Consider the following 72,089-nt stretch of genomic DNA (forward strand, 5'->3'; position numbering starts at 1 on the left):
CGATGCATTTTGCTATATCAAATTTCTTCCAGTATTCCATAACATTCATATCAGGATTACATTCCATATTATCCAATACGATTTTGAAGGTTCGTCTAATGTAATAGAGGCCTGGATTATTTCTTGGTCCATAGGTTGAAGCAAAGCCGTCGTGTTGGGAGGTAAAAATGTCACTTTTATATTTGGATGCATAGTTTCAAGTTCGCGAGGATGACCTGGTGCATTGTCCAAAACTAGAACTGCTTTAAAGTCTAAATTCTGTTTTCTTTTTTTTTTTAAAGAAGTTTCAACTTCAGAAACAAAACAATTCCGGAACCAGTCAAAAAAAAATAGCGCTTGTAACCCACGCTTTCTTATTAGCACGCCAAAACACTGGCAGGTCGTCCTTGTTTTGATTTTTTAAAGCCCGAGGATTTAACGAGCTGTAAAGCATCAGTGGTTTAATGACACAATTTCAAGATGCATTAGAACATAGTAGCAGTGTAACTCTATCCTTTGCTGCCTTAAATCCAGGAGCAGACTTTTCGCTTTTAGAAATGAATGTTTTGTTTGACATTCTCTTCCAAAACAGTGCAGTTTCGTCTGCATTAAATACTTGCTCAGGTTTGTATCCTCCATCAGCTACTAAGCTTGCAAATTCTTCTGAATATTGTTCTGCTGCAGCAGTGTCTGCAGATGCAGCTTCTCCAACGATTTTAATGTTATGCAATGATTGTCTCACCTTAAATTTATCGAACCAACCTTCCGATGCTTGAAATCCTCCATCTGTACATTCACCACTACAACTAAGTTTACCATCAGGTTCTTTAAAATTCAGAAGACGCTTTGCCTTCTCCCGGACCATTGGACCACTCAGGGGCACCCTTTTTTGGTTGCGGTCTTCGATCATAATGCCACTTCCATTTTTTCTATTACTGGATCACGAACAATTTTCGCTGACAGTGAAGTTGAAGCTACAGATGACCTTATTTTGCCTTTCGATTTTTTTATCGATCGTACAGTTGATTCGTTGACATTGAATGAGCGTGATATGGAAGCAAATGACTCTACAAGGCGTAAGCGATCAAGCATTTCTATTTTCACTTTAAGCGGTAACACAGATTTTTTTTCGTGTCGAAACTCGTTTTTTTTTTTTTTTTTTTTTTTTTAGTTGACATTACTGTATAACTTAGGAAGACAGCGGTAGAGACTTGTTACACTATCACAATTTTTGCAACGAATGGAAATACGAAACAATAAAACACGCAAAGCGGTTCTTACCAAAGGACGGAACGTCTAATAATGTGGCGGCATTTAAAAATATACTTTATTCATTGAGTAATAAGATTGCTTTCATTCTGTTTGTTTACATTCTCAAAAACACCGATCGCGGCGAAGGTGGCTTATGTCAAAGTCCGAACCAATACAGCGGCGATATCATTTAACAACATACTTTAGGTAAAGTTGTAATAAGGTCTATTTTACATTTTATTAGTCCAGTTGACGGCGTTTACAAAGGATATTGGGTTGGATACCTATTGGAATCCTTTTTATTATTAGGGCTATGTATGTACGTACTGATTAGATCCGCGAATAAAGAAATCTTTAGACGCGAATATAGGAATTGGGTCGTATTTTTTTAATCCGCGAATAGTGAAAACGCGAATGAAGGAAGCGCGAATAAGGAGCTTTTACTGTGTCATTTTTGATGATTTTATATCTCTCCTTAACCCCTATGTTGCGAGGCACGGCATTGAAAGTGTCACTATTCATCTCAGCGACTCCAGAAACCATGGATTCGACACTGATATTTGTCATTTTCGATCATTTTTATATATCTCGTTCCAGTGGTGGATCCAGTATATGATCAAGGGGCTAAACCATATTTTGCCGTTTTATCCAGTTTAAAGTAGGATTGAAGCCCATTTTATCCAGTGTAAAACTGAGCGTCAAGGGGGACTATAGCCCCTATAGCCCCCTTGAATCCGCCACTGTCTTCTTCCTCCCCTTCCCTAAGTTGCCGTGCTGACTTTGGATTTAAAAGTGCTCGCGTGGGGGTCTCCTGGACCCCCAGCAAGTTTCCTTAGTGATTTTCTTGAAAATGGAGTTTGTTGTACTGCTGTCACTTACAGTACCTTCCTAAAATAGAACAAGCATTCTATCAAGGCCCGAAAAGAAAGGTTATAAGGAATGTCTCTAGCAATTCTCACGGATATATTTTAATTAACAGCTAAAAAAACAACAAAAAAATATGGGGGTCTGTGGCACCCCCACGCGAATAGTTACATTACAAAAAATGGCGCGAGTACTTACGGGTTAACCAACGTCAGAAGTGTCACTGTGCATTTCAGCGACCATGAAAACCATAGATCCCCTATACGTCTCCAAAGGAACATAGGGAAAATTCCTCTCACACATGTTGCGGAGGTTTGAAACATATATTTTGAAATCGAGCAGTCAAGACTTGGAATGTCATGTTCTAAACGGCGCTCTCAACGTTATGTTGTTTTTGAATTACAGCCCTCTGAAGTTCATTTTCCCACGCTTTTGGCACTTTATATCGCTGAAACTATCCCTCACTGCCCAAATTTCCACAGGACTCTTTTGCTGTTTTCGGTGTCGAGAATAAGCTTCCGAAGTTTATTCAAATAGTTTCTTAGCATCCTGTATATATCATACATGTGTATTGTTTTAAAACGCTTATTTAAAATGTATTACTGCTGGACTTTCTGTTGTTCAGTCGTACATTTATTGCGAAAAAGGTCATATGTGTTTTTTTGAGAAGGAGTTCGTCAAGTTGGTGAGGGTCATGACATCATCTGTTTGCTCTTCAAGAGTACAACGCAAAAGGCTTATTTTGTTCTTTCGCAAATGCTGTTTAAAAGGTTTTATGGGATCCAAGAACACATATATACGTCATTGTCATGATGCATTACGCACGCCACTTAGTATTTAAAGTGATTTTGAGATCTCTAAGACAGGGCCGGTCCAGATGGGTGTACATTTTTGAAAGAGGGATTTTTTTTTTTTCAGAAAAAAATCCTCGAATTCACCTTTTCAGGTATATGATACAGAATAAGAATGTTACCGTTTGCTTTATTGGGAAGCGAATGAAGTATTAACTAAAATCCTAGTATTTAGATTTCTGGGCTTTCAGCATTTATGGCCATTTAGCCTGTCACCAGGCACGTAGCCAAGGGGGGGGGGGGCGGATCTTCCCTTCCAGACCAGAAATGAAAAAATCAAGGAAGGATAAGACAAAATGAAATGAAAAAAAAAAAAAGAAGAATCAAAGTTAAAAATAAACTACAGGAAGCTTTTGGTTACTCTTTCTTATGAGGAGATTTGTATTACTTGTAATACATGGTGGCTAAATGAGCGAGATATCCTGGAAGAGTCAGGGAATTTGAAATTTCTATGAAAGTTACGGATTTTTTTAGAATTTCTAGTCAGGGAGATTTCAAGCTTCGGAAAGCATAGTGCCGTTCTGTAACAGCGTGGACATTTTTTATCATAATTTTTCGTCATCGCACCTTTACAGAATCAAACATGTTATTTCAAAAACAATTTTCTACTGATCCTTTAACTTGTCATTTGGAACAGACAGTAGTTGACGGAATAATAAAAACAAAAAATTATGTGGAAAGAAAGTTCTGTTAACATTTGACTCAACAGAGAAAGGAACGCAGATATTGTAAATATTTTACAAGACATTATTGAGTATGTACTTTTTATAATAGTGAATATGTACTTTTTATAATAGTTGAGGTCATAATGAAAGGAAAATAGTTATATTTGAATAAACAAGGGAAGGATGTAAATATTGTATAATCTTTTTCAATATTTTTTTAAAAATTATTTTACTCGAGATTCCTTCATAGTTTGTTATTGAAATAATTACCAACATATCCTCATTTTATTGTCCTAACAAACCAATATATGTTGATAGTAAAGTAGTATAGATTAAGCGAACTCCTGGGCATTCAGAATTTCATGTCATGCCCCTCCCCCCATTCCGTTACGATATCTTGGCTAAACGAACCAATATATATTCCGGTAAAATAGTTTAGAATGATCGAGCCCCTGGTATGATGACCACAGTATTTCATGTCACGGACCCCCCCCCCCCCCTTCATCTAATCCTGGCTACTTGCCTGCTCTGATGTATAAGAAATGACGTGCCTAGGCGAGCACGCTATTCGGGAAAAGAGAAGGAAGGAAGCGGTCTGGGACTTATAATTTAGGTACCCTCCCGGCATTTGCCTGGTGTGAATGAGAAAAACTCAGGAAACCTCATTCAGGATGGCTGGCCTGAAAAAGATTTTTACACTTTTTCCATTGACTGCCCCTACCGGGAATTGAACCCGGGATTGGTCGCACAGAAGGGTCCGCGAAAGCGTTTACGACTACACTACATGGGACCACCCAAAATCCTAGTATAAATAATGATATGTTAGGAAATTTTTACATTACATCCTATTTTTTTAGGAGACTTGTGGGTCATTTTTGGGATATTCATCGCACATTAGTAAATATTTTTTCCTTCCTTAGATTTCAAAATATCAGATTGATATTTTCCACACGCATTACGTACATCACTTAGTATTTTTCAAGTGATTTAGAGATTTGTACGTTAAGACAGGGCCGGTCCAGAGGGGCCTTAACTTTTGAGAAAGGGATTTTTTTAAAAAATCGCCATTTTCCTCGAATTCGTCATTTCTGGCATATGATGTGGACATGCCAATGGTACCGTTTGGAAGGTTGCTTTATTCTGAAGCGAATGAGATACGAACGAAAATCCAAGGAAAATAGTGATGATGCAGTAGCAAAAGAGTAAAAATCGGATAAACATTACAAGATTTATGGTGGAACAGATGGACGAACAGACACTGACACACAAATGCTGATTGAGTCGAATGGTAAATGCTTTTTTTACGGTCGTGTCAATTATATTGCAATCGAGATGAAATTTCGTGCTTCTTATGGTCTGCATCTTCTCATGGGAGAAGTACGGATGCAAGGACGAAGGGAGGAGGGGTAAAGGAGGAGGAAGAAGTTAGAAACCAGTACTGCGTGACTCACTCCTGTGCCCACGCGCTCTTCCTTGTTGTATTTTCTTATTTTTCAGCGACCGACTACTAGCTAAGAGTGAGAATAGTGTCAAGATATAACATTGTAATACACTTAACCTTTCATCCTAGTAATTTAAGAAAAAATAATAATACATAGTTTCCGTCAAATAATAAAATCTTTTTGTACACAATTCACCGTTGTTATTTCTACATTACACTATTCTTTTAGTATAAACAATAATATTAATTAGCGAATAAGAGGGGAGGGACGCCCACATATGAGATATCAATTTTAATATGTCATATCATATAGATGAGTGTGAATACTCATGCGTAGTTTCCGAGAATATCGTACTGTTTTGTAAACATTAAAAGTAGTAGTGTCGCGTGTACCCCATGGGAAGGAGTTTGGTTTATATCCCATGATATTTTCTCAATTAACCCTTTTAAATTATGGCTTTTTTTGGGGGGGTAAATTATAGACTCCGAGTGAAGTGCCTATAGTGTCATTCCTATTTACCTTAGGATCATGCTCTGTACCTCATTCTCTTCAGAATAGAACAACCTTTCAAATGGTACCATCCACATTTCCCTATCATGTCATTGAGGCAGGAACTTTTCAGAGAAATTGGGATTTAATTTTTTTTTTTTTTTCAAATTTTCAGCTTCTCTGGACCTCCTCTGTATTAACGCAAAAATATCAAAATCAGCTGAAAAATACTAAGAGATGTACTAAATGTATATACAAAATATCAAGCTTCTATCTGAGTAGTAAGGGCGGGAAAAATATTTACCAATGAGCCCCAGAATGCCCCAGATTATTTAAAAAAGATCCGGATGTAACATAAAAATTTTCTGAGACATCCCTATTTATCCTAGGGTCATGGTTCGTACATCATTCTCTTCGAATAGAACAAACTTTCAAACAGTACCATTCACACGACTCCATCATGTATCAGGTGGGAACATCGCGAAAAAATGAATTTTTGTTTAAAAGATCTCTTCTTTTTACCTTTTCGCCCCTCTGGACCCCCTGTTTTAATACAGAGATCTGCAAAAATCTGAAAAATACTCATGGAAGCACTAAATGTGTGTGCAAAATGTTAATCTTCTAGGTGCAAAAGTGAGCCCGCCAGAAAACAATAAGAATAGGCATAACAAAAAATATTTTATGTTATGACGTTATCGCACCCTATGTCTCGACGCAGGGAGGCGTGAAAGCATACGTGACGTGTTCTACAATGCCTCCATGCTTAAAAAAAAAACGAAGTGAAAAGCTTTATTTGTACTTTTTAAATCAAATTATCAAGACACTACATTAGTGCTTAAAAATAGGCACTAAAACTTAAAAGGGTTAAATATTGAAATCGGAAGTAGTAGTAGATTTTTATTACTTCCGGTTTAAGTAGAGAGAAATTAGAGCAGGGATGGAATTTTGTATATTTTCTTACGCTTAAGAGGCCTTATCACTGCGAAATTAAAATACCGCTAATTTTACAGTAATTATGTGATATCTTCCAGTAGATAAAAGATAATTGAAATATGGAACAAGAGCGCCCTAGACAATATTATTTTGCGTGAGGTACCGTTATCACAAGTGATTCCATGTCAGAAGGGCCCGGACAAAAGGGCGAGGACAGAAAGGCCCGAGTCAAAACGGCCCCGCGTCAAAAGGGCCCCGCGTCAAAAAGGCCCGGGTCAAAAGGGCCCTGCGTCAAAAGGGCCCCGGTCAAAAGGGCCCCGCGTCAAAAGGGCCCGGGTCAAAAGGGCCCCGCGTCAAAAGGGCCCCGCGTCAAAAGGGCCCGGGTCAAAGGGCCTCGGTCAAAAGAGCCCCGCGTCAAAAGGGCCCGGGTCAAAATGGCCCCGCGTCAAAAGGGCACCGCAACAAAAGGGCCTGAGTCTAAAGGGCCTCTCCCTCAAAACGGCCCCACGAGAAAAGGGCCCGAGTCAAAAGAGCCTCATGTCAAAAGGGCTTGAGTGGAAAGAGCCCGGGTAGAAATAGTCCCACGGCCAGAAAGCCTGAAATCAAAACAGAAGTGGAAATCAAAGATGCACGAGTGGATAGTGCCACCTTAGTAAGTAGAAGTGATTGTCTAATAGAAGGAAGAATATCAGTGGTTATTAGAGACAAAAAGGAAACTTGAATGGTGATCTTAATTTTGTTTGGTTGCTGTTTGTTCTGCAACAATCCCTATCGCTCAAGTCGTTTCTCGATGAAAGTTTGCTTTCAATCGCGTCTCTCTGAGTTTGTAGACGTGGGAGACCCGGGTTGGATTCCCGGCGGGATCTCATGTGGTTCGAATTCCACGTTAATCAGTAGGTCCACATCTCATACAGCCTCGCTGCTGAAAGGGATGCTAAAGTGAAAATCATATCATATCATATCTCTAAGTTTGTATTCTCGAGACCTAGCCCAATCAGACTATCTATTAATGACTGTTCACTTAGTTCTAAAATTCAATTTCTGCCCCTGAATCAAAATAGAAAAATACGTATTATATGAATAATATTATCTTGAAAACGTTTCTTTAATTTTGGTGTAAGAACATACATGTGGATCTCCATACAGGGTTAGTCAAAAGTATTGGGACAGAACAATAATAACGACACGCGTGGACGGGGGAAAATCAAATGTTGCAATTGGTGTTATTGCAAAAACTGCATTGGCTTGGAGTGTGGTCACCGTGGAAGCCATTTTGAATTACACTATATTGCGGACCGTACATTTTTTAATGGAAAAGGTTATGATCTTACACTTCAGTTTAGGCTTTATATTTCCACAAATGTGAAGGTGAACTCATTTTTGACACATTACCATTTGTTTATGAGACAGGGTGTTTGACATATGTATCTAATAGAAAAAAAAGTATCATGACAGGGCAGTAACAAAGAGACAAATGGACAAAAATTCTGTCCCGACTCGTCTCGTGCGCATCCCTTACTGAGTCGACTTTTGACCGATCTCTATTCATTTACGCGATAGTGCGTGCTAAGTTTGACATTTGTTTCTAGTAGAAGAAAGTATTTAGACAGGTAACTAATAAATAGTACTTCATTGTGTTCTTAACGTTTCTGTTCGTTTGCTTATGTTTGTAAAATATTGAGAAGTTACCACGTATGTAAACATATTTTAATAGTAAGTATATTTGCGATTAATTGTTACTTTACGTCTATAAAGCAATAGAATGCTATTAATGTGCAGTTTCGAATATTTGGTAGAGCTCAACAACGTCGTTCAAATAGTAGTGGGTGATAACGATGTTTCTTCTGGTCAGTGTATTGTACCATGTAGAGTTAATACGGGAAGGATATAATGGTAGAATTGCTAGAAAGAAACCATGTATTACCTAAATTAAGAAATATAAGATACTTAAATTTTCTAGAGCTTTTGAAAATAAACCCAAAAACTGGTGGGAATGTTTTTATCGACGAATTTAAGTTAAACCTGCATGAATATGATGGTAGAAAAATAGTGTTTCGAGAAGTAAATACAGAAATAAATGTCAAGAACTTCCAGGCTGCTTTAAAATACAGAAGAAATATATCTTAACGTTCTTAGAAAGACTTCTAATTTTATCAAGATATTGATCCCAAACAAAGTATACGTTGTAAAGAAAAGATTGCTTTAAAACTGCCCAAAAGTTCGCTAACCCCACCACACAGTACCGGCTTTAATCCCATTGAGAATCTTTGGAGCGAATTGCAACGTAAGGTCAATATATACAAGTTACGGTGAAAGAAGGTTTGAGAAAAGCATTACATACAGATTGGAACAATATTTCCCCACACTACACCAGGAAAATTGTAACAACGATGCCGAAATGCTTAAAGAAAGTTATAAATCATTGTGTGTTTGCTATTAAATACTAACTGTATTAACTTGGAGGAATAAAATAATTTTAGAGGACATTTTATAGTAGTTTTTTTAATAATATCTGAATATTTATGTGATCAACAGTGTCCACATCCCCATTTAATGTAGTTTTTGCAACAACATACACTTGCAACATTTGCTTTTCCTCCGCCACATTATTATTTTATTGTCCTGATACTTTTGTCTACTACACACTAATGTCAAACATAGCACACTTTCGTCGTAAAAGAATGAGGATTGGTAAAGAATGAATCATATTCTCGTTTGTAGGAAAATTCAATCCTAGATTGATGTGCTAAACATACTCTCTTCCATTTAAAAATATTATGTGATATCCAATATGGCGAATCTAGGATGGCTGTCATTATGTCCACGCCCTCACTCAGTGTAGTTTTCGCATCAACCTGCAAGCTTTTACTTTTCTACGTCTACGTGTCTCTGCCTGTCCAGATACTTTGATCTACTAGATACAAATATCAAACGTAGCACCCTATCTCGCAAACGAATGAAGATAGATTTTAAAAAATGAGTTCTTCTTCTCATCTGTGGGAACATTCTAGCCTAAATTGATGTGTCAAACCCACCTCTTTCCATTCAAAAGATATTGTGTGATATCAAATATCGCAGAATCCACCATCTGCAATATTTACTTTATCTCCGTCCACGCGTATCGTTATTACTGGTCTGTTGTAACATTTTTACTAACCCTATATTTTTTCCACATGTATGTTCTTTCAACACAAATAAACAGGTATGTCCACGTAATATTTTTCATCTAATAAGTATTTTTATACTTCTGAAGTTTTGCAGGCTATATCTCAGATTTCTTGACATGGGGCCTTTTTGTTAGGGGGCCCTTTTTACCGGGACCCTTCTGACCAGGGTCCTTTTGACTCAGGCCCTTATGACTGGAGCCCTTTTGACTAAGGCCTTTCTGTCCTCGCCCTTTTGTTCGGGCCCTTCTGACGTGACACCGGTTATAGGATAGGAAGAGATCTTATACAGAGGTACAACAGTTATTTAATGCTACATTTTCCGACCATAACCCAATTTCGAGGTCAACTGCCTAAGAGACCATTGAATGTTTTGCAGAAAGGTACCGCATGCGATAAGGAAGGCCGAAACAATGTAGCAATTTGGCAGTTTCTTTTAATTTACAATCTTTTGTGGAAATTCCGCATTCATTGATAACCAGAGTTGCTAACAAGCTAGGTGTTTCCCAGAGTTCAGCGCAATGAATTTTTTACACTATGCTCTTTATGTAAAGTCATTCTGAAGTATGATTAGTACCATACTAAAGAGTTCGATTAACATATGTTAATTGCAGTAGTCAAACCTTTAGTATGACGCTAATCATACGTCAAAACGACTCTGCATATGGCGGTATAAGTTGAAACCCTAGGAGAATGCGTTTAGTGCATGAAATAACGGAAGACGACTTTGATCACCGCATTGAGTTTTGCGAAGTAATGATATGAAATATCGATGACAGCAATATTGTCGTAAATGACATGGTATTCTCTGGTAACTTTCAGACTGTCAGTTTAACGTCCCACATTATGCCCTTTAGGAAAGCAAGAGAATGATGATGAAAGAACGGGTGAAATCAAAAGGAAACGAGGGTACCCCGGGAAAACTCACCTTTACAATATTGTCCCAAAACTCCCTTTACAATACCTTCCTTGGCCAAGAATCGAATCAGTAGTCCTACACACCAGAGCTAAGCGTTCTACCACTGAACCACCGTGCCCCTCCCTCCGGTATTCTTTGATGAAGTGATATTTACCTTATATGGTCTGGTGAACCGAAAAAATTATCACTACTGGAGCGATGAAAACCCACATTGATGGGATGTTATTTCGAAGAACAGAAGTGCAGAAGCTACTGACAGAAATAAACTACATTCTTAATTAGAAATATTACGAATGATATAAGAGGTATGTTAAATTAAAAGTAGGAATGCAAAATATTTTTTGAATACGAACTGTGGTTTAATTAGAATACAGCTGGTAAATAATACTATTGGACTACAAAGGTATTCAGAATTCTTGCTAGAGGAAATATAAATATATTGAGATTATTATTATTATTATCGAATTGAAAATTCAATGGTGTATCTAAAATCAGTTAAAAGATCAGAAAAAGTACGTGTAGCCAACAAGCGGCAAGAAATGTGTGAAGTATTAAGGGCTTGCATTGAGGGTGCCAGGTAAACATGATTGGGAGCCACTGATATACGATATTGCATTGAGGACGACCCCTTCTGTACACGTCGTTCTTTGTCTAGGCCTTACCGACATGGAATCAAATAAAAAATAATGAAACAAGAAGTATATTATAAACAAAAAATCCTCACTGAAAACTATTATATATATTTTCTCCCCTAAATCTCATCAAATTATATATATAGATATATATAATATTAACAACTTGACTTCGGTGAACATTACATTATTCTTATTATATATTAACGGTGCTAACCTAACACGAAGCCTTATAATAAGGATTTAAAAACAGCTGAAAGACAAATGACAAACATTACAAACAAATAGCATTTGTTTGTATTTTCTGTTGCATCTGATCAGATTTTATATGTATATAATTATTTTACATTACAGTATATTTTTTGAACAACTTGACTTTGATTAATATTACACTATGATCATTATATTTTAGAAGTACCAATCTTGCATAAAGCCTTACAGTAAGATAAAAAGAGTGAAAAAAGACATTACTAACAAAAAGTATTTTTGAGATAAACATATTACATTTATTATATTTGAAAAGTACTTACTTAACATGAATCCTTAGAAAGTAAAATCTTCATATCTTGTCGATTAAATTGGGTCTAAAAGGGCCAGTGTCACTTTTTGACAAAAAATGAGATGTTCGTCAAATTTTAACGCCTATAAATGGATATTTTCTTTTGCAAGAAAAGAAAATGTTAATGTGAATAGTGTATATACTCCAAACGACTTCGTGTTGACATAAGCCCTTTTAGTCCCAAGTCGCAGATATATAAAGTATGTAAACTTACATTGAAAAATTCTGGCTACTTTAATCTGTTTTGAAATTCTTCCAACTTATATTGGACATAAGTTTATTATCATTTTTTCTTAACTTTCAAAATGCCAAATACAATTGACATTTGTCTCAAACTGCTTGCGTGGATTGCAAATTAAAATTGTGAACCAAGCCACAAAGATAGTTCTCTAAAGGTCTTTGAGTATACTCCTGTACAATAGTACGTACTCGACTTGCAGTTACTCTGTATTTTTTTCTGCCGGTGGTCAATACTTGTCTAGCAACTTCTATTAATTTGATCAAGAGAGTGCTCCTTTAACCGTGTATATTCGACGATAACCGTTTACGATAAGATAAAATTCGTTGCGCCATATAATTTTATGATAAAGTTACGCGCATACCATATTTACTTTTTAATATTCGGCGACAGTTGCCATCGAAATTCATACAGTTATACGCAAAATAATAATAATAATAATAATAATAATAATAATAATAATAATAATAATAATAATAATAATAGTAATAATAAATACTAATAATAATAACATAATTACAATATCAATTACATAAACAATACCTTCGAATAAAGAAAAAATAACTGTCACTCTGGGATTCGAACCCGAGTCACTGAAATGGCAGTTCTCTGCTTTCATACTTGATACAAAGATAACAAAATTAACTAGTAGCTATGTTACATAAACATAGCACACACTATTTCTACACGTGTTGATTCAATTCAAAGAATGCGAAAATAATGTCTGCCGGCTTTTCTTCTTTAGAAATTAGAAGTCACAGTGAGGAAGAATTGCAGTAATATAAATCGGGACCAGTTAAAAACAATGAGGTAGCCTCATCTTGAAGAACGCTTCGCGATATTTTCCTCATTGACGAAGGTTTATATCACTTGTTTTTGAGTTAAAAGAGGAAACCTCGAGTAAGTCATTGTGACACTCATAAGGAACATCTTCTTATACGAGTATTAGTACGAGTATTTTGTGTATAGTCTTACATGCAATGCTTTTAACTAGCTAATAGTTTAGGCGGAAGATGAAGTGACGAGTGGGTAAGTTTTTAGCGCATTGAACTTATATTCGGCGGACCCGCGTTCAAATCCCGGTCATTTTCTAACTTTTTCAAATGTTTCAATTTCAATTTCAGTACATACTCAGTGAGACAACCAAGATTTTCTCTCCTCCAGAAAGAAAAAAATATTGGAATGAGGAGAATTGGATAAGGTCTCTTAATGAATGCAATCATTTACTAACTTATTTCCAGCAGTTGTTCTAGATTTCATATTTTCGTCTACTTTCAAGCATTTTCTGATTTATGTGTGATCAGTGTTTTTATTTCTTTGAATATACAGTATATAGTGAAATAATACATTACATACAGAACAATATTGAGATTAACATATGATGTTCATTGGACAACACGCTCTAAACCAGAGAGGTTCATCTCAGAATGGAGAAATGTTTCGTGCGTCATCTACTCACAATTTTACTTGCATAAAGACTGGATTCAGTGCTACCGTTGTCAGTGCCGAGAAAAGTTACGTGTAAATTGGGTTGCATCTGTCCAGGCGTTCTCACAACTGCAAATTACCTGGACCCCAAGTTATGGAATTAGAGCACTTAGGGTGGAGAGACTTTTGTTGTTGGGAGTACTTAGATTTTCCTAACACGAGTAACACTATCTGCTATTGATCTAAAATATTCCAAGTAATTTTTCCTCTTCCACTTTCTTTCCTTCTTTCCTTTTATTTCTTACTCCCGAATTTTGCGAAACCTTACTTCGGCAGCCAGGGTCGTTGCCCCGCTCACCGGCACCATGACACGGCACTGATCAATACTTTTCTCTGTTCACATGAATCGTAACTGGGCTGTCGTAATAACTTTGACTAACACTGTATACAGATCCACATGTACGTCCTTTCAAAACAAAGCAGGTGGTGTCCACTGAATACTTTTAATCTAATAAGCATTTTTATATTTCTCATGCCTTTCACGCTATATCTCAGGCTTTTTTGATGTGAGGCCCTTTGATCGCGGGGTCCTTTTGACTCGGGGTCCCTTTTGGCTCATGGCCTTTTTGACTCCCGCCCTTTTGCCGGGGACCCTTTTGACCCAGCATCATTGGACGCAAGGCCCTTTTGACTCGGACCCATTTGTCGCGGGGCCCTTTTGACTGAGGCCCTTTTGTCGCGAGGCCCTTTTGACCTGGGGCTCTTTTGACTCGGGCCCTTATGACCGGGGCCCTTTTGACGCGGGGCCCTTTTGACCCGGGCCCTTTTGACGTGGGGCCCTTTTGACGTAGGGCCCTTTTGACTCGGGCCCTTATGACCGGGGCCCTTTTGACGCAGAGCCCTTTTGACTCGGGCCCGTATGACCAGGCCCCTTTTGATGCGGGGCCGTTTTGACTCGGGCCTTTTTGTCCTCGCCCTTTTGTCCGGGCCCTTCTAACGTGACACCATCACAAGTCACCTAGTGGCTTTCCGTTTTCAGCTGTCTAGAAACGCGAAAATAAATACCGATTTTCTAAATGGTTGGAAATCGAAAGCAGATAAGTGAATCGTGATAACGGTATCTGATGTGAAATAATGTTGTCGAGGGTGCTCTTGTTCCACTTTTCGATTATCTTTTATCTATTTGAAGATATCACATAATTACTATAAAATTAAAGGTATTTTAATTTCGGCGTGATAGGGTCTCTTACGCAATTGCAGAAAACTGCTTTTCGCTCTAAAGCGATCAACATTGAAACCGGCTCACCTCGTTTTTAAACGTGATTGCCGTGACTGAATTGTTAGCAATAATGCATCCGGTACTCGTATCCTTAGGTTTGATCCTCGATGAGAACAGAATTATTGCTATTGACCCCTCATCATAGCTTCTTGAATTACACTAGTTAACAAAGGTTTTGTTACATAAAAGGAAATACCTGTTCTTAAAGGAACTTTTTGCGCTGAATTCGAATATGCACTCGGTTTTTCTCCATCACGTACGATTTTCCCGTAAGAGAGGGATTTTCGGGAAAATCCCTAAAAAATTTCCCTTTTCGTTTATTTTACACCCCAAGATCTTGTCCCCTTGCATATACTAACATAGAAATTCTACCTAAGTATACTTTGATTCATATTTAACAAACCCTCCAAGTTTCGTAATAATCGCTTTATTCTTTCTAGAGAAATAAATATATTTGTATGTATACTGTGTGTACTGTTTATTGCACCTTATAGTAATGCTTTCAGATCTCTTAAGTTGAGGTAAAACGTTTTGCTTTATTACCACAAACACATATATAAAATATAATACAATATAATTTAGAAGTGTGACAATTTACAATAAACAATAATACAAGTACCAAAAGGTCATGAAAAGACAATCAAAACTATCACAATATATGAAACTTCCATTGGGTTACAAAAACGTACACTACTTCCTTCTTTTGTAAGAAATGTTGCATTCTCTTACAAGACCCCAACAATAGTCCCCCATCATTGAAGGATCCCATCGTCCCTGGTACCTTTTCTCCATTGCCATTATATCTTGGTGGAATCTTTCCCCCTGTTCGTCGCTGAGAGCACCTAGGTTAGCAGGAAAGAAGCTGAGGTGGGAGTGCAAAAAGTGGATTTTTAAAGACATCCTACAACCCAACTCTTTGTGTTTCTGTATCATGTCCTGTACGATTTCTGTGTAACTCTCAGCTTTGTTATTGCCCAGAAAGTTGCGCACAACACACTTAAATGCTGTCCAGGCAGCTAGCTCAGCACTGTTTAACTTGCTGTCAAAGCTATCATCAAGCATTAATTTCCTAATTTGGGGACCAATAAACACTCCCGCTGAAATCTTAGCATCACTCAGGTTAGGGAACTTATCTCGCAAATACTTGAAACCTTCACCAGATGTGTCCATGGCTTTGACAAAGTTTTTCATAAGTCCTAACTTGATATGAAGTGGCGGTAGTAATATCTTATTAGGATCTACCAAAGGAGCGTATTTGACGTTGCATTCTCCAGGTACGTAATTCACTCTAGGTTCCCATTCCTTCACTTCATAATGTTTGTCATCAGCTCGGCTATCCCATAAACATAAAAAACATTGGTACTTCGTGTAACCGCACTGCAGTTCTAATAAAATACGAACTACCTTGAGATCACAACATATTTGCCAACAATGGTCCTTGTAATTTATAAGATTTTGCAAAGTTGACATGGTGTCATAGGATTCCTTAATCTTCACTGAGTGCGCAAGTGGTATAGAAGGTTTTTTTATTTCCATTATGTAAAAGGACAGCTTTAAGGCTGACTTTTGACGCGTCGATAAATAACCTCCATTCTTCTGGAACGTAAGGAATTCTTAGCTCCGCCATCAACCCATTTATATCCGTACATACGCACACATTATCTTGCATTGAGAAATAGCTTGAAAATTGAACATGCTTTTTCCTGTACACTGATATGTTCGTTTTGCATCCAATAAGTTCCGCTGCTGGAGCCTTGATCCCAGAAGTTCCGCCTCTTGTTTTGTCAGGTGCAAATCACGGACTAGGTCATTAAGTTCACATTGCCGGATGAAATGTGGCTCGCGAACACAGTCAGGGATGAACGTTGGATCCTTGGATGTACATGTTGATGTCGATGGTTAATCAAGGTCATGATCATCATCAGAGTCTTTTGGTCATATCTCTTCCCAGTTGGTAGGGGGCTCGGGAAGTGGAAGTTCATCCCCGTGCGGAATAGGTCTAATTGCGGATTTAACGTTGGGATAACTTATTGTGTATTTGGTTTTTTTTTAGAATGTCCCTTAACTACTATGAGACAAAAATAACAATCATCCAGATGGTTGGTGGGTTCTCTCCACACCATTGGTACAGCAAATTTCATGAACATCCGTTTCCCTTTGGCCCATGCAAGTAAAGTGACGTAGCACGACGCACAAATTATGTTGGGTGCCCAAGTTTTGTCCTGATCTCCCACACGACATCCGAAATATATATAATATGCTAGTTTCACCGATGGCGTAATGGATCTACACTGTCCTTTAACTACAAACTGGCCACACACATAACAAAAACTATTTGGTGAGTTAATATACGAACGCCGTCCTCTTGACGCCATTGTACTGATCACAAACTAAACTTCTGGTCTTAGTTGGGTATAATGCCGTTAAGATCAAACATGAAAGCACTCTTAGCAGCAAAGACAACTTTGAAAGTGAAGTAGTGTTAAACAACACGTCAATATAAAAATGTACAAAACTCCCTTACCAAGTGTCAAGAACACAAGAAAGAAAGAAATGCGCGGGGGGAGGGGGAAAACGATACCGTAGTGGAAAATTCAGACTGCATTAGTTCATTGTTGTCAACAATGAGTCTGTATTCCATTCTTTCTTTCTTTTGCATTCTGTTACATTTGATAACAAATATTGATAACCATTTCATGAACAAAACGAAAAAACTTGGAGAATTGTATATATATGTATTAAGATATAGATATACTGTACGTTTAAAAAAATATACTTTGGAAGTACATTCTATTTTTATACACGTTTCTAATTTACAGAGAGCAATACAAGTGTGTTGTTGACTATTGTAAATATTCATTTTTATGTCGGTGTTTGTAGTAATAAAGCAAATCGTTTTTACCCCAACTCAGGAGATCTGAAAGCATTACTATCAGGTGCAATAAACAGTGCACACAGTATACATACAAATATATTTATTTCTCTAGAAAGAACAAAGCGATTTTTACGAAACTTTTAGGGTTTATTAAATATAAATCAAGGTATACTTAGGTATAATTTCTGTTACTATATGTAAGGGGACAGGAGCTAGGGGAATAAAATATCTGAAAAAGGGAAATTTTTGAGGGAATTTCCAGAAAATCCCTCTGTTACGGGAAAACTGTACGTGATGGAGAGAAACCGAGTGCATATTCGAATTCAGCGCAAAAAGTTCCTTTAAGATCAGGTGATTTTTCTCATGTAACAAACAAAAAGTTTAAATTTGTTAACTAGTGTTATTAAATAGAGTGCCCATGTAATAGCGAAGTGGTTAATGAACATGTCTCATTTGTGCGTGGTTCTAGGTTTGATTCCTAGTATCTAATAGCATTTTACTCGGATACAAACCTAGCAGGTGGCTCAGTGGTAGAGAGCATACTTCTGGTGCAAGAGGTCCCTGGTTCGATCCCCGTCCAAGCAAGTTTATGGTGGACAACATCGTGCTAGTGGGTTTTGTCGGGGTGGGTTCCTGTTTCCTCCCACTTTCCCATTTCATCAATTCTTCCATTATCATTAATCTACTTTAGCCATCGTCTCCCTTAGACTAACGGCTATAATCGTGGAATGTTAAAAATTTTATTTCATTTCGTTTTCAAACTTAGCAGTATGCACAAGGTTTCACGGTGTTACAGTTTACCTCTAGAGCAAGGCATGAACTTCATGTCATTGAAAACTTACGGTGGACATCATTTCTGTGGATTTTTTCGAAGTTTTTCTCCCATCTCCTCCCATATTCTCCTCCCATAAATCCCATCATAATTCCATTATTTAGTCGTTTGCTTCCTTTATCCTAAAAGAATAAGCACCGAACAGTATAAAGTATAGACTATGTTAGAATCCTACTTTTAAATAAGGGGGAACAAGGTGGCCCAGTGGTAGAGTGCGGTCCTCTGTTGAGTGAGGTTCCTGGTTCGATCTCCGGCCAAGTAAGTTTGTGGTAGACAATATTGTTATCTGTGGATTTTCTATTGGTTACTCCTGTTTTCCCTCGCATTTTCATTCCACCAATTCTTCCATCATCATTCACTTACCTTAATCATTGTCTCTCTTAGCCTAAAAAGCATAATCGTGGGACGTTAAACTGAAAGATTTCATTTGATTCTTCATTTCATACTTTAAATAGTGCTCAAGTCATAAGAAAGTTTTCGGCCAGTTGACCCTTGCTTGGATTTTGGCTTTCTCTACGCTTGCACTTGAAATGCATGCTTTCATACCATCTGCCTTTTGTTGTACTTGCAAGCGATGCTTTAGATTCTTCACAGAGCGTCATAGCATCACTGGCCGTTCATTGGCTAATGACTTTCCACCGCGTCAAGCTTGAATGAAACACTAAATTCAAGGTTGCTCCCATGTAACTTCGTTACTGGAATCCAGTTTCCGACATGCTTGCACGCTTTCCAATCAAGCTGGACGTACGTTTGGACGACTTGCAAATTCAAGCTTACGGCAAGCGATGTGCAATTTGTCTCTGCTACTAGGGTGAGTTTCGTCTAATATAGTTTCGGCACTGAGAAGACATTCTCAATCAATCAAACAATTATATTAAGAGGTAATGAGCTACGATCTAGAAAGCCAGAAATAATGGCGATTGGAAATGTCCTGACCACATATCACAAAATTGAAAGCACCGTAACCTAGCACGGACAGTTTAATTTCCTCCGAAAAAACACTTCGTATTATTTATAAACCAACTCTTGTGCCTTTTATGTTTTGAGAATTGCTTTGTCAACACAAGCGCTTAGGAAGACCAAGCATTTATGTGATACGGTTGTCGAATTGGTTTCGCTGTGGTCTTTGCTCTTTGAGACATATGTTATGTAACATGTACACGTACTCTGTACGGAAGACAACAGTAACGGTAAACAATTATCTCATACGCATCGTAAACAACTCAATTGAGGTTCTTACTTTTCTTAGCTGCTCACTTTCACACAATCCCACACACTCATACATTGTCACAAATAGTTGTCACCTTGTTAGCGTGGTACTTTATTTACGCATCTCGGTTTTTCACGTGGCGAAGTTGCTAACCCGTGCACTTACTGCGCGAGTGGTCCGGAGTTCGATTCCTAGTGTACTCTCCTTGCTACTTTAGTGGCTATGGCGCGTGGCTTTATTGTACGTTGTCCTGGGTTCCGTTTTCGGTGGGAGAACACAAATATTTAATTTCACAATCAATGACTTTGGTTAAGAGCCTGACTTACTAAAAATAATACAAAATTTACCATTTTTCTTTTGCTTATTTTTCCTAAGTGAAAGGAGATAATGAAATGAAACTTGCTACAATCATAAATAATGTTATTCTACATCAGAAAATATGAATCTGAAGAATTTTCAGTGTTGCTATCCAAAAGAAATTACAGTATTGCCAGAATAACATTTCCCACAAAATCTAAATTAACTCATAGACTAGAGAAATGAATTCAACTGCATTTGATTATATATCATGTTCCTTGAAATCCTGTGAACTACATTTTAAATAATAATTGTATTTAGTTTGTAATAAACAAAATAGTTTTAATATACAATTATTAAAATTTAATAATAATGCTATTTAAAAACTAGTTCACAGGATATCAAAACAACGTGATACGTAATCAAATGCAGTTGAGTTCGTTCCTCTAGTCGCTGTCTTAACTTACATTTTGAGGGAAATATTATTCTGGCAACACTATAATTTCTATGTATGGCAACACTAAACATTCTTCAGGTTCATATTTTCTATTGTAGAATAACATTATCTCAGATTGCAGTAAGTTGCATTTCATTATCTCCTTTCACTTATGAATAAACAGGCAAAAGAAAAATGGTAAATTTTGTATTATTTTTAGTAAGGCAGGCTCCTAATTATCCATCTCCTTTAGCCTAAAGTACATCATCGTGGCACATTAAACCAAAAATAATTAATTTCATGTTCGATTTCTAGTGCTAGTCTCGGATACGAACCCGAATACTAACATTTGCTATTTGAGACATGGAGTGTCCCATCGTAGCCGAGTGGCTTACGCGAGTACTTTCAAGGTGTAGTCCCGGGTTCAACTCCCAATTCCTTTGAGGGATTCCTGCTTCGAATACAAATCCAAGTAGTTGATTCGGATCCCGCTAGAAACTGTAAATCCCGTCTCATATATATTTTGGGTCCTGAAAAGGGACATGGTAGCTCGGCTTCTTATTTATCTAGAGAGATGATTTAGGTGTCTATCTCTTCAGGAAAGATGAAACATTCTAACGGTGTTAATTTTATTCACATCGAGGGTCTCGCAGTGGAAGGCTAGTGGGGAAAAATTCGTCCTCCCTTTAACATTTGGGGAAACCCTTGCCTCAAAGGAGCTACAAGCATAAAAAATGGTATCAAGAAAGATAAATGAACATACTAATTAGTGATGCCCTCTGTATGTCCATTGGGCTTATGAGTGGTAAATGGGAGGGATATTGAATTTAGCATTTTTCAATGTATATTTTCTTATAAAAGACAAACATATTACTTGAAAATTGTGGGACGCTGGCAACACTGTTATTTGTCGTATGTCGAAAAAATAACATCACATGTACGGCAGACATCTGGAACAATCATATAAAAAATAAAGGCGAAGATACGATAGCAAGGGAGAAAAAAATTCGGAACATCGTACCTACGAGAATAGTCCTGTATATACAGGGTGTAATACAAATTCATGGCCGAAAGTTACGAGGTGATAGCGGACATCCAAATAAGTAAAACTTTTTCTATACCGGTAAACATGGATCCGATGCCGCTTCGTTTCCGAGATACAGGGTATTCAAATGTTGAATCCCTCCAATGGTTCACTATGGGAAACCCTGTATATTTTTGACATTTACAGCCCTAGCGACACCTCTAACTATCACAGAGATATGAACGATACATCGTTGAAAAGCTTATGGGACACAGATTCCAAGAAGGTAACTTTTGTGCCTCCCATGTCCAATCCTTGTCGGTACTGAAAAGGTTGCTTCAGAACTGGTCCCAAACTGTGAAATATATATATATATACGAAAGGAGCCAATCACACTTACCGATACTCAGTTATTTTTTTGGCTATATGTATATTCATCCTATATACTCAATGAAGCCAAAAAATAACTGAGCATCGGCACGTGTGATTCGCTACTCGCGTTACTGCCATCGTCTGATTGGCTACTTTTCGTTTCCGCAATGAATGTTGGCTCAAAACATTGCCATCTTATTGGGCGGAGTGAGCAGAGTGGGAGTGGAAAAAACTGTGACGTATGCCTTCAAGATTTTGTGATATAGGGAGGTCCTCTACTTTATAACATCCTTGGATACAGCGCTCATCTCTAGTGCTAGAGGTCCCTTGTTTGATCCCAGAACATGCGAATTTGTAGAGAATAACATGTTCATAGGTGTGTTCATAGGTTTTATCGTGAGTTTTCCCGTTTCCTTTTACCTTCCCATTCCACCTATCATTTTATGAACATTTCCGTTCGGCGATCATTTGTCTTTTTCAGCCTGAACGACACTGTGGCTCAATGGTACAGCGATCATCTCTGATGCTTGAAGTTCCTGGTTCAGCCCCAACTAAGTATACTTGTGGTGACAACATTGTATCCATGAGTTTCCTTGGGGTACTCCCATTTCCTCCAACTTTTTCATTCCACCAATTGCTCCATCATCATTCACTTGCCTTAATCATCCTTGCCCCCTTAGCCCAAAACGTAGGAACATTAAACGTAAACGTAGGAACGTAAAACGTAAACGTAGAAACGTTACACTGAAAGATTTCATTTCATTTCGTATGAGCCCTGAAGGGCATAGGAGTGGGACGCTAAACTAAAGACTTAATTATACTTTTTCATGTTTACAAAAAGGACTTAAAAACAGTGGCGGATTTAACCCAGGGCCAAGGGAGCCTGAACTACAAGTTTTTTGAGTGACAAAATTAATTTAAGCTATTATTTACATATTTTTGATAGTTTATAGTAAACTCATGATATACCTGTCATAGGCTAGGTTTTGGTTGCTCCCCCCTCCCAGTTTTTACCTTGTAGAACCGCCACTGCTTAAAAATACTCAAAATAGTAACCATTTTATTTTCTAAGTTGCAAGAAAGGTGTTTTCCTAAAAGGAAGAACAGAAAATAATCCTAACTGATGTTTTGATTTCTGTCTTTCTTTAATTGAGGACATGATAATAGCAGAGAAACAGGTCATTGAATAAGAAAAAGTGTTTGCGTTCGTTTTGTATAAATGCTTTCATCTTCCGCACTGCACATTTTTACTTTTACGAAAAGTTCTAACCTTTTCTCTCTCTCTCTTTTTTTGAAGAAACATGTGTACAGTACAGAGATGTGTGTAACGCACGGGAGGGGGACGGTGGGAGCAAGTGAGGTGAAGGGCAGAAAAAAATTGAAAGAGAAAGAAAAATACACACATAGAAGGACAACAATTTAATATATGACGTAACATCCTCCTCTGAGAATCAAGTGATACGCAACTTCACACACACACACACACGCATACGCGTATAATACGCACGTGGTGAAATTTTTCTCTTTGCCACGTGTAACGGTTTAAGGTGTAAAAGCGGGATTGGTTTCTATACATTCATCCTATTCGTGGAAAAAGGAGACATTGATATGACATGTGTTGTAGGGCAGGGATCGTGATACGTCCTTGTCACGAACCAATATTATATAAGCATATGTGTTTGTTTACATGTGTATATGTATTTTATATATGTATACGTATGTATGCTAAATGTATATGTATGCCTTTTATCTTCTTGTATTCATTACATGGTCACTGTGAGGTCACTTGATGCAAAGTAACAGGTTTCCTTACTCTTGCGCCCTTGGCTAATCTCTCTCCTTTTTGACACAATTTTTATTAGCTTACATTAATTGCAACCGTGTTCTTCCTCCTCCTCTCCCTCTTTAACCTTCCAATATACCTTTTACCACGTTCTACAATCATGCCCTACTCACTGATCTATTGCGTAACGAGAGCGATTTTTTGGGTTCCGGGTTCAATTCGTGGTAGTAAAAGTTTGAACTTGTTACGATAGTTCTGATTCCATGTTAACACGTTGACTGCCAGAGCGAAATTGGGTAAGGTGAGTGGTGGGCTTATTTTTATTGGAGGAAAATATATCAAAATGATAAAATAATTTCTGAAAAAAAAAGAAAAAAAACTGTTGGAATTCGGAAACCATGCTGAGGCCTGAGAATTTATTTCACTGTTTAAAACTTATGTGCTTGTGCTTCACCGGTGATTCGCATGGCTTCAAAAACAAGGATGGACAGCTTGCGAATCACATATGATACAAATGGCTCCCCCAAAGCACACCCACTGTGAATCACCGGCGATGCGCATGGCGTTCAAAGTGTTAAACTATAGCTTTTTAAAATGAAACGAAATGAAATCGTTAAGTTATACGTCCCATGCTTGTGCCGGCTAGGCTAAAGGAGACGATGATGATGAGAAATGAATGCAATGAAGAAAGTGGGAGGAAACGGAAGAACTACGAGAAAACCCACGCACAAGGTGTCTGTCTACCATAAAGCTCACTTGGCAAGAGCTGAGATTGAACCAAGGACCCTATGTACCAAAGGTAAACGCCCTACCACTGAATCACGGTGCCCCTTATAAAAATTAAAGCTACGTTAACTGAATCCAGTAATTTGTGACCCAAGAAGAAATGAGATTTCGAAAGACTATGTGTAAGGATAACAATCCACTCATACACTTGTTCCTTGGCAATTACATGTAAAAACGTTGTAAAAAGTGATTTAAGTCTGGACTTCTTGATGGCTTTAACAAAATACTATCACAACCAATTCAACGATCTTGGAAATTTTACATTCGGGAAAGTGTAGACGGAAAGTGCAAATCAAACTCTGTCCAATAACGTCATAACTAAGTGGTTTCCCTCTTTTCAACTCTCAGTTCTTCTTTTCTTATTGGTTTTATGTTCTGATTAGCGAATTATTTCCATTCTTCTCCATACCTAAATTTAGAAAGAATTCAGTTTTCACACAACGACCAAAAGTTGACAGAAATATATATGTATATAAAAATGTTTGATGTTTCGATACAGCACTTAGTAACTTATAATCATCATTTTGCACGTTTCTGAATGTAAAATTTCCAAGATCGTTGAATTGGTTGTGATAGTATTTTGTTAAAGCCATCAAGAAGTCCAGATTTAAATCACTTTTTACAATGTTTTTACATGTAATTGTCAAGGAACAAGCATGTATGAGTGGATTGTGATTCTTACCCACATAGTCTTCCAAAACTCTTTCTTCTTGGGTCAGAAATTTCTGGATTCGGTTAACACAACTTTAATTTTTATAGGAGGCACGGTGGCTCTGTGGTAGATTGCTTGGCTCTCGTACTTGCAGTCTCTGGTTTGATCCCGGGTCAAGTAAGTTTGTGGTGGACAACATTGTGTTTGTGGGTTTTGTCGGGTACTCCCACTTTCTCATTCCACCAATTTTTCCATCGTCATTCACTTGTTTTAATCGTCCCTTAACCTTAAACGAGGGAACGTTAAACGTAAACGTAGGAACGATAAACGTAAACGGAGGAACGTTAAACGTAAACGTAGGAACGTTAAACGTAAACGTAGGAACGATAAACGTAAACGGAGGAACGTTAAACGTAAACGTAGGAACGTTAAACGTAAACGTAGGAACGATAAACGTAAACGAAGGAACGTTAAACGTAAATGTAGGAACGTTAAACGTAAACGTAGGACGTTAAACCGAAAGATTCCATTTCACTTTTTAAATTTTTATATGTGTTCGTGTTTTGCTTCCCAACATTGACCTTATGAAGGATGGACCCTCCCGATGCATTTGGCGGTTGCATAAATTATAATGCGAAATCAACTACTCTCAATATAGACCGTTTCTCACCACAGTATCTAGTCTTCAAGAGATCTAAAACACAGAACCACGCCATTGTCCCTGGAAACCATTTTTTTCGTTTTTCTCAAATACTAACAACATTAATATGGCGATTATCTTTTTTTTTAAATGAACAATCCACAATTGTGAACCGAAATAGAGAGACAATGACGATGATAAACAACGCAATCGTAGAACGCAGAGAAAACCCACGCACATGCTGTTTGTCCACCACAAAGCGCACTTAGTAAGAGCTGGATTTGAACCAGGAAACCCATGCATCTGGAGATGGATTCAAAACAGGAGGTGAGCACTCTCCCCTAGCCACTACAGTTCCAGGGCAATTATTGGCTAAACCACCCGGAATGACTAGATCAGAATTCTTTTCTTAACGAATCCGAAATCTTTCAATTAACGTCCCACGTTTATACCCTGTAGACCAGTGGTGTCCAATTCTAATGAGCCTAAGGGCCATAACCATCTTTACTAGTAAGGTGGAGGGCCGCAGCTAATAATAATAATAATAATAATAATAATAATAATAATAATAATAATAATAATAATAATAATAATAATAATAATAATAATAATAATAATAATAATAATATATTATTATTATTATTATTATTATTATTATTATTATTATTATTATTATTATTATTATTATTATTATTATTATTATTATTATTATTATTATACCACAAAAGAAAAGAATAAAAATGTATTTGAAATATTACATAGGCCTATCTATTCAGTGTGACAAATGAGAATTTACAAGGACTGGAATATCTACATCCATTCCTGTTTTTGCGAGTCGAAAGAGCTGTAAAGAAGAATAATCTACAAGACAGCTTCTGAAGCGATTCTTCACAATCTTCATGCTGGAAAATGCACTTTCACAGAAACAAATGCTACCAAACATTGACATTGTTTCCCGACCAAACTCGCAAAAGTAAGAGAAACGTGTTGCCATGGATGCCCGCGCCTTTCTGTTGTACAGAAGCGCTAAATGAATGCCTTATTTCGAAAGAAGAGTGGAAACATTATACGAATGAATATATGAAAATAGTATCAGTAATAACAATCGTAAATCGCGAGAGCTCTGTGGGCCGCAGAGAATGGTTTGGCGGGCCGCATGCGGCCCGCGGGCCGCCATTTGGACAGAACTGCTGTAGACTAAGGGAGACGATGATTAAAGCAAGTGAATGAAAATGGAAAAATTAGTGGAATGAGAAAGTGGGAGGAATCGGGACTACCCGGAGAAAACCCACGGACACGGTGCTATTTAGCACAAATTTACCTGGCCGGAGATCGATCCACGGGCCCCATGCACCAGAGGTAAGTGTTCCACCACTGAGCTACCCCGCGACAACTGGAGTCGGTAGGGTAATCAAGTAATTCAATCACTCTTCACTGCATTGTGACTGTACTTGTAGACTTATAAAACCTAACGATATATAGTAAACGAAGTGTGTTCAGGAAGAGACCACATATGTATATTTTTTATATCGCCCACGGAACTGGCAGAAAATTGTTTACCTCTTTCATTGTAAAAAAAAAAAAAAAAACACTATATTACATATATATACGGAAGACTAATCTATTGTCTAACGATCTGCTATTATTTTCTCGTCATTGTAAGGTCAATATGAGTCACTTAATGCGTCGTTTTAGTCTAATTAAGCCATTTTTAAAAACATATAATGCGAGTCCAAATGGTCACGTTAAAGGCATTCAAAATGATTTAAGTTTTCGTTTAAAGCTATAATATGTACGCATTTTTCTTCCTCTTAAACTTTTAACGTACGCATGAATTATCAATTTCTTTCGTGTTTTATTCTCTCGGACCGAAAACGAGTGATTATATGGTTAGAACCAAGAATCCACAGCAACGCAGCTTCATGAAGAAATTACACTGTTTCCATCTAAGAATATTTAAACTATTCAATCTGTGAACCAAACTACAAGGAGAACTAAATATTATCTCAGAATTGACACTGGTTACAATAACATTTTTTTAAAAAATGGAGTAAACCAGACACTGACGGCCAGCCTAAATATAAAAGAGAAACATGTCAGTCGGTGTGTCACGCTATCCTAACATGTTATACAAGGAATTTGTAATGTTGGTTGTAGAAATACAAGGGAAACAATGAGAATTTCTTATAATAAACGGAAACGTCTCAATGAGTCATACTATCCTGGAATGTTAATCAACCTTGGTTAAGAGATTTGTAATGTTGGTTGTAGAAAGACAAGGGGCACAATGAGAAATCCTTACAATAAACGGAAATGTCTCAATGAGTCACTCTAATTAACAATCACACAGATGGGTGTCACTACGTTCGGAATCACATGTCTACCTGAAGCTAATAGTTGTTGCTACATGCGCTATCGCTTTAAGTCCGTAGCTTAAGCAGTTTGACCTAGGCGACGATCAGTGAGTCAGTTAGAAGTTTTTTTTTTCACACGTACATAGAGATACACTCAGAAGTCACAAATAATGTCATATGAAATACATAGTAATAGGGATTAATGTGAATTCCTTTCTCTTCGATTTGGAAAAGAAAACAGGAATAAGAGTCTGGCAACATTGTTAGTAAATTAAAAGCCCACCTCTCTGTCAGTCCCACGACTGCATAGAGCGAATGCGTTATGGAGAGAAACTTTCGCCCATCGTGTGTGTATTTGTTGTGTGTGAGGGTGGACACGCCCATTTTGTATCCAGCGTAACGCTAGAAATGGAGAAAAGATGCACTTAACATGAATGTAAAATTGTGTGTGTGTGTGTGTGTGTGTGTGTGTGCGCGCTTTCATACCTGTCGTGAGTGAGTGAACAATATATATCGCTTACCACCTCCCTCATGCGGGTAATTTCAAAAAAGAAAACGATGAACTCTAAATTTCTAAAAGTACATTGACCTCTTACACTCGCTTAATGATAAGCACAACTTCATTTGGAATCACTTATTAAATTTTAAAGAGGTTGGTTTACCAAAAGTCCTTTATATTATAAAGTTTTGCTTATGCAGGTGTAGGTAGAGCATAGGGAGAGCATATTATACACGGGAACTTTTCTCCCACTGCCAAATTTCATCATAAAAATCCTCTTATTAAAACTCACTCTAGTAATTCACTAATACTGAGTAAAGAGAGGTAGTATTCTAAGGTCCGAACAGCCTAGTAAAGGATCTCCACAGAGCTATAAGCAAGCTAAGTGGAATAGATTTAGGATCCCCAATGCTCTACGCAAGCTGAGGGAGATTTCAAAGCCACAAAGCTCCAAATAAGCTAGGCGACTAAAGTTAGAGGTCTCAACAGAGCTCCGAGCAAGCTAGGTGGAGTAGATTTAGGATCCCCAATGCTCCACGCAAGCAGACGGAGGTTTGAAAGCCACAAAGCCCCACTCAAGCTAGATGACTGAGGTTAGAGGTCTTAACAGAGCTCCGAGCAAGCTATGTGGAGTAGATTTACGATCCCAAATGCTCCACGCAAGCAGACGGAGGTTTGAAAGCCACAAAGCTCCACTCAAGCTAGGTGACTGAGGTTAGAGGTCTCAACACAGCTCCGATCAAGCTAGGTGGAGTAGATTTAGGATCCCCAATGCTCCACGCAAGCAGACGGAGGTTTGAAAGCCACAAAGCTCCACTCAAGCTAGATGACTGAGGTTAGAGGTTTCAACACAGCTCCGAGCAAGCTAGGTGGAGTAGATTTACGATCCCCAATGCTCCACGCAAGCAGACGGAGGTTTGAAAGCCACAAAGCTCCACTCAAGCTAGATGACTGAGGTTAGAGGTCTCAACACAGCTCCGATCAAGCTAGGTGGAGTAGATTTAGGATCCCCAATGCTCCACGCAAGCAGACGGAGGTTTGAAAGCCACAAAGCTCCACTCAAGCTAGATGACTGAGGTTAGAGGTCTCAACACAGCTCCGATCAAGCTAGGTGGAGTAGATTTAGGATCCCCAATGCTCCACGCAAGCAGACGGAGGTTTGAAAGCCACAAAGCTCCACTCAAGCTAGATGACTGAGGTTAGAGGTCTCAACACAGCTCCGATCAAGCTAGGTGGAGTAGATTTAGGATCCCCAATGCTCCACGCAAGCAGACGGAGGTTTGAAAGCCACAAAGCTCCACTCAAGCTAGATGACTGAGGTTAGAGGTCTCAACACAGCTCCGATCAAGCTAGGTGGAGTAGATTTAGGATCCCCAATGCTCCACGCAAGCAGACGGAGGTTTGAAAGCCACAAAGCTCCACTCAAGCTAGATGACTGAGGTTAGAGGTCTCAACACAGCTCCGATCAAGCTAGGTGGAGTAGATTTAGGATCCCCAATGCTCCACGCAAGCAGACGGAGGTTTGAAAGCCACAAAGCTCCACTCAAGCTAGATGACTGAGGTTAGAGGTCTCAACACAGCTCCGATCAAGCTAGGTGGAGTAGATTTAGGATCCCCAATGCTTCACGCAAGCAGAGGGAGGTTTGAAAGCCACAAAGCACCACGCAAGATGAGTGACTGAGGTTAGGAGTCCCTCAAAGCTATGAGCAAACTTAGTGGGCAGGAAATAAGGCCTAGAGCTCAAACCAAACTTAGTGGGCAGAAAAGGAGGCCTAGAGCTTCGAGTGAGCTAAAACTTTGGGTTGTGTAGCTCCTTAAGCTCCAAGTAAGCTAAAGGAGTAGAGGTGACCAGTCAAAGGCTGATAGTAATTGCTGAGGTCCTCCTGGTGTTAGAACTGCTCTAGTATGGCGATTGCACTGGTATTCATCGTCACATTACCAGTTGTGTCGCTGTTTCCTGTCGTCTGCTATTGTAGTAATCCGTAGCAGGACGCAGATTTTTAATGTTTGTAAATATGAGTACATGTTGGATGCTAGTAAACAGAGCCATGTGCAGGATATTATATTTACCTATCCATCTCGACAGAAAAATCTCAAGAAGTAATTGGTGAGGCACCATCAACTTTAATGAAAGTGTAGTTAGGAATTGAGTTCGTTAATGGAACTGATACCAAAAAACGGAAGTGTTTAAAAATAAGTCATTTCCGGTTTTAACGTTAATCACTATAGAGCTGAAACGGTAATACATAGCGAAAAGTGGTTTTCTGCAATCGATTAAGTGTTCCAAGAATTTTTCCATATCCACTCTAATCTTTCAATAAAAACCGGAAGTGACAGAAAATAAACCATTTCCGGTTTTAACGGTGATCGCTATAGAATGAAGACAGACATATATTAGAGAGAAGAGGTTTTCCGCAACCAATTTAGGACCCCAAGAATATATTTCATAGTCACTCTAATTTAACTATTGAAACCAGTAATGGCAGAAAATCAAGCACTTCCGGTTTTAACAGTGATCATCTTTGAGTAAATATGAAATATATTAAATAGAAGTGGTTTTCTACACTGAATTAAGTGCCCCAAGAATATGTTCCGTGTCCATTCTAATCTCTATTAAAACCAGAAGTAGTAGAAATCAATCACTTCTGGTTTTTACGTTGATCACTAAAGAGGGAAAACGGCAATACATAGCAAGAAGCGATTTCTGCAATCGAGTAAACGTCTCAAGAATATGTTTCATTTCTACTCTTAAAACTTTACTAAAACCGGAAGTGGGTGAAGTAAAGCACTTCAGGCTTTGTCGTTAATCTTTATAGAATAAAAACAGTAGCACACAGGGAGAAACAGTGTTCTGAACTTTGTTAAGTGTCCTCAAGAATATGTTTCCATGTCCACTCTAACTTCTCTTTTAAAACCGGAAGTAGCAGAAAATCAAACACTTCCGGTTTTAACGTTGATTGTTATAGAGTGAAAACGCTTTGACCTTAGAAAAAAAGCGGTTTTCTCCAGCCAATTATGCGTTCTAAGAGTATATTCGATCTCCTTTCAAATCTCTATTGACACCGGAATTGGTATAAATATACTACTACTTCCGGTTTCAATATTGAGAAAATAGCACACCATACAAAACCAAACTCCTTTACGTAGTACACAGCTAAACTGTAAGAAACAAGCAAATACACTGGCAACACTTCTCTGTACTTTTCTCTCTCTTAATCGCTTCCCCTTCTTACCTCTTGCTGCTTCTCTGTGTCTCTGCTCCGAGCGTAATGGCGTCTTCTGATGTCAGTCATTGTTGTGTTGGAAATAGCAGCTCTAGACTGAACTTCTGCTTATTCAACTGATTTGAGCCAATGTCTTGGGTGCGTGTATTCCCGGGTTAGATTCTCGGTAAGACCACACAGAATTTTCAGATAGATGCCTTACTAACAATGTCATCTATGAAAATGATTCTTGGGATAAAATACAAAAGTAATGAAAATTTGATAGTCGGCGTGAGGGTGGAACCCACAGACTACAACTTGAGATTCAGTTTTTATTAGGTGCGCTAATCCGGCTGGAAAGAAAATACTGTCTTTTCCTTAAAGTAGTTTTGGTTGCAGATTACGAATAGGGGACATTATAATTAGAATTTTACAAGTAAAATCTAATAATTCAGTCAGGAAGAGTAGCTTTTAAACAACTAATTTATGTATAGACGGAGAACTTATAAGTCACCTGTGAAAACAAAAATAGAGCTGTTTAGGTTTAGGAATTAGATTTCTGGGCTTTCAGCACCTATATACATACGGATGAAGAAATGAAAATGAAACGCCTAGCGTGGGGCTCGAACCCACGACCCTGGGATTAAGAGTCTCATGCTCTACCGACTGAGCTAGCCGGGCTTAAGGCACTATATTAAGACTTTCTATTGAGATAGTGTCTTTTACATAAGTAGGTAGAAATGAAAATGAAACGCCCAGCGTGGGGCTCGAACCCACGACCCTGAGATTAAGAGTCTCATGCTCTACCGACTGAGCTAGCCGGGCTTAAGGCACTATATTAAGACTTTCTATTGAGATAGTGTCTTTTACATAAGTAGGTAGAAATGAAAATGAAACGCCCAGCGTGGAGCTCGAACCCACGACCCTGGGATTAAGAGTCTCATGCTCTACCGACTGAGCTAGCCGGGCTTAAGGCACTATATTAAGACTTTCTATTGAGATAGTGTCTTTTACATAAGTAGGTAGAAATGAAAATGAAACGCCCAGCGTGGGGCTCGAACCCACGACCCTGAGATTAAGAGTCTCATGCTCTACCGACTGAGCTAGCCGGGCTTAAGACTCTTCATTAATACTTTCTATTGAAATAGTGTCTTTTACATAAGGAGGAAGAAATGAAAAGGAAACGCCCAGCGTGGGGCTCGAACCCACGACCCAGAGATTAAGAGTCTCATGTTCTACCGACTGAGCTAGCCGGGCTTAAGACCCTTCAATAATATTTTCTATTGAAATAGTGTCTTTTACATAAGGAGGAAGAAATGAAAAGGAAACGCCCAGCGTGGGGCTCGAACCCACGACCCTGATATTAAGAGTCTCATGTTCTACCGACTGAGCTAGCCGGGCTTAAGACCCTTCAATAATATTTTCTATTGAAATAGTGTCTTTTACATAAGGAGGAAGAAATGAAAAGGAAACACCCAGCGTGGGGCTCGAACCCACGACCCTGAGATTAAGAGTCTCATGCTCTACCGACTGAGCTAGCCGGGCTTAAGACTCTTCATTAATACTTCCTATTGAAATAGTGTCTTTTACAGAAGGAGGAAGAAATGAAAAGGAAACGCCCAGCGTGGGGCTCGAACCCACGACCCTGAGATTAAGAGTCTCATGCTCTACCGACTGAGCTAGCCGGGCTTAAGACTCTTCATTAATACTTCCTATTGAAATAGTGTCTTTTACAGAAGGAGGAAGAAATGAAAAGGAAACGCCCAGCGTGGGGCTCGAACCCACGACCCTGAGATTAAGAGTCTCATGTTCTACCGACTGAGCTAGCCGGTCTTAAGACCCTTCAATAATATTTTCTATTGAAATAGTGTCTTTTACATAAGGAGGAAGAAATGAAAACGAAACGCCCAGCGTGGGGCTCGAACCCACGACCCTGAGATTAAGAGTCCCATGTTCTACCGACTGAGCTAGCCGGGCTTAAGACCCTTCAATAATATTTTCTATTGAAATAGTGTCTTTTACATAAGGAGGAAGAAATGAAAAGGAAACGCCCAGCGTGGGGCTCGAACCCACGACCCTGAGATTAAGAGTCTCATGTTCTACCGACTGAGCTAGCCGGTCTTAAGACTCTTCATTAATACTTTCTATTGAAATACTGTCTTTTACAGAAGGAGGAAGAAATGAAAAGGAAACGCCCAGCGTGGGGCTCGAACCCACGACCCTGAGATTAAGAGTCTCATGCTCTACCGACTGAGCTAGCCGGGCTTAAGACTCTTCATTAATACTTTCTATTGAAATAGTGTCTTTTACAGAAGGAGGAAGAAATGAAAAGGAAACGCCCAGCGTGGGGCTCGAACCCACGACCCTGAGATTAAGAGTCTCATGCTCTACCGACTGAGCTAGCCGGGCTGACATCCTACATCTGTACTTACGTGGTGTACTTGTGCGGTTACTCATTCACGCAACAACTCGTAAGAATGCGTGTCGGCCGCACGTGTAGAAAACAACATATTGAAGCTACTGCAACTTTTTTTTTTAACTTGCAGACAATTTTAGCGGTTCTCTGGAGCAAGGAAAGAGGCATAACACCTTAATTCGCTTTGTGGATTATATGGTGTTTACTATTGTTGCTTGTGATAAATTTCATTGGTCCGTTTTTTCCTTCCTACATTTTTTTTTCGAGATCAGCACGAGCATTTGAATGGAGCAGTCGTTTTTGACATAATGACCTCATACTTGCTGTTAGTAACATGGTGATTAAATATCAAATATATTAATCAATAAATGGTGCAGATGTACTGTGCGGATCTACATATTTGTATAACTTACAGGACTTATTCTTTTAATATTTTAATAGAGTACTCTCTAAATAATCTAAACGTGTTGTGTTCTTACTCCAAGGTGACCAGAATTTTCACTTGCGAAAACGGGACGCATACGAATCGGCTACGGGGGAGGGGGGGATATCTGACTTCCAGATTGCATTTTGGGACTCAGCAGTGTTCTCAATTTACAAAATACACAAGTAAGAGTGATAACACACCGTTTCTAACTTTACGTGTACCACACAACAAATAATGGTTCCCGATTGCATGTTCTACCCAACCACTTGAGCCACGAACATTCAATTCCCATTTGAAAATTCAGAAGTTCTAGACACGCCTGAACCTTGGCAACGAGTGTTGGTACGGAAGAGAGTAGAATTTGCATTGACGATTTATATTTTGAATAATAATTACGGGACACCTAGGTCATTTTTACTTAAAAACGGGACATTTAGGCGTCCCGTTCGAGAATCAGAAAAAACGGGACAATGGTTGGAAAAAAGGGACTGTCCCGGCTAAAACGGGACGGCTGGTCACCTTGTCTTACTCATGAGATGCATATCTACGTAAAAATATGAAAGTTGAACCTCTCATGCAGGAATTCACCTATAAAGAGGACTAGCTCAGGAGAGTAATGCTTCCGGAAGTAGGAACGAAAAACACAGTTCTGATTGGTTGGCGTTAAACAGGGTGCCGATTATTTTATTTAGAATTTTCTTCATTGTTGAAATGGTTTGATTCTTGAAATGGATATGAAATGGATAAAAAATCGGCACGGATTGTTGCTTTTGATATATTATGATGTTCCTTCTCTAAAAATTTGAAATTTCTAGGTTGAAATTTGTAAGAGAAATCGTGAATTTTCGTGAAAGGAAAAAAAATACATAAGAGATATACGAAGACTGTAGTGACATCTATCGGTAAAACTTGTCCCTTTAAACCACCCTTAATCCGGCCCACCTGACTCGTTATTGAAAATGAATTTCTTACGTAATCTCTGAAACTGAGCTGGGAGTTTTTCTTGGATTACTGAAGTCTGCCTTGAAAATATCCTCTGCGTTGGAACATCCAGTGTAAAGTGTACCACCGAACATGTTCAGAATGGTCAAGTGTTCCACTAAAATGGTAAATAAATAGATTTTTCTGATTTTCTTTAGTAAGTAAATATTTGGTTACCGTTATAACACTTATTATGTTCCTATGATATTAATGTACAACAAACGATTTTATAACTTGAATATAACTATTCAGTTCTCGCGAAGAATGTTGTACATTGTCTCGTACGGCCTTCAACGCCCGTAAGTCCTCTGTGGTACCTGACTTGAGATCACAAGCCTGTAGCATGCTTTATGTAACAAGTTTGAAATAAGCTTGAGCTGACAAGCTTGAAACAATCTTACAGTATAAGCCTACAATATGCTTGTCGCCTGTCAACTTCGGTCGCTTGAATCAGCATTGATATACGCTTACAAACTTGTCATAACAAGCTTGGAACAACCTTGTTACGACAAGTTTATATCATGCTTGTGACAAGCTGTTTCTGCTATCTGGGGTTGGCCGACTTTCTGTTCCAACTTGCACATGTGTGTTTTAATAGAAACTAGAATTAGATTCGTCAATTGTTTCTTGAAATCATATATTTTTGATGACCAAATATCATGTAAAAGGGTTTACCTTTCTTTGAAAACGCCGTTGGTGTTCATACAAGAGAACCTAGAGCTAAAAACTGGATGCATTAAAAAAAAAACGGGACATTTTGTGTCCCGCTTGCATTTTTCTTGGGACAATTTCATTTAAAATGGGACGTCCGCTCCGCTTACCTTTACACAAGGATCAATTTTACACAGCACGAAGAAACAGTTCGCTCTGGATTCAGACAGCTCATGTATGGTATTAAGAAATGTCACCTCTTTACATACGTTTGGGTACCGCACTAAAACCAATCCATTGGCGTAAGGGCCCGGTTTGGAAGCCATCTGTTAGCGACTGGTGGAACTACGTCCATCATAGCGACTAACGCGTAGTCGGCGTATCGGAAGCTTTCTAGATCTAGCAGCCGTCACGTCCCAGTGACTTCCCAGTTTGCTTCACGACGCTGGAGGGACGCCGAAATTTGGGGAAACACTGGACAGGAATCGAACCCAGTATCATGCGGACATGAATCCTACGCTCCAACCACTGGACTACGGTCCGCTTTTGGGTACTATCACTTGAAAGTAGAAAGAGGAAAGTTTTTTCTTCAATTGATGGCTTTATTAATACTATTATTATTTTTTTTTGAAAAAAAAAGTGATTTTATCCTTTGGTGTTGCTTCTGCCAATCACTCTATAAACAAACTTTAAAAAAAATCTACACATGTGTAATTTAGTCTTCAGCATAAAGCTTAGCTGTATCTATGCACATTCTTAACACAATCTGTGCCAACCCTTTCCTTTGCAGTCTCCTCGAAACATCCTCCAGAACGAAGCCAAACGTTCCAGCGTCATGAATGGCCATTTCGTTTAAAATGTCATTTAGGACATCCTCGGATATCTCGGCTGTTTGCTTCGTGACGTTGTTTTGAAGTAAATACTCCAGAAACGTTTCCACAACATCTTTAACGTCTTTGGGTTCCAATAAACCGAGTGTTTCTTCAGTTGCCTCGATGATAGCGCTGTGTTCCAGCTGGTAACCTTGTAGAATGTCACGTATCGTTGTAAGAATCAAAGACATCTCTCTCGTAAGATCAACTCCAGCAAGTGATGAATTTGGCGTCGGAGAGACTCTGGGTTCTTGGTCCGAGTCCTCACGCGAACACTTGTTTTGATCAGACTCTGAAGAGCTAGATCTGCTCATTGTAAATAAATTTTAACCTTTAACCTTTTGAAAAAAATATATATAGAAATGGCAGTCAGATACAGTTTCTTAGGTAGCTATTTGTTAATGAAATATTATCATCATGCTATTGTTGAAAATTTCATAAGTATTGTTGCAGCTTGAAAGTTTACTGCATGTTAATTTCGTGTGTATGTCTTAAGAGGCCTCATCACTGCGAAATTAAAATACCGCTAATTTTACAGTAATTATGTGATATCTTCAAATAGATAAAAGATAATCGAAAAGTGGAACAAGACCTCCCTAGACAATATTATTTTGCAGGAGATACCGTTATCATGACTCATTTATATGCTTTCGATTTCCAGTCATTTAGAAAATTGGCATTTATTTTCGCGTTTCTAAATAACTACAAACGGAAAGCTACTAGGTGACTGTCCGTTTTCAGCTGTTTAGAAACGCGAAAATAAATGCCGATTTTCAAAATGGCTCGAAATCGAAAGCAGATAAGTGAGTCGTGATAACGGTACCTCATGCAAAATAACATCGTCTAGGGAGGTCTTGATCCACTTTTCGATTATCTTTTATCTATTTGAAGATATCACATAATTACTGTAAAATTAGCGGTATTTTAATTTCGCAGTGATAGGGACTCTTAAAAAAAAGAGTTCGAGGGGAACACGATGGCTCAGTGCTAAAGTGCATGGCAGTGCAGTGTCGTGGAAAATCAGCGCCCGGGGCGAGAGTATACGACGGCGCCTCCGTACTTATGAGTAAGGTCGACAGACCAGCCGCAAAGCACCAACATTGTTGGCGCGAAGCGTAAGAAAAATTTCAAAATTAAATCCTACTTTTTCTTGATTTTGAGCACATTTTATTACCTTTTTCCTTCCATTTTATATACGTGCACATGCATTTTCCTAACATGAGTAACATTATAGGATCATTTCCTAAAGCTGGAAGAGGATTTAAGTACATTCCAGTAATATTCCAAGTAATTTTCCTCTCTCTTTTTCTTTCCTTCTTTTCTTTTTTCATTCCTAATTTTGCGCCCCTTACTTCGGCGCCCGGGGCGCTCGTCCCGCTCGCTCGCTTCTCCACGACACGGCACGGCACTGGTCCATAGGGTCCCTGGTTCTATCCCCGCCCAAGTAAGCTTGTGGTGGACAACATAGTGTCCAGGGGTTTTCTCGGAATACTCCCGTCTCCTTTCACTTTCTCATTCCACCAATTCTTCCATCATCATTCACTTGCTTTAATCATCAACTCCCTTAACCTAATCGTGGGACGTTACACTGCAAGATTTCTTAGAGTTCGATACCTGGAGGAGGGACAAAACATTTGCTGCTGGTCCAACGTCGTGAAGCAGTTTAGGAACAACTTGAATTATTGGTACCCTTAATCTGAGGTTTCGGTTTAGTTGAGTTGATTTTGAGTTTAACGTCCCTTTCAGCAGCGAGGTAACGTGGGTTCCTGTCACCACGGCATGGCGCGTCCTCAGGTTGCGGATCGAGGAGAAGGCCTCTAGATATAGAGGTTAGCTGCGAATATACTGAATAAGCAGTCGCGGACAGCCGACTAGGAGTCGTCCTCCAGCTTGGGGGTTTGGGTAGGGCTAACAACCTCATCCTGTAAAAAAAAAAAAAAAAAAAAAAAAAAAAAAAAAAAAAAACTTGTTCAGAAATATTCACAAAAGCCTCGGACAAGGACTGATAACTTGGCACGACCTCAGCAAAAGAAAATGGACATGAGATTTGGAACATGGAATATTAGGAGTCTTTATAGGACAGGCGCGTTAAAATCCGTAACGAGTGAGTTAGAGAAATACAGGATGGACGTAGTAGGAGTTCAGGAAGTTAGGTGGGAAGGAAATGGATCTGGGAATTCCGGAAATTTTACGTTCTTTTACGGGGAAGGAAGTAAAAATCACCAGTTAGGAACAGGGTTTTTCGTTCATAAACGTATATTACCAGCAATTAAACGGGTTGAATTTGTAACTGACACTTTCTTTTATTACTCTTAAAGGACGGTGGTGTGATAATATTATTTTAAATGTACATGCCCCAACTGAAGATAAGGATGACGATATAAAAGACAGTTTTTACGAAGAAGTGGAACGGATATTTGACCAACTCCCGCGAAAATTCTATTAGGGGATTTCAATGCGAAGGTAGGACGAGAGGATATTTTCAAACCGATTATAGGGAACGAAAGTCTGCATAAGGAGAGTAATGATAACGGTGTTAGACTCGTGAACTTTGCAACATCCAAAAACCTAATCGTAAAGAGTACAAAATTCCCACATTGCGACGTTCATAAATACACTTGGACATCACCAGCAGAGTTGGCGTGGGTCAATGAAAACTTGACCCACTCTGACCCACGATCCACCATGACCCACCACCCACCGTGACCCACCACCCACGGTGACCCGCTCCGACCCACCACTAACCGTGACCTACTCTGACCCACCGTGACCCACCACCTACCATGAACCACTCTCATCCACTTTGACCTACTCTGACTCACCAAAATCCATCGTCATCAACTCTGAACACGATCCACGGCCTCTTCTGAACTGACTAAAGAGTTTACACTTGTAATAAAACAAGACTGTGAAATTGTCACTAATCGGAGTTTGAATTTCTAGTCAATCGCTCAAGCACCACTCTGTTACAATAACGGTGGATCTGACATTTACGATATAAAATGGTAAAGTGTTTGTCAGTGAGGAAATTGAAACAGTTAGAGGTGGGGGAAAATTAGTGTGTGCCTAAAATATATTTGTACTAAGAGAGTATTCTTGCAAGTGTTAATTTCTGAACGCATTCCACAAGAAACTTCTATTCGCAGAAAAATACCCCTGTACAATATGGAAAATGTTATGGTTTCTCAGTTCACAGTATTTTTCTCACAAAAGACTTGAAAAATCAGTTGTTCATAAGGGTATAAAGGTGGTCGGGTACCCTATGTGAGAGCATTTCCATAAAGCATGCTCATAATTGTAATTTGTGTAATCACTAAAACACCACGTTAAATTTAAGTTACAAACATGCATAATTGCAATTTTTATGAATATTTATTCAAAGTAGTTTACCTAAGGAAAGAAGAGACTTACTAAAAATTAGGTACAAAGTTGAATAACACAAATAAGCCATTAGAAATACAAGTATACATTTTCCGTAACTCGTAATTTTCCACCTTAAAACAAATCTGAAATCGGATTTATTTCCTGTTGGTAACTTTTTGGCGGTAAATCATCCCAGTGAAATGATGTCTATCCTTCAGCCAAGAAATAACTAGCTCGTCTACTTTGAGCATGTCTAGCGGTGGGCCATTAACATTGATGAGCAACAAGTTAGACAATGTTTGAGCGCTTAGTCTATTTCTAATATCAGTCATCTGTAAATTCATAAGGGGAAATCCCCGTTCGCACTCTGTCGTGGAAATCGATAATACTTCTACCCGATTTCTGCAACTTCTCATCGACAATCTACTTGTTAGACTTAAGTCTGATAACGATTTTTTATGGTCAGGTTTGAAATACTCAGCAAGAAGTATCATCTCTCTATCACCATACAACATCTTTTCCATATCGACCATGTCAGTTGGAAATGTCGACCCATGTAGAACAGAAACTTCATCTACCACGCCTTTGATAGGGAATCTTGTGAATAAATTATCAATTAAAGCCTGATAAACTGATGATTTCTTATTTGTTTATAAATTTAATTTTTGTAATTACACATGAAGATTTGATACCATTATCAAGTTCCCTCCCCCGTCTAGAAAGCGAAAGGGAACGAGGTTCCTGGAAAGTGTTCAGAGGTGAATGGGAATTTCCCTCCTTCTTCAACTTCAATTACCACACTGCTGTTTGCCATGTGCCAAATTACGATGAATTTCAATTAAATTATCATAGTATAATTATTTCCTTGTTGAATTATCAATACCTTTCAGTGGAAAAAAGGACGACATTTCAAAGTTTCAAATCAAAGTAAGTAGACCAACGTAAAGGGAAAAAAGTGCAAAGTTTTCCATACAATTATGCGTACAATCCAAACTTCAAATGTCCGTGTAATTAAGCTTACAGTACAAATTTTATGCCTATTTTTCTCACAACTTTATGGGTTGATTGCTCTGTGCCGTGAGCACTCCATATAATAAACAAGCTTCAGCAATTATTATAGCAGAAAGCAATGGATATATGAAGCCAAGCACTGTATTTTTTGTTTCTGATTTTTTTTCTTTAAATAACATCGATCGTTTTCGATCATTTTTACAAATCAACTCACTACCAATTTTCCATATATAGAAAGTGTTTCCCCCAACATAAAGGAACATTTAAAAAAATGCTAGGACAGATTATGTTTATTTTCAATAAAGAGTAACTACACTGAATTTCAGCTCCGTAAGTTTAACGGCTTGCGAGATACTCATTTTTTTCCCCGCAAAAATTCGGATCCTCACTACCTTCTTAGGATATTATGCATTATAATAAAAGCAATGTAACATCCCAATTTGGATTAAGGCCTAACTATATACCAAAAGTAATTTCATTTGACTTTGCAATTTGACCGTGATGATCAGGCACACATAATTACATTCAATTTTTTATATAATAATTTATATATTACAGTTATTCAAAAATGTATTTTTTCCAGTAGTTAGCTCTAAAACCTCACAGGTCTCGAAAGCCAATTTGCAGTGTAAGTCCTATTGCTATTATTACTATTAAAAATATCAATATCCAAAAGTGCCTGAAATTCTTTTTTCACTTGGTTAGATATACTCACCTCAGGTAAGTAGACAGAAACAAATGGAAACGGAAGGGAAATGAAGGTCTTGAAAGTAAAACGGAGATAAATACCAGTCTTCAGAAGATATTGTCTACAATGCAGTGAGCAGAGAGGGTCGGTAGATCATATTGAGTCGGTGGGTCGCAGTGGGTCACAGTGGATCATGGTGGGTGGTGGGTCACAGTGGATCATGGTGGGTGGTGGGTCGCAGTGGGTCACGGTGTGTGGTGGGTCACAGTGGGTCACATGCTATTGACCCACGACCCACTGACCCACTCAGAAAACTTGACCCACTGACCCACCAACTCACTGACCCACTCCATCTCTGATCACCAGACGGGAAAACACATAATCAAATTGATCACGTTTTAGTAGATAGAAGAAGGCAATCTAGCATAATTGATGTCCGATCGTTCAGAGGGGCTGATTGTGACATTGACCACTACCTGGTAGCAGCGATAATACGAGAAAGGTTATTGAATAAAGGTAATATTCATTGTCCGAAAACGGAGAGATTCAACTTAAAGAAATTAGAAGAGAGCCAGGTAAGAGAGAAATACCAGATTGAAGTTTCGAATAGATTCTCGGCTTTAGAAGATTCGGAGTGCACTAGTGTTGAGGATACCTGGATTGAAATTAGAGATAGCATTAAAATTTCAGCAAAAGAAAAATTGGGATACGCGGAAATACGTAGGAACAAACCATGGTTCGACCAGGAATGCATAAAACTAGCAGAGAAGAGAAAACAGGCAAAATTACGTTGGCTACAAAACCCGAATGAAATAACTACACAAAATTTCGCAGATATCAGGCGGGAAACTTACAAAACTTTTAGAACAAAGAAACGCGATTTTCTGAAAGCTAAAATTAAGGAACTTGAAGATAATAGTAAAAATAAAAACATTCGGGACATGTATAAGGGAATCAACGAATTTAAGAAAGGCTATCAACCTCGTGCTTATATATTAAAGAAATCTGACGGTACAGTTCTCACTGACACGGATAGCATCTTAAATAGATGGAAAGATTTCTTTGACGATTTGCTTAACACGCAACCAAAAACTAGTGTGCGTGGAGAAAAGGAGATACACACCGCAGAACCGTATATTCCAGAACCCAACCGAATAGAAGTAGAAACCGCTATAAAGAAATTAAAGAAACACAAATCTCCGGGTGTAGATGAAATTCCGGCTGAGTTAATTTTAGCTGGAGGCGAAAAATTGTGGAACAAGATATACAAACTCATTCTCCTTATCTGGAACAAGGAAGAATTGCCACAAGAGTGGAAAGAATCAATCATTGTTCCAATTCACAAGAAAGGTGACAAAACTGACTGTAATAATTATCGAGGCATTTCTCTTCTGTCAACATCCTGTAAAATCCTTTCAAATATTCTATTAGCAAGATTGACCCCATACGCAGATGAAATTATTGTAGATTATCAGTGCGGATTCAGACGAAATCGATCATCTATCGATCAAATATTTACCATTCGCCAAATACTCGAAAAAAAGTGGGAATACAATACCCCGGTACATCAACTACACCGTATTTATTGATTTTAGAAAGGCGTACGACTGGTTAGGAGAGAAACATTATACAACGTTCTTACAGAACTTGGACTACCGAGAAAGCTAATTAGATTAATTAAGATATGTTTAAATGAATCCCAAAGTAAAATCCGGGTAGGAAAATTTTTGTCCACGAGCTTTCACGTCGAAAATGGCCTGAAACAAGAAGATGCGTTGTCGCCATTATTATTTAACTTCGTTCTGGAATACGCTATAAGGAAAGTCAAAGTTCAAACCAGGGCCTACAGTTGAATGGTATTCACCAGGCTATGGCATCTGATGATGTAAATTTAATAGGGGATGATAGGAGAACAATAGAAAGAAATGCAGAGATCTTATTAAACGCTTGCAGGGACATGGTTTAGAAGTAAATGCAGAGAAAACTAAATACATGGAAGTGCATCGGGACCGGAATACAGCATATTATGGGCGCGTTAAAATATTAAATAATACGTTTGATAAAGTTGATAGTTTCAAATATCTAGGATTAATATTAACAGACGAAAATCATATTCACAAAGAAGTTAAATGTCGACTAAAAGCATGGAATTCGTGTTACTATTCGGTTCAAAATCTCTTGTCGTCGCGAATTCTGTCGAGGAATTTGAAGCTTAAAATATATAAAACGATAATCATGCCTGTTGTTTTGTATGGCTGCGAAACATGGTCACTTACTCTGAGGGAAGAACATAGACTGAAAGTATTTGAGAACAAGATCCTGAGACGAATATTCGGACCCAAGAGGAACGGGAATGGGGAATGGCGGAAACTTCATAACGAGGAACTACATAATTTATATGGTTCACCCAACATTGGTAGGGTCGTCAAGTCTAAGAGGCTTAGGTGGGCGGGTAACGCTTTCAAAGTCTTGACTGGAAGACCAATCGGAAAACGACCATTAGGAAGACCTAGGCGCAGATGGGAGGACAATATTAAGATTGATCTCGCAGAGATAGGAATACAAAGTACAAACTGGATTCAGTTAGCTAAGGATAGAAGTCAGTGGAGAGCTTTTGTGAACGCGGCATTGAACCTCCGGGTTCCATAGGCCATAGAGTTAGTTAGTTCAGCAGTGAGGCTATATGAGATGGGACCTACTGATGAATGTGGAATCCGAACTACATGAGCTCTCAACGGGAATCGAACCCGGGTCTCCCACACAAAAGGCGAGTACGCTAACCGCTTAGCCACGAAGAAGCTCATCTGAGATTTCGAATGAATTGATTTATTTTCATAATACCCTTTAGATCAGAGTTTCTCAAAGTGTGTTCCGCGGAACCCTGGGGTTCAGCAAAGAGTGCCGAGGGGTTCTATATATCGACATCAGAAAGAAAAAAAAATCGCAAGTCTCTATCTCATCTAAAAGTTGGTTTGAATTTTGGGTCTTTCGAAATTTGATTTTGCAAGTTTGAACCTAAATAATTAGAGAAGAGGTAAGAATATTTTTCATCAAGTACCACTTCGAGTTGGAAGAACGTTTAAGTTATCAACAGTGGCTGTTTCGGCTTGCCTATCTGGCTGACATAGTATTCATGAAAATGAATGAGGTATATTCTTCAATTCAAAGAAATAGCGCAAATGTATTTACAGCAGAGGACAAAATCATGGTTTTTAAGAGAAAGTTACACTTCTGGAGCACAAGTATCACTCAGTGTGAATATGACATATTCCCTGCATTGAAAAAATTCCTTGAGGAGAACGAAGGGAATATCGAAGAATTCGATGACATTAATAAATAATTTATTGAACATTTAGGAATTTGCAGCAGACTGTAAATCAGTATTTTCCAGGAAAAGAAAGTGAATATAGTCAATATCAGTGGGTCAAATTTCCATATGACATCCAAGAAAAACCTCCTCGCCTCACTGTTGATGAATACGAGAAGCTAATAGGCTTGACGCCCGATTCATCCCAACTTCAGTTCAAGAAACTGCCGTTGATAGACTTCTGGTGTCAATTTAGAAAAGAATACTCGAGGTTATCGAAGAAAGCTATTGAGGCACTGCTTCGTTTTGTAAGTACCTATTTATGTGAAACTGAATTTTCTGTGTATGTGTCCACCAAAATCAAATACCGAAAACAGACTGGATGCGGAACCAGATATGAGACTGCAGCTTTCCGCCATCAAACATGGTATTAAAGAACTCTGCAGCCCCGCTCCCCCCCCCAAAAAAACACTCCCACTCCTCCCACTGAAGTCTCAGCACATGTGGTATGGTTTGTATGAAAAATGATTCTCATGTCACATTAGGTTTCATGACACGTTTCAGAAATTAGACTTTCATAAACACTTCAAAACATTAAATTACTGTAAAATGATCGTTTTTACACTTTTATATGCACACAAGCTCACGTTCGTATAAAAGTGTAAAAGTGATGATATTTACAGTGATTTAATATTTTGAAGTGTTTACGAAAACCTAATTTCTCGTGGTTTTTAGCAAAGAAACAAGTAAATTTTTGACAAATATGGGGTCAGCTTTAATTAATAAGTCAGGTGACCCTAGAAGCAAACATTTCTTGTTCCAACGGGTAAGCCTTGCCATTCAAAGAGTCAACGCAATAAGTGTTTTAAATTCATCCCCATTCACACACAAAATGGATGAAATTTTTTATTTAAAATAAATCCTAAAATATTTTGTTATATAAAAGAAAAATTACCGTATTGTAAGTTTGGTTGAGAGTTGTCAAGAATTATACATGAGAAGCTCAGAATAGTACACGTGTACAAAATGTTCAACATGTTCCGTTAAAAAAAAAAGAAAAAGAAAAAAAATTAAAAATTGATAAAGATTTTTCAGGATACTTTTAATACTGATACTATGTATATAATCGGGAAATGCATGTTTGTGGTAAATTTCATAGGGAAAGAAATATAAATACGAAAATTAGAATGAATAATAATAATAAAAAATCTCGTGTGCATATAAAATTTCATATTTACAGATTTATTATTTTTGAAGTGTTTATGAAATCTCAAGATTTTCATATGCATATAAAACAGTTTAAAAGTAATCATATTTACAGTAATTTAAATTTATTCAATTTTAAAATAATGGCGTGATGGTTACTTACATAATAATACAAAATCTAAGAAAGAAAAAATGTTTTTCTGTTCAATGATAGTGCATAATAAAATGTGTTTTTTATAAAGTGTCGAATAATTTAATACTATTTTCGTGGGCTCCGCCATTTTATTTTTGACGTAAAAGGGTTCGATGAATGAAAAAGTTTGAGAAACTCTGCTTTAGATAATACTTTTTAGATGATTAGTCACCAAACTTATGAAGCTTCTCACCTACCGTACCGTCTTTTTTTTTTAAAAAAAGTCTTAGATTTGTTTATTGCCTATAAACTTACATTTCTAGTAAATATGACATCAAGCTGTCTAAGTTAGCAAACGTCTAATATACACACGAAAAACATAGCAAATGTCTAATATACACACGAAAAAACATAGCAAATGTCTAATATACACACGAAAAAACATAGCAAATGTCTAATATACACACGAAAAACAGCAAATGTCTAATATACACACGGAAAACATAGCAAATGTCTAATATACACACGAAAAACATAACGTGCACAATCTCACGCATATACAATCAACTGTGAGATAAGACTGATAATGGCAGTTGCGCGGGAGAAACAAGCCGTTGTTGTCGTCAGCGCCCACTGTCGTTAGTATAGCAGCGCAGTGGAGGAACCAATGTTAGCCAACCAGACCGTTAACGCGATCTACTAAAAATGTCCCCACCAGCTACTATTAGCTCGCGATCGACGGTTTGGCGATCACTGCTTTAGGTCAAACAACATAGATGATTAATTATGGAAGAATTGTTAAAATATTAGTTACTTATTTGGAGCTTACTACACAGGTTATTCAGACATGGACCTAATGTTTAAGATCCTAAGATGAAATCCGAACCGAATTACAGTGATTTCCGACTGTCAATCGAACCAGTGGCGGCTAATGTTAGTGTTGCAGCGTTGCGCAACGACCAAAGTATTTCAAGAAAAAAAATATTATTATCAATAGTAGTAAAGAACAGAAAAAATACTTTTTAATACTTGCATATATACACTTTAAATAACATATTTTTTACTTCTGTAACTGCCCGTTCCGTTAATCCGTTTTAAAAAGCGAAAAATAATCCGTCACAGAGTCTCTAATTTATATTATGTTGCAGCGAGCATACAACGACCAGATTCCTTCAGTGCGGCAATTGGAGCAAATGTTAAGTCTCCTTTCCCCTATCTCAGAAGTTAAAGGGACTGGTCGTTGCAGTGCTTCTGCAATACAGCACGGTTTCCAGTGAACGAGAAGGTTTTTCACGCTAAATAAGATTTCTGAATTTTCTTTCACTAGCAATTAACAAATGGAATTTGTTTTTATGCATTCATATTTTTAAATTACGGGACCATACTGAAGCAAATCAATATAATGACAATTAAAAAAAAGTGATTGCAGAATTACAAAATAAGAAAGAAAATATCTAGTAGAGGAGAAAACAAATGAAAGTAGACCCGCATTTACAAGTTAATTCTTAGCTTATATTGATAATGAAGGCTTCTTCTACAGTAATTTGTGAATCAAATATTAATATGTTAGTATGTAGAATAGCTCCCCCCTTCTGTGGACAGTATTTTAGTATAAACATATTTCTTTTATAAAATAAGTATATTTTATACTCTTGATAATTTCCACATAAAACTATATGATGGAGAACGCCACATTGAATTTGGGACTTGTTAGCAATGCTCCGGGGCGTAGCCACGAGGGGTGTCCACCGGGTCCGGACCTCCCAAAAATTTCGAAATTTGACTAACATTTGTAGACTTCCTTAACGAACTATACTTCTTTAACAGAGAAACGATTGATGTAGGCTAAATATTTTATTTTACGCCTCATCATGTACTCTTCTTTTCTTATAAAAATAATCGTTCTATCATTTTTTCTAAAAATATAGATGACAGTAAGTAAGAATTACTTATCGTCTTTTCGGGTGCAGTATAAGACAGGTTCCATAATATGTAGACGTATTGGACCTCCCCCAAATACTTTGCACCCCTCCCAGTTAACATTTCTGGGTGTAGAACTGGCAGTGCTGTTTGTTTTGATGTTCTTTGATTTTTGGCTTTTGTTACATGCTGATCCTTCATCTGGCGGGTTTCGAGCTTTCCTTTCCAGAACATATTACATTGGTAAGCATTGTTTCTCCTCATGTGGAAGTATATTGTGTTCATCATGCATTGCGTAACAACCAAGATGGATGATTTGGAATGTATAATAGTTTTTTCTTTTACGCACATGTGTGTGTATGAATATGTGACATTCGGAATTCATATACCAGTACCTATTTTGTATCAGCTATTTTGGTTTTTAATTATTAGGTTTAATTTTATTGTGTGTGCTTTAATTCTGTAAATAACCTACAAATTCTGAATGAATTGTATACCATGACTTCTGTAAATAACTTACAAAAAACATTGACCAGCTTTCAACTGAGGAAAAATTTGCAATTAAGGCTTAGACAAAACAAGCAAAGGGCAATTCAGGTGTGTTCGAAAAAAAAATCCAGTTTAAATTTACAGGATATCTTATATCAGTAGTGTTATTTGCACCAGATACATTTCCTCAATTTATTTTAAATTTTCCTATATAAACTGTGAATAAAGTGTGTTCAATGGACATTCTTTTTATAACACTAATTTCTGCTACGAACTCTCTTCAGTCAACGCTGAAGAGGAATTCGGATCACTGTCAGGGACTGAGTTTGATAGAATGAATCGTTCGCAATAATCTAGAAAAAATATTTAATGAATCTACAAAGCTTCTGAAATTAATATTAACTGTATCTATGGCGTCAGCAAAATACGAAAAGTTTTCTTCCACATGAGAAAGAAATAACACTTTCAAGGAACTGAATGTCCCAAGAAAGATTATCACCATTGGTTACGCTTTCCATCGAAAAAGACCTGACAATAAAAATACCAGAGTTCAATCAGCATGTATTAGGCAGATTTGCTCCAATCAAAGAGAGGAGAATGAACTTACTAATTAATTAAGGTGATTAATTGGATAAAATATTCTGCATTTTTTTATTTTTTTAAATACAGAATTTTATTTAATTTAACATGTCACATAGCAATTTCATCTAAAGTTATGCTGATTAGTCAATGAGTCAACTTTATATCTTCTTTCTCTTATCGTTCGTACTGCAACACCCGAAACCACAATCCACCGGCCGCCACTGAATCGAACCCAGGGCACCGTGCATAAAAGCGCACGCGTTTGGTGGAATAAGAATGTACAAGGAAACACAAGAACCTACGAATACAATGTTGTACACTACAAACATAATCTTTGATCGAAGTAGGGGCCTCTCCCACAAGAGGTGAACCCTCTACCACTTAGCTATCGTGCTCCCAGGCACATGAGATGCGTATCACGATATTTGTATTTAACATTGAGTGTAAATACGTTTTTCACAACAGTTTCCCGGAGCACGGTAGCTCAATGATAGAGTGCTTCTGTTCGATCCCCGGCCAAGTAAGTTCGTGGTGGACAACATCGTGTCCGCTGGTTTTCTCGGGTACCCCCGTTTCCGTCCACATTTCCATTCCGCCAATTATTTCATTATCATTCACTTGCCTTAATCATCCGTCTCCCTTAGGCTTAAGAGGCCTAATGACTGCGAAATTAAAACACCGCTAATTTTACAGTAATTATGTGAGATCTTCAAATAGATAAAAGATAATCGAAACGTAGAACAGGAGTGCGCTAGACAATATTACTTTGCATGAGGCACCGTTATCACGAGTCACTTAGTAGCTTTACGTTTGCAGCCATTTAGAAACGCGAAAATAAAAGCCGATTTTCTAAATGGCGTGGAATCGAAAGCAGATAAGTGAGTCGAGATAACGCTATCTCATGTAAAATAATATTGTCTAGGGAGCTCTTGATCCCCTTTTCGATTATCTTTTATCTATTTGAAGATATCACATAATTACTGTAAAATTAGCGGTATTTTAATTTCGCCGTGATGGGGCCTCTTAAGGGCATAACCATGGGACGTTAAACTGAAAGATTTCATTTCGCAACAGTTTTCAAGTTGTAAATAAGTATTATGAAATACTTCCAGCAGAAACCTGATATGAAATATCATGGCATACGTAAATCTGAAATGAAAACGCCATAAAGATGTAATAAATTCCGCTTCTGAAGTCAAGAACTAATGGTACTGGAAGCTGATGGTGTGGCCAATTATTGTCCAACCGAATGTGTGATTTCTAGCCGGCCATAATCATTTATAGGCTTCAGAGACAAAACGTTTTGATATTGTATTTCAACTTAATTCCATAGTAAATTAATTCACTATAAACTTTTCAATCATCCACGTGTAATTTTTTTCAACTAAATACTTCAATATGACTACAAGCTTTGCCAATGTATTCAATGTCACAAATGCTTAGATTGATTTCATGAGAAATGCAACAACGTGTTACACTGTATGCTAATTTTTGAAAATAGCCCGTCAAAATGAAAAAAAAAAAAAACAGATTGTAGTGAGCATGAGATGTTTTGAAATTACAACCCTTCTTCAAGGGTATTCATTTTGAATGGAAGAGTTAATTATGTAGGCATCACATCAAAGGGGAGGGGGAGGGAGAGATGGCGGTAAAAAAAAGGAGATGTCTCAGGGAGAACGCCGACTGTTTTCCAAATGTGCAAAATTACTTCGCCGAATCGGCAATTTAAACGGAAAAGGGGGAGGAAGTAGGGGAATTTAAAAAAATAAAAAGAAATAACATCTAACATCACAATGAGAAATATTTCTAAGAACTGAAGATTTTTAAATGACGGAAGGGTGGATCGCACGTAAGCACTACAGAGTGAATGATGTTACCAACAAAACAAAATAATACTTCTAAAATGTTGCCAATTCTGTAGTTTTATTAAACAAGTCTGGTGATTTTTTTTTTTTTGGTCAGGGACACTGTAATCTTGCCCTCTCCGCTTGTCTAGTAGTCAGCGCGTGCTCTTTTGATGTACGTGGTTCCGAATTCGATTCCCGGTTTGAGAGCTTTTAGAATTTAAACTGTCCTGGATATATCCCTGTCCAGTTTGGTCAAGGTTAAAAAATTTGTATAAGGACAACTCGGGTGCTGGAGGCGCGGTGGCTCAGTGGTAGACCGTTCACCTCCGGTATTTGGGGTCCCTGGTTCGATCGCAGATTGCGCCGTGTGGACTTTGTGGTGGACAAACACCGTGCTCATGGGCTTTCTCGGGGTTCTCCCGTTTCCTCCCACTTTCTTCATTCCACCATTTCATTCATTTCTCATCATCACCGTCTCGTTGGCGTAGTCGTGGGACGTAAAACCTAAAGATTTCATTTCATTTTTCTTCAACTCGGGTGCTCAGGAAACTGAGGAATACTCCGTTGATTTTTTTAGTTTATTTTTTAGAGCGTTGAGCTCACTTATGCATAGTCCCGGGTTCGATTTCCTTCTGATGTATTCCCAATTTTCGACGTTCATCCAGCGTTGTGAGGCCAACTGGGGAGTGACATGAATAAAAGACATGACGGCTACTAGTTCTAGAAAGCCCCTAATACGCCTGTTACAAACAGGCCGACCCAAGGCTCTGATCACGTATTAGTCACTAGGGGAGACCTAGTTCGACCGGTCGCTAAGAGATGGTGCTGGAGCGGTTCAGGCCCACAAAGGACTGTTACGCCAACTACTGTTTCTTTTTTCGTGATTTTTGTTGCCTGCTTCTGTCTCTCTCCTTCTTTGGACCTGAAAATCTTTCTGGTCCTGGGTTTTGAAATTCTTTAAGTTGTTTGATGATTTTTCTTGCTTATCTAATTGTACGGAACAATGGCGCATGCACATTGTGTCCAGTGGCTTATACAGTGTAACACATTGTTACATTTTTCATAAAACCACTCTGAACACTTATGACATTAAATCCTTACCAACGCTTATAGTCATGGTATGGAGAATAGGCAAGCGGTCTGATGCATTAGACTGACGGCCGTGAGATAAAGCTCATCGGAGGTTCGATTCTTCTCATAAGGACTTGGGATCTTTTTCACAGACCTCAATGTTTTTGTATTCGTCTTCCTGTCGTATTGGATAAGGCAGAATATTGAATAATATTAACTAGAAAACCATGTTTTGGTTGGGCCGAATTAAAAAAAAAAAAAATAGTGGCCTTAATTAATTGAGTTTTCTTTACTCAATAGATGTGTTTAGGTTTCGAATTCACACTGAATTTGTGGGAGGGGGTGCTATGAAACCCACGACAGGCCCTGACACCTGGTACATACACGTTTTTTGATTTAGTTGGTTGCTTAATTAGAGTTAAAGGTCATATTCAGGTCCTAGATTACCGAAACACTATCAAGCGAAGTGTACACCCAAACCCGGGAATCGAATCAGGAACCACGCAATTTAGCTTCTCGGCCACGAATCAGTACAAATATTTACTGAAAATTATGGATCACATTTCGCGATGCAGTAAGAAATAATAAAGCTTTACAGGTTGGCAACCATGTAAGAGAGGGGGCCCTTATCCGTTAAGAACCGCGATGCGAAATTCGCAGAAATACAGATTTCATCTTATTATCCCATCTGGTACCAGGACAATGGCTAATTATATGTATACTGTATGTGTCTGTGTTTGGTATATTAAGCTGGAAGGGAAAAAAACGATCCTCCCTTTAGAAAATTAAAAAGAAAAAAAGAAAAAAAGAAAAAATTGTATACTAATATTTCTAAGTCATATCATACCGAGTTTTTTGATCAAATGGTGAGCAGAACAGAGCAGCCCTGTTATTAGGGAGGGAGACGAGAATTATTTATAAGATGAGAGAGAGAGAGAGACAGTATCATATGTGAAAAATTAAACACTCCCTTTTTCTTGGGAAACAATTTTTGCTGGTTTTTGCTTCGTCCGTCTCCTCATTTTTATCAAGTAACTTTTTTTTTTTCATCCTGAAGACCCTTCCTTATAACAAGTGGGGTTCTTAGAAATTGCTTATTGTGTCCATGCGAATACAGAAAAAGAAAAGAAAAATTGCATTTTGTAGAATGTTATCAAATGATTACGTCGGTTGAATAACCAACTTGATTGGACCTTCCTGTTCTTAGGAAATTGCACGTTTCGCGGTCTCTGATGTGTTCCGGACAGTGTTTCTTTCTCCTCTGCTCCCTCTCTCCCCAGCTTACGTTTCCCTGGCATAGTAAAACCCTTTATTCCATTGCTTCCAAGGAATTATTGTGGTTGATAGCAGTCTATTCTCTAAAAAAAATAAAAACAGACTTTCTTTTTTTTTATCTGCAGTCATACCATTCACAATAAAGTTAATGTTACATAATTCTTTTTTTCTTTTCGTAGATATAGAGTATATTAGCAGAATGGTCGTTTTTCGCACGGGGAGAATACGTTCCATTTTGGACATAAAGGACACCAAAACTCTCACCAATCTACTTAGGGATCCCTAAAAACTATGAATTCGACACTAATATCGGTCATTTTCAATTATTTTTGCTTGTCACCCCCTCTTAGGAGTACTACTGGGGCTGAATTTGGATTTAAACGGCATCGGAAGTGTCACTGTTAACCTCAGCGACCCCGAAAGCTATTTATGCGATAGAAATATTAGTCATTTTCAATCATTTTTATATATTTTCCCCTCTCCTCCTCATAATTACGGGGCTGAATTTGGATTTAAACGGCATCGGAAGTGTCACTGTTCATCTCAGCTAATCCGAAAACTATAGATTCGACCCTAATATCGGTCATTTTCGATCCCTTCCCCTTCTCCTAAGTTGCATCGTCAAAGTGAAATGACAAAAACTATCCCAGCCCGAACCTCATCTATGTCAAAAATTTGATCTAGATCTGTAGGATGGTTCAAGACTTATTAAATCACAAACACAGTCATTTTCAATTTTTTCATAGATTTCTTAAGTTTACAAAACTACAACAAATAGAAAACATTTTTAAATATATTTTTTTTAATATTTAACGAAAAACTACAGGGTTTGTCACATAAAATTGGTATGCATGTACTGAAACGATACACACATACAAGAAACATATGAGAATTAGTGATGAGCAAATGCAAGACCAAGACCAAGACCCGGGTGGTCTTGGTCTTGGTCTTGGTCTTGCACTAGAACCCTCGGTCTTGGTCTTGGTCTTGGTCTTGCACACCTAGTCTTGGTCTTGCTTGCAAGAGTCTTGCAAGTTTTGCTTTTAAGAAATCTATGATTTTCATAAGTAAATTTTACTCTGGATATAAGGGATAATAAATCCTACATTGCGTCAATAGTGAGGGAAATACAATATATGTTTCTAAATGTAATATATTTTACCTTCGTGTAAGTGTGATGATAGTGTACAACATAGGCGATGACCTTTACTTTTTTTCAATGGGTGATCACGCTTCACTACTTATAAGATAAATCACAACAATTCGTAATATTTTTATATGTTTTAACAGATCCAATACTCCACTGGTTCCCAAACTGGGGAGGCTACCCCTGACAGTGAGACGCATGAAAGAAAACCAAGACAGCACAGATTACTGAAATACCATAAATTGCAAAATTATTTTTACACTCTAAAGGCGTCAGATTTTTTTCTTTCCAACCACGATTAGCTCATCTTTGTATTGAACAAACTCCCAATTAAATATTGAAATTTTGTTTTACTGATTCTAATATGTACTGTATGGGGCAGAAACAAGGACATTACGCAAAAACGATGAAACAATTAGACTTTCGAAATGTGGGCATGGAGAAAAAAGGAGAGAATCCGCTGGGTTGAACGGAAAACGAATGAGAAGGTTTTATAAATAGTAGCAGTAGGGGAGAAAAGAAGAATTTTAGATGTAATGAAGAGGAGGACATTGGCTGAGGAGGAACTGGAGGAGGGGAGGGGGCGACGGAGATTGTAGTTGAAGAAAGATATTAAGACAGAAAATTGCTACGTTAAGACGAAGAGACTAGCTGAGGACCACAGTCATCGAAGCTTCTCAGCTGCAGCAAGTGACCTGCCAATAATGGCAGAATAGCTATTATTATGACGATGATGATATGTTTTGCAATATTGACCAAAATAGAGAGAAAAAATTAAAATAATAATAACTAAACCTCTTAATATTTTAGAATATGAAATTAAATTAAATTTGTGAGTTTTACGTCCCACGATTGTGCCGGCTAGGCTAAAGGAGACGGTGATAATGAAAATGAATGAAAATGGTGGAAAGAAGAAAGTGGGAGGAAACGGGAGAACCGCACACGGTGTTTGTCCACCACAAAGTTCACTTGGCGAGGGCTGGGATCGAACGCGGGACCCAAAACACCAGAGCTGAACGCTCTACCATTGAGCCACCGCGGCCCCAATATTTTAAAATAATTTGAGTGAAAACTGAAAACGACTCAACTGTCTATGTCTTTTGTGTAAACTCAATTTATATAAATACTTTTGACCTACATTAGAAATACATAATAACGGCATCAAATTTCAAGTTATTTGAAATAAGTACGAAATCACTCAGTTGTGAATATAGATTATTTATTGTTGTATAATGTTATATCGTTGAATCCTAGATATGCCGTATACCTAAGGGGGCTATAAGTTATATTGATAAACAATTATTCAACGTATAAGCATCCACCTATGAAATAAAACTTGCGGTCACATGCGCTAAGTTTTTGTCAATGTCATGAAAATGTTATTTCAATATTAATTTTATAAGTACACATTAAAAATTTCCAACGGATGCTTGAACCTCAGAGCCAATGCCATACCCATGTAGTCGACATCTATGGTGTACGGAATTGCCGATGTTCAATACTACATTTCTTTAGTTTTGGAAGAAGAACACCATTAATATGTTTTGAAATGAAATGAAATATCTACTTTAACGTCCCACTATTATTACACTGAGGCTAACGGAAACAGTGATGATGAGAAATGGTGGAATGAAGAAAGTACGAGGAAACGGGAAAACCCACGCACAGGGTGTTTGTTCATCAAAGAAGCTCACATAGCGCAAGCTGCGATCGATCCAGGGCCCCATGTACCAGAGGTGAACGTTCTGCCACTGAGCTACCGTGTCCATAACATGCTCTAGTTTATTTTTGCTTATCCACTTCTTATGGACACAACTATTCTTCGTATGATTTCCCAAAATCCAATCATGGGCCGTCGTGAATGATCAAATGATGACCAAAGGAAATCAGACACTGAAGTTATTATAGCTTGTAACAATTCATAGAATTATGCTGTCGGTCGTCTCGTGAACAACCGATTCAAAAAACGACATACTGTAGCTATATGTTACAGGAGCAGATCAACTCACATGGATTGCATAAACTACTGGGAACACATTCACTCCGGCGGTATTTTTACTGGAGCCAAGAAGTTCACGTGAAAGATGTAATGATTTTTCCCCCTTCCTTTTTACATTCTATAAAAAAAATCAAGTAGTACCATACTTGTGCAAGACTCTTGCGCAAGAGTCTTGGTCTTGGTCTTGGTCTTGCAGGTATGGTCTTGGTCTTGGTCTCGGTCTTGCAGGTATGGTCTTGGTCTTGGTCTTGCATCGGGATTCCTGGTCTTGGTCTTGGTCTTGGTCTTGGTCTTGGTCTTGCATGCAAGACTCTTGCAAAAACTGCAAGACCAAGACTCTTGCGCTCATCACTAATGAGAATTATCTTAACTTAACCTATCCGAGCGTAGGCTACTAACCCGTAATAGGTAAAATCTCTATTCTCTATTTTTCTATAAAATAAGAATGAAAGTAACCATGTTTGTGACTTAATAAATCTTCCACCACCCGACCGATCTCGATCAAATTTTTTCAACATAGATGAGGTTCGGACCTGGGATGTTTTTTTATCATTTCACTTTGACGGTGCAACTTAGGGGAGGGGGAGGAGGGAAATGTTTCAAAATGATCAAAATTACCGATATTAGTGTCGAATACATAGCTTTCTGGGTTGCTGAGATGAACAGTGACACTTCCGATGCCGGTTAAATCCACGTTCAGCTCTTTATGTCCAAAATGAAACTATTTTTTCCGACGCGAAGAACGGTTATTCTGTTAGTATTAATATATAGGTCTAAAAGGAGTGTTGAGTGAGTGAGAGGGGCAGTGGTAGAGCGTTTATCTCTGGTGCGTGGGGTCCCTGGTTCGGTCCCCAGCAAAGTAAGTTTGTGGTGGACAACATCGTGTCCATGAGTTTTCTCGGGGTTCTCCCGTTTCTTCCCATTTTCTCATTCCACTAATTCTTCCATCATCATTGGGGGCGCGGTGGCTCAGTGGTAGAGGGTTCACCTCCGGTGCTTGGGGTCCCTGGTTCGATCCCAGCTCTCGCCGTGTGGACTTTGTGGTGGACAAACACCGTGCTCGTGGGCTTTCTCGGGGTTGTCCCGTTTCCTCCTACTTTCTTCATTCCACCATTTCATTCATTAGGGATGGCCACAAAGTTCCGGTTCCGGTTTCAGAACCATTCCGAAACCGGTTCCAGACCTGGATCCGAAAACCCGGTTCCAGAACCGGATCTTGGGAACCGGTTCTAGGCCTCGATCCGAAGAACCGGTTCCAGACATCGATCCGAAAAACCGGTTCCAGACATCGATCCGAAAAACCGGTTCCGGAACCGGATCTTCTAGAACCGGATCCGTTCAGACCCGAAAAACGGTTCCACCAGGAACCGGTTCTGGCCATCCCTAATTATCACCGTCTCCTTTAGCCTAACCGGCATAACCGTGGGACGTTAAACTCAAAGATTTCATTTCATTTTTGAGTGAGTGACCAACTGGACTGACTCACTGATCAACGGCAAGACCCAACCGCTTAAGCTAGAAACTTTATCGGTTTTGATTTAATTTTAAGTTCAACACCCCTTTCAACAGTGAGGCTATATGAAACGTGAACCTACAGCTTAACGTGGGTTCCGAACCACATGAGCTTCCGCCGGGAATCGAAGCTAGAAACTTTAAATTTGGAGAGTGGTAAGATTTTTGACGTAAGGTACCACCAAGGAAAGATTTTTTTTTTGAAAATTCGACAGCGAAGATATAAGGGAATAGGGGTGGCAATTATTATCCTAAAATGTGCATGTTTCGGAATCATTGAAGCTTAGACATGAAATCTGTTGTATATATACTTCTGAGGCAAATTATTTAAACACGCGTTTCAGCGTATTTTGATATTTGACCTAGAAGGGAAGAAAATGGAGTGGAAAACAAAAATTAGGCGAAATTGCAATTAATGTAATAAAGTGTTCGTATTATAATAAGATGCCATATCTGACAGTCGGAATCCTATAACGATGTAGACATGACATTTGATATTTGAAGTTTTAATCTAAAGTAATTTGTATTTCAGCATTTTTTTTTTCAAATATTTGTCCTAGTGTAAATATAAATATTATCCACACTCAATGATTTACTTATAAGCTTCTTTATTGCTAATTCCACTGAAATAGGATGTGAATAACACATAATCACGTACACCACTAATCGCCTTGATGTACCACTCCCTAAACAGCCAATTGCAATTCAAATCGTTCCCACAATGCAACGAAAGTGATATCAGCGACCCTGCCGGCTGCAGTCGTAACTAATCGCATCGTCTGCTACTGGCAGTAACTAATTGTATTATTAGCTAAATTGTGTCAAACCCACTCGCTCTGAATGACACGATTCGTTCTTGTTTCCAGTAGTTCGTGTTACCCGAACTGCTTTTAGTGGTGGCGCCACAGTCACGTGATATATTTTCAGCAGGAAGACCTCTTTCCTAAATCTTTACGATTTACTTATTATTGTCTCACAAGACGTTCATCTATATCTACCAACGCTACTTCAAAATTATATCAATTTGCTTGATTTTCCGGTAGATATCTAGGCTTTCGACATCTATGGCCATGTTAGCACGTCATGTATGGAGGGATGACGTCCGTCGGCGATCACACTATCAGAGGAAAGGGAAGGAAGAAAGGATTGGGAAACATAGGAAAGGCATAGGACCTGTATGTTAGGTATGTTCCCGATATTTACCTGTTGTGTGGATGAGAAAAACCCAGGAAAATCTCACTCAGGATGACTAGAGTGAGAAAGCTTTTACAGTTTTCCGACCGAATGTCCCCGCCGGGAATCGAATCCGAGACCACTCATACCAAAGGCAAAAGCGCTACACGAGGACACATCCAGAATTTCTTCATCTAATTTTTATTAATTATGGGTCTACAGGGAATGGGGAGGTACTAAAACTACAGAAGCATCGAGAAAAGCATTGATTGAAACTCTGAGTTAGGATATAAGGGAGCCACTAATTGGTTTGGGGGCCTGGCCCGTATCCACGGGGGTCTAGGGAGGCCGTCCCCCCAAATTTTTGCTGCCCCCTAAAATTTTCACGGTAGGCTTGCAAATGACCTAGAATATGGTGATGAACTATAATATGGTTGGATCGGGCCCCCCTACATTTTTGGGCTGGCTACGGGCATACTTTGGGGGGACCAATAAGAAAAAATTGGGACGCATCATAGGCCGTGGGGTGACGGGCACCGCTCGGAAAGAAGCCCATATATTCATGAATGAAAGTTTAAATCAAAATCACATGAAGTAGAAATTCGTAGTCAGCTTGTTGGATGTTAATTGACCAGAAGATAATGAACCATTGACCTGGCTAAACAATCATGTAGTTGGTGGTGCTTTCTCTGCTAAACAACACGAAAAGTGTTAGTAATAAAATGTTATTGATATCTCGATAATCATAAATACATATCTCGTGGTTCGAAACAGATACCACTTAAGAATTTCTGTCCCACCATATAATGGATCCACCGCGATCTTAGGCTGCCTAATTCGGAACGCTGAAAATTTTCTTAAAATTCGAGATGTCCCGCCTAATTTGGAACAGTAGAGGATTGAATCTGGGTAACATGAAAGTCATAAGAGTTGAAATTTCTAGAGTATAAGTTTATGGCTACTCAAACATGCGTTTCCGATCGTTACCTCCCCCCCCCCTTCAGAGACCGCGACCTAAGTGGCTACTCGATAATTTTACTTTCGCCAGAGTTATAAATCATACTGTGAGCCAGTCAGGGTTTCCAGGCCTTACTACCACACCCTTATTCTCATTCATGCGAATCACAAAAAATAAGCCTATTGTATTACATAGTTTCTTCTGTGATTTTTCGAAATTCAATTGTATTTTTGTGAATTTTCTTTTGTTATACACGCACATACTTTATAATAGCAGAGTTCCAATACTCTGCACAAAGCATCTTCCAAGCAGCTGTTTCTTGCTAAAATTCCCTTGCCTGGCAACACGTCTTTTCTTTTTTCTCCTTACTTTAGGCACCTTTTACCGATTCCAAAACAGCAGGCGGTCTACTGTTCCGAAAACGCACCAAATACGCTCGAGCCAACGTATTTTGCGCGTTCTTATTGCTTTCGCATTTGCAGCGCGTTGTGATTAGCCATCCACATTTAAATACATGGTCAGCGTATTCCAAGCGTACGCATGAGCCATAAAAACGCGTTGCGAACGCATCGAATAGTCGTTCAGTAATGAGAGTATAATTCCGGATGAGGTCTATTGAAGTTTGCGGATACAAGATCGAAATAAGGTTTAGGGCCTAATCAACAGTGCTCGGTTCTTGTGGAAACCAACAATTATTTGTACACAACTTTTTTTTTTTTTCACCTGGGACATACACCACTATTTATTGAGTTGCAACCACGCTTTCTTTTTATATGCAAGTGAATGCCTTAACCTAATTCAAAAGAGGAAATAAACCTTTAAAAAAAACTTGCATGGCCACTTTTTCCTTCTCGTCATACCCTTTGCCTTTTCATCTTGATGGAATCTGGTACTGTATATATGACGATGGAAGAGAACAGAGTTGTTGTGATAATGTAGAGAATTTACAAGTCAGATCGCGCAGCGCGAATGAAGAAGAAGAAGAAGAAGACACACATACACAACCTGTGTAGCCTGGTAAAACGAAAGACTACCAAATTAGGGTATTCAACCTTTAGCAAGTGGCGCCACCTGCGAAAGGGTGTGTGTTTTGTGCTTGTGTTTTGGCCACCCCTAGTTTTGCCACGTCATTCCGTTTGGTCCAACCCTGCTTGTTGTGCATTCATATTATTTTTTTTCTTTCCTTTTTTAAGCATCTGTTCTTCCGATGGCATTTATATAGATATTTAGGTTCTCTGTAATAATAATGAGTGTCGAGACTTTTGTGAAGGGAAACTATGTTTGCACATTGCACTGTTGGCAAGTCCACGTTAACCTAGTGGGAAGACTACTCCCTAGAGGACAGGTGCATCGTTTATTAAAAAGTGTCGTCAAGAGGGGAAGATCCAGAAACACTGAAATGTGTATGAATGTAAAATAATAGTACAGAAGCTGATCCGCTTTCATTTGAAAACTATTGAAGTTGTTACTTACCTAAGACATTCTACAGCGTCACCATCGATTGTGCTAGTTGTTATGGGCCCCAGTCAGTGTTGAATTCAGACATTTTCACCCGGGGGGGGGGGGAATGTGAAATCCTCGGGAGAGGAGGGGAGTTTCAGTGAAGTAATTTCTACATTTTGTGATTGAAATTTTGAGTTTCTCCGGGGGGATGAATTTTCTTCGGGGGGAAATTCCCCCGGGCTACCCCCTGAATTCATCACTGGCCTCAATATAAACTTCTGTGCTGTACAACATCGTAGTTTTCAGAGGGTACATGTCGTTCGGATTGGCGCACGTTGCGTTTACCTCTGGTGTGCGAGGTCCCTGGTTTGATTCCAGATCGCGCCAAGTGGACTTTGTGGTAGACAAAACCATGTGCGCGGGTTTTCTCTTGATTCTCCCATTTCCTCCCACTTTCTTCATTCAACCTTGCATTCATTTCTTACCATCACAATCTCCTTTAATCTAGCCGGCACAAGCGTGGGACGTAAAACTGAAAGATTTCATTGATTCCTTCATATTCTCGTCTCAATTTTCAAGTTTCTCCTATCTTCTGAAATTTGACAGTAAACTTCATGTCTTATTTTCAAAACGAGACTAGAAATTTCTAGAGTATATTTGGCAACATTACATCGTCCAGGTTTTAGATCTCAAACACTGTTTCAGCGTTTCATGATTCAAAGTAACAATCGATAAATTGATAAAGTGTCTGTATGAACATAGTGGAGAACATTTATCAATGTTTAGAAGTCCTCAAGTCATTTTAAAATATACTCCAGAAAAAAATGTAATTTAAATGTTGTTATATCACACCTTTTGCAGTCCTCTCGTGACGCAGAAGCTTTCTGATAATTTCTAGATGAAGTTAAGAAGAAAACCAGAGCCTAATTTATAGAATTCTCTGAGAATCTGGACGAGGCGAGAAAGAATTCTCTGATAATCTAGAATAGGCGAGAAAGAATTCTCTGAGAACCTCGTGAAGGCGAAAAAGAATTCTACGAGAATCTAGACGAGGCGAGAAAGAATTCTCTGAGATCTAGACGAGGCGACAGAGAATTCTCTGAAAATCTCGAGAAGGTGAGAAAGAATTCTACGAGAATTTAGACGGATCGTGAAAGAATTCTCTGAGAATCTAGACAAGGCGAGAAAGAATTCTCTGATAATCTAGACGAGGCGAGAAAGAATTCTCTGAGAATCTATACGAGGCGCGAATTCGACAAAACATCGCGGGAGAAGATAAGAAAACCTTATCTCTCGTCTCATGGGCAATACTATACTAATTAAAGTTGCATTTTTTAATTTTCTTTCATTCTTTCGTTTTTCTGAAATTTATCCTGTACATTTTCTATAAGCCACATACAACAGGCTGCAGTTTAGCATATGATCCAAGTCACACGTGCTCACACTGGGAATCGAACCCTAGACAAGATATCCAGAAAGCACACTTCATAACAAGTTAATCAAACTTAAGAATATCGACATGTTAAAGTCTACCACAGAACTAAAATCAATTTCAATAAATAAATAAATAAAACATAGTCTTTCCATATTGTTTCTAACTTTTCATTTTAATTTACCTGTTGTGAAACATCGAAAATTATTGTTTGTGAAAGAATTGCTTTCTCTGTGAACTTTTTTCTTCATCCATTTGCTGTAATTACATTTTTACGCAGTTAACCAAAAAAAAAAAAAACAAGGTCGTTACTTTATTTTAAGATTTTGTTTTGTCCTTGTCAAGGGTATTTCCGTAGTTTATGTAAATAATCTTGAAACACGTCAATTGTAATGATTTTTTTCTTTTAAAAGTTCATATGCATCAATGATTATATTGATTATATTCTTTAAAGTTAGCTCAGATTGCAAAAGAGCAGTTTTTTAAGTCTATATTGTAAAAAAAGAAAAAAAGCAAGATTACAAGAAGATTTCGGCAACCTAAGTTGACATAAAATCATTATAAATTTACAGCAAAAATCCTGATAATGCTATAAAATTTAAGATATTTTGGCAGTTTATTACTCTTAAGTGTTATGCAAATATTGGCAATATACTTACAGTAATCATACTTTAAAATGTTAATTCTTTTTGTAATATTATCATACTTTGTTGCATATTTCCTGTATTAATAATATTTACTCAATCTTTTCCATTTTTCTTAACGTCAGTTTGTTCAGTGGTGGATCTAGAAGGAGGCCGGGGTGTCTAGCCTCCCAATTTTTTTTTTTGTTTTTTTTTTTTTTGAGTGATAAAATAATTGGAGCTATTATTTTATGTGTATTTGAAAGTTTATAGTAAACTCATGCCTATCATAGTCTGGGTTCTGTTTGCTCCCCCCCCCAGTTTTTACCTTCTAGATTCGCCACTGGGTTAGTCATGTCTTAATTTAACTAGCTTATATCTAGACGTAGTGATATAAATAATAAATTCTGTTACCCGTTTTAATACATATATTTAGAATAAAAAGTTCTAAATTATGAGAATTTATATCAGTTTATTATTATTATCGTATTTGAGGTATAAATATTCGGTTCCTTTAATTGAGATAAATATTTTCAAAATTATTCAACCACAAAATCCTATGATTATTGAAAATAGGCAGATTATATCCATAGTCTTGTATATGTTTATATTTTCGTATATTTTAAATGTAAAAGTTGCCATGGAATTAGGTGTGTGAACCCCTGATTTGAGGAACGACTGGGGTTGAGAATTGAAATCTTTGAGTTTTACGTCCCACGATTATGAAGGTTAGGCTAAAGGAGACGGTGATGATGAGAGATGAATGAAATGGTGGAATGAAGAAAGTGGGAGGAAACGGGAGAACCCCGAGAAAACCCACGCACATGGTGTTTGTCCACCATAAAGTCCACTTGGCGCGAGCTAAGATTAAGCCAGAGACCCCATATACCAGAGGTGAACGCTCTACCACTAAGCCACCGCGGCCCCCATGGTTGGGAATTGAGATTACTTAATTAACGGTGAGGGTAAATGGAAGACAGTCGTGTTTAAGGTCCGTTCTCGAAATATATGTAGCAGTTTTGCTATAGTACTCGCGCCGAGTCGTGAAGCTTGACCTAGATCTACCGATTTCACCACCCAATAGAACGCGGGGGTTTGTTCCGGTCGTCAACCCTCACCCATCAAATTCTGTCACTGTCTTCTCTCGCGCTACACGGAAAACATCTCCCGAGAGTACAGTGTTGTCGGATTGACGTCAAGTTCTGTTTTGATTCTTTTTTGTTGCGTTATGTTTTCGTTGTTACTATTTGTGCTATTGTTACCATTTTAGACTAGTTGTTACAGTAGTTATTGTAGTGCAATGTTATTATTGTTATTTTTAAAATGCTTTTTAAAATATACTCGTTTACTATGTTTTCAAAGTTTGGCAACATAGTTGAAGAATTTCGTCTGTTTGATGTTTCCCAAGTGTGCGCTCGGGAAGCGGCTCCACGAATTGTACCGAAGTTTTCCGATGTATTGAAGCTCAAGCAAAATATTTCTATGATTGGTTTAGAGCCCAAGCTTCACGACTCGACGTGAATACTATAATTATATCGGAAATAAGGTATGTTTGACAATTGAAGTGAAGTGAATAATGCTCAGAAAGAGTACTTAACTGAATTTAGAGAGAAATGGAAAATATCTTAAACGATAAAGTACCACTAAATTCTTCATTGACATTGACATTAACGTACTTTACTGGCAGAAGTTGGAATTTTGAAAGTACGAAAAGGTAACTAATATGATTTATGGCTAGTTTTGTTTTAGTACCTCTTCCTTAAAATTAACAGTGACACTTCCGATGCCGTCTAAATCCAAATTCAGCCCACAATATTTAATTTTTAAGACAAAAAAAGTCTATCAGAGAGCACTTCAGTAATAGTAAAAAATGACTGAACATATTACTATTTTTTTATTTTATTTTAACCCAGCGAAGCGTGTAATTGACGCTAGTTCTAGCTAATTTTGAAGCTATGAAGTAATTAAAAAACATTAGTAAATAATACATAAAAAAAATCATGTGTACTATTAACCTGTTTTTTTTTCTCCATGATTCTGAAAACATTAAATTGGATAAAAAAAGTGTTGAAATAATTTGACAATCCTTTTAACAAATCTTGCTCTTCTATTATCGGAGCTCACTTCATGAGTTTTACCTCACAGCGTATAACTATACATCAAGGACTGAAGCAACTGAATTGGAACTAAAATTAAAGAAAAAAAGAAAAAGAAAAATTGTAAAAAAAAATAATAAAACAAGAGGGTTGGTAGAAGCGAAAAATAAGAAAAAATTAAAACAAACGAAAGATAAGAAAAAAACCTGTCCAGCCAGTTTGTGCCTTATTTCATTTCACAAAAACTTACTTTAAAAAAAAATGTCGTCTGTCTTTCTACAGACACACACGTACAGAAGATGATCCTTAAAATACACCTTTGAGGAGGGAAAGGAAAAGGACTCTTGAGACTTTGCGAGAGCTACTGTAATTAGTAAATATATTTATTTTCATTAATTATAATGCTAATTACATCTTCCTTAGTTAACAGTATCTATCATAGATGTCTATATCTTACAGAATAACAATATTCGCATCTTATGGAAGATGGACTGTATAAGACAAATGCTGCTTCGTTCTACAATAGTTCCGTTTAATAAAATTATAAATGTTTCTTACAATTCCACAATTAAAATAAAATGAACATCGACAACACTGTGATGCTCTAGCTACATATATGTTAATCTCGCTCGACCCTAGACATGGTACCTAAATACACGGTTCTGATTGGTTGAAGTTATCTCGCCACGTAGCATACAGATACCACAAATAAAACATTTACTGCTGTTGGTCCTCGTGGCCGAGCGTGCTACCAGTCAGAGTAGTAATGTATATCGATTTCGGCGTGCGTTCAAATCCGGTCCAAGGAAAATCTTTTTTTAATTTTTTGTAAAAAATTCGTAACACTTTTGTCTTTAAAATAAAATAAAAATAATACTAATTTGCCCTTGTACGTAATATATAATAATTGGTCACGTTAGCGTAAAAGACAGTAACTTTATTCACTTATGTTGTGGGTCCAGGTAAATGACAACGTTGCATTTTCATTTAACATTGGGCGCGTAAAGAGTGTACAAGCCCACACGGCTTGTCCGATTTATAAAATTCCTTCACTTTAGATTGAAAACGTCATATTTGGAGTCGGTTTTCCCTCTTATATTTTGTTGCAGCTCTAATAATAACATAATTACCGTGTGTCAGGGACTTTTGAGACACCCTGTATATGTACATTTTCTTAATGAAACTATACTTATTTAGTAGATAAATTATTAATGTAGCATAAAGATTTGAACCCATACATCATCTGTACTCTTTCTCTTCTTATAAAAAATAATTGTTTTATTTAAAAAAATATACAGGTGTCAGTATTTTACAATTAGGCTATTACCGTCTTTTCGGGTACAAATAACACCCATTCAATGTCTATATAGACGTGGTGGCTTGTAGTATTTGACCCCTTCCAACAAAAACTTCTAGGTGCGTGAATTCCCAGGCAGGGGCGTCATTTAGAGGAGGCAGGAGGGGGCAATTGCCCCCCCAAGAGTTTGAGGAATACATATACTTTAATCGATTGTTTACTAATATACTAGTACAAAACGTGAAAATCTTTTGTCGGAAGTGCTCTTGCTCCCCCCCCCCCCAAGCGAAGTCTGAAATGACGCCCCTGTGCCCAGGCCTTTCATTCGATCACTGTTTTACAACATACAAAGCTTTATTTGCGTGTGTTTAAACGTTGATAAATACTCTTTCCATGGATTTACGGACAATCACTTTATCAATTTCCATTGTTTTATACTAGAAATCATGTTACATTAACATAGTGTTTGAGATCTAAAACTTGGATGAATCAGTGTTGTCCACGAGAGTTGTGAAATGTCTAGATTTGTTTTTCGATTCTCGTTTCGAATAAGCGTGCTTCTCGCAGTGGCAGACTTAGAAGGGGCAGCCAGAGGCCTGGGGGAGGGGCAGCCAGACAGAACCCTGACTTTGATAAGTATATCATGAGTTTGCAATAAATGTTCAAAAATATATAAATAATACGTTAAATAATTTTTTCACTCAAAAAATTGGGGGCCTCGGCCCCCTGGTCCCAGACTAAATCCGCCACTGATTTCACATCTTGTTTTCGAGACGAAACAATAAATTGCTCGTCTCGTAGCTAACACTACTCATAATAGACTTACTGTATATCAACTTGTTCACAAGAAGCCATTTTGTTTTACAGTATTTTTTTTCCCGTATGTTATTATTTAAAACAAGTATTAAAGCAACTGAAAAACAGTAAACGTGAAAATACAAGCGCGAACTACATATAGAATAGAAACAAAGAAAGCGGGGAAAAGAGGTAGGGGAAGATTAAACAACGTTACCACATAATATGAGAGGGAACCAGGTGAGATTTTGCATGCATCGGTCTGAATGAAGACAGGTGTGTCTATTGTATTGTCCGCAGGTGCACTAAACCTTATCTTTCAGGGTTGATCGTCGCAACTGGGTCAAAAATTTCTGCACCTCACTTCTACCACTTTAGTTAAACAATACTTAATCATATAAGTATCGAATTTTGTTCATTGCGATTGAATGAGGAATGAGGTACTGCAGGAAACAAATGTATACGAGTTATGAAGTCACAAACATGGTCACTTTCAGTTTTAATATTAGATTTATTTATCAACAGACAACAGGCATTACTGCCCAATTACAATGTCTACATACAGTACGTATAATACTTGAATGCATAATGTTAAATTGTAATGATACTAATACTTGATCACAAAATATTAAATTATAATGGTGCTGAAATTTGAGTTGAGTTGAATTTCAGTTTAACGTCCCTTTCAGCAGCGAGGCTATGTGAGACGTGGACCTACTGATTAACGTGGAATCCGAACCACATGAGCTCCCTCCGGGAATCGAACCCGGGTCTCTCGCCCCAGGGGCGCGTACGCTAACCGCTTAGCCACGGAGGAGCTCGTGCTGAAATTTGAATATATGTATAATATTAAATTAAAATAATACATTCTCTTTGAAAACATTTTTTCACAAGATACTCAATATTAGTTTTTTTAGAAATGACTTTTCAGAACAATTAAATATGTCTAAATATTTATAACCCTTACTGATTTTATTGTAGGGGAGAGAGGGGTAGCCCCGGTCAGTTCGATATAGCGTGAAAAACTTGTCGTAAATAGAAGCACATGATGGCACCTTACTGCCAGAGGTCACATAAAGTAATTTTGAGAGCGACGCCATTGTAGGAGTGATAGATATTAAATGAAGGCGTGTTTTTTTTTTTTTCGTTGCATTTGATGTAATATTAGGCAAAATATTCGACACTGTAAGTACTATTCCATTTGATATTTTTATTAAGTGACTTTTTAGGTAGACGCTATGCTTACATAGTTCTAAAGCGATCTATAAATTAATACGTTCATTTGTTTGTATGTTGGTGTTGACCGTGTTTTATTCAAAACATGCGTTTTGGGTAGCCCCGGTCAAATGGATGGGGTAATGGCAGTCAGTGACCGGGGCTCCTCGTAATTAAAATAAACGATAATAAATAAGTCTTGACAGTCAAGCCTCAAACAAAGCTTCTCAAGTGTAATCTAACTCAGAGGCCAGAAATGATGAAGTTGACCAAGGAACTTTCATATGGATCCAGACGTATATATTCATTTGATGATTTTTTGCCAATACCAACAGATTTATATTTCAAATGTATTAAGGTATTGACGAAAAATATATGTAACTTCAATGAATAACTAGTTTTTTAAATCTTCTTTACACGAAACTGCGGTTTATTATCTGCCCCTGTAGATACCCAGCTATTCTAAAGTTAATGAATAAATTTGAAATCTTAATGGTGTTGAAGTTTTTTTTTTTACATATGTAAAGCATGCGGAAATCCCTGACTCCCATTACCCAACCGTGTGGGAAAAAACAGTCAGTTGAGTATGTTCATATTTTCGTCCTTAGCTTGGCAATGAAATAAGAGTTGTATTTTGAAATTGGTCACAATAAACTAGACAGAATTACCTATAGGCTCGACTTATCGCGGAAACTTTTCATGCTTTACGAGCTAGATTATAACGATTTTTGCTTAGGTGACCGCCACTCCCCCATTCTCCCCTATATAGCACAAATTCAACGTGTCGGCGACATATACAGTGCATTTGTACGTGTCTTTCTACAGTAGAACAGCCGACTATTTTCCTTTGAGGGATGGAACCTGAATCATTGTCTTGGCACTTATGTATGTCTGCACAGTCTATTAAACGTATTCTTGAGACTCTGTATTCATATAAGATAATTCGATTCTCGATATCACTTACCGTTTTTGTTGTATGGTCGTTATCTTTAAAACCGGAAATGGTTGATTCTTACCATTTCCGGTTGCAATAGAGGGATAAGGACTGAGATTTAAAAAAAAAGTATTATTGAGATGCTAAGTTCATAGCAGTGGCTCAGTGGTAGAGCGCTTACCTTTGGTGTATGGGGTCCTTGGTTCGATCTCAAACCAAGTAAGTTTGTTTTGGAGAATAATAAGAAGTTTGTTGAACAAGATCCTGAGATGAATATTCGGACCCAAGAGGAACGGGAATGGGGAATGGCGGAAACTTCATAACGAGGAACTACATAATTTATACGGTTTACCTAACATTGTTAGGGTCATAAAGTCTAGGAGGCTTAGTTGGGCAGGTCATGTAGCTAGGATGGAGAAAGTAGAACTGCTTTCAAAGTCTTGACTGGAAAACCCATTGGAAAACGACCATTAGGAAGACCTAGGCGCAGATGGGAGGACAATATTAAGATGGATCTCGCAGAGATTGGAATACAAAGTAGAAACTGGATCCAATTAGCTAAGGATAGAAGTCAGTGGAGAGCTTTTGTGAACGCAGCATTGAACCTCCTGGTTCCATAGGCCATAGAGTTAGTTGTTAGTTAGTTAGTTAATAAGAAGTTTGTGGGAGGTTTTCTCGGGGTACTCCCGTTTTCTCCACTTGCTCATTCCACCAATTCACCCATCATCATTCAGTTGTTTTAATCATCGTCTCTCTTAACCTGAAGGGTATAATCGTGGAACACTAAATTAAAAGTTTTTCATTCACAATTTGGTAGATTTTTTTCTTTTTTTTACAGAAATCGCTAGCAAGATTCATTTAGTCAACAATAATATATAAATTTGCGTCCTTACACACATAAGGGGAATGACATATGAGTGTGTATCCGCTAAAAGAAAAGTACAAAACGCACCTGCAAGTTTATTTTTTTTAAAAAAGATACATTTATTAATTCCTTTTTTTAAAAAAAAAAAAAAAGATGAAACCGGAAGCTTTAAAAATGGAACGGGCAGCAGGAAATTCAAAACTACCGAATATATATTGTATATATATGTGATATGGATCTTTCTCACATGTTTAACAAAAGGTTATTTCTTTGTGAGGGTTGCTAATTATAAAAGCTTGCTGAATGAGTTTTCTTTCTCCTGGCAACGGTTGTATTCTATTCCTAACCAGGTTGGACATAACATACAATGGCCGCTGTTAAGCTTATAACGAATTTGCAGAGGCGCCCGGAGAATTTTGGAAATTGAGCATACTACAAATGATTTGTCAATAATGACATAATACCTAAGATCATGGTGATTCATTCATAGTTTGTGGATGCCATATGGGGCACCTCTTTTAAATTTTGGCAAGGGATTATTAGTCAATCATCTTTAATTTGGAAATTGTCAAAATAAATAAATAAAAGTTGGTAAATATACTGCAATCTTGGACTATCGTACATACTTCTGTAAAAGTAGATGGTCCATCTTGTTTGCTTTGGTGGGTAAAAAGATATAATATATATATACAAGGGCGGATCTAA

General features: G+C 37.9%; 13 non-coding genes across 13 annotated transcripts; all 13 read right to left on the bottom strand.

Annotated features, from left to right (window-relative positions):
- Window positions 1-32,264: 32,264 nt before the first annotated feature.
- TRNAK-CUU (transfer RNA lysine (anticodon CUU)) lies at window positions 32,265-32,337 on the bottom strand. Its single transcript has one exon. It is a non-coding gene; the product is annotated as a tRNA-Lys (tRNA).
- A 71-nt stretch (window positions 32,338-32,408) lies between these two features.
- Window positions 32,409-32,481, bottom strand: TRNAK-CUU (transfer RNA lysine (anticodon CUU)). Its single transcript has one exon. It is a non-coding gene; the product is annotated as a tRNA-Lys (tRNA).
- A 71-nt stretch (window positions 32,482-32,552) lies between these two features.
- On the bottom strand, window positions 32,553-32,625 carry TRNAK-CUU (transfer RNA lysine (anticodon CUU)). Its single transcript has one exon. It is a non-coding gene; the product is annotated as a tRNA-Lys (tRNA).
- Window positions 32,626-32,696: 71 nt separating this feature from the next.
- On the bottom strand, window positions 32,697-32,769 carry TRNAK-CUU (transfer RNA lysine (anticodon CUU)). Its single transcript has one exon. It is a non-coding gene; the product is annotated as a tRNA-Lys (tRNA).
- Window positions 32,770-32,840: 71 nt separating this feature from the next.
- Window positions 32,841-32,913, bottom strand: TRNAK-CUU (transfer RNA lysine (anticodon CUU)). The gene has a single exon. It is a non-coding gene; the product is annotated as a tRNA-Lys (tRNA).
- Window positions 32,914-32,984: 71 nt separating this feature from the next.
- TRNAK-CUU (transfer RNA lysine (anticodon CUU)) lies at window positions 32,985-33,057 on the bottom strand. The gene has a single exon. It is a non-coding gene; the product is annotated as a tRNA-Lys (tRNA).
- Window positions 33,058-33,128: 71 nt separating this feature from the next.
- TRNAK-CUU (transfer RNA lysine (anticodon CUU)) lies at window positions 33,129-33,201 on the bottom strand. The gene has a single exon. It is a non-coding gene; the product is annotated as a tRNA-Lys (tRNA).
- Window positions 33,202-33,272: 71 nt separating this feature from the next.
- Window positions 33,273-33,345, bottom strand: TRNAK-CUU (transfer RNA lysine (anticodon CUU)). Its single transcript has one exon. It is a non-coding gene; the product is annotated as a tRNA-Lys (tRNA).
- Window positions 33,346-33,416: 71 nt separating this feature from the next.
- TRNAK-CUU (transfer RNA lysine (anticodon CUU)) lies at window positions 33,417-33,489 on the bottom strand. Its single transcript has one exon. It is a non-coding gene; the product is annotated as a tRNA-Lys (tRNA).
- A 71-nt stretch (window positions 33,490-33,560) lies between these two features.
- On the bottom strand, window positions 33,561-33,633 carry TRNAK-CUU (transfer RNA lysine (anticodon CUU)). Its single transcript has one exon. It is a non-coding gene; the product is annotated as a tRNA-Lys (tRNA).
- Window positions 33,634-33,704: 71 nt separating this feature from the next.
- TRNAK-CUU (transfer RNA lysine (anticodon CUU)) lies at window positions 33,705-33,777 on the bottom strand. Its single transcript has one exon. It is a non-coding gene; the product is annotated as a tRNA-Lys (tRNA).
- A 71-nt stretch (window positions 33,778-33,848) lies between these two features.
- Window positions 33,849-33,921, bottom strand: TRNAK-CUU (transfer RNA lysine (anticodon CUU)). The gene has a single exon. It is a non-coding gene; the product is annotated as a tRNA-Lys (tRNA).
- A 71-nt stretch (window positions 33,922-33,992) lies between these two features.
- TRNAK-CUU (transfer RNA lysine (anticodon CUU)) lies at window positions 33,993-34,065 on the bottom strand. The gene has a single exon. It is a non-coding gene; the product is annotated as a tRNA-Lys (tRNA).
- Window positions 34,066-72,089: the final 38,024 nt, after the last annotated feature.

This window comes from Thermobia domestica, chromosome 14, assembly GCF_964235325.1.
Source record: "Thermobia domestica chromosome 14, izTheDome1.hap1.1, whole genome shotgun sequence".
NCBI lineage: Eukaryota > Metazoa > Arthropoda > Insecta > Zygentoma > Lepismatidae > Thermobia > Thermobia domestica.